The following is a 72,089-nucleotide window of genomic DNA, read 5'->3' on the forward strand; positions in this document are numbered from 1 at the left end:
CCTCGTTTATGAACATTCAAAGGAAAAATACAGAAACTTATCAGAACAGAGCTACTGGCCTAAAGGCTGGCAACATTCCTCTGTCTATGCCCAGAGAGTGTGATTAAAGATGAATTTAAAGATAATGGGCTGGTATGTTTGGCTGAAGACATAGAACAGAAAGATATGAAAAAAGTGTGATTTACCACAGGAAAAATTCAAGCAAGCTTAAAGTTACTAGCACAGAGACTGGTTTGGGGTTACTGACACTGCAATTGTTGATTACCGCCATTATGGACGGCCAACGGCTTTGCACTGGGATAATGGAAGAGATGCCTGAAGGTGAAATCCACCTACCCATCGCTCAAATGAGTAAGAATGTAAATTCTTTTATAATAGATGGCTTGAAGGAAAAATTCTAAGGAAGTAACAATCAGCTCGTGAAAGTCAAGATTTACTTCCCCCTGGATTTACAACTGTGGCTATGCCATATATCTGGTACTAGTTTTGAAAGTATATCAAATGCAGGAAAGCAGATCAAGATGTGCAACATAATTATTATTATTATTATTATTATTATTATTATTATTATTTTGGAAAGGACCCCTGGGCAAAGTGAAACAGGGTTGAAATTCTTGTGTGGAGGCCAAGTGAGGCCACTGTAAGAAGCTATAAAGATGGACTGTGGTTTGCAGTGTAGACCCAAAGGTAGTTTGGGTCTATCAGAACTGTAAAATGGTTGACAGCTGGAGGGGCAGAATTGGAATCCAGAGACTTTTGTCATGGTTTATGGATGTTGGACTTGAACTGCAGATGTTTGATGTTTATCAGCTGGTTATTACTTGATTGGTCCAGTCTCTCCTTGTTATGCCTCTTGACAATGGAAATGTTTACTCTGTGCCATTATGTGTTGGAAGTAATAACATGTGTTTTGGTCTTACAGGACTCACAGTTAAGAGACAGTCTTGGAATCTCAGATGAAATTTTTTACTTTTGAATGATACTAAAATTGATAAAGGCTATGGGAACAAGGGTGGAATGAGGTGGTTTAAATATGAATATATGAGCCCCATAGCCTGAGGTATTTTTAAAATTTTTCATTTTTATTTACTTATTTGTGTGTGTGTGTGTGTGTGTGTGTGTGTGTGTGTGTGTGAGAGAGAGGGGGGGGGAGGGTGGAGAGAGAGAGAGAGAGAAGACGATAATGAGCATGACAGGACCTCTAGCCACCGCAAACTAACTCAAGACATATGTGTCACCTTGTGCCTCTGGCTTACATTGGTCCTGAGGAATCGAACCTGGGTACTTTGTTGTTGTTTTTATAAAATATTTTTATTTATTTATTTATTTACTTATTTATTTCACAGAGAAAGAGGGAGAGAATGGGCATACCAGGGCCTCCAGCCACTGTAAACCAACTCCAGACATGTGTGCCCCGTTGTGCATTACATGGGTCCTGGGGAATCAAACCAGGGTCCTATGGTTTTGTAGGCAAGCACCTTAACCACTAAGCAATCCCTCCAGCCCTTTGGGTACTTTATTTTTTTAGGCAAGTGCCTTAACCACTAAGCCATTTCTCCAGTGCTTTATTTTTTGTTTTGTTTTTTGGGCTTTTTGTTTTGTTTTGTTTTGTTTTGTTTTGAGGTAATGTTTCACTGTAACCCAGGCTGACCTGGCACCCACTAGTCTCAGGGTGGCCTCAAACACATGATGATCCTTCTACATCTGCCCCCAAAATACTGGGATTAAAGGTGTGTGCCATCACATTTGGCACCAGTGATATTTTTGATTAAGCTTGCTACCTAAGTCTTCAGCAGTGTGATGGAAGTTCTGTGTGGTGGAAATTTGGAAATTTTATCTTCCAAGGGGCAGCCTTATGGATGTTATAACCAGCTTCCCCTTGCCAGTGTTTGGTGCCCTTTCCTGCTGCTGTTGTCCACCTTATATTGGTCAGAAGGTGATGTCCACCTTCTGTTCATGCCATCATTTTCTTTGCCATCATATAGCTTCCCTGCAAGTCTATAAGCCAAAATAAACCCTGTCCTCCCACAACGTGCCTGCTTGGATGTTTGTCACAGCAAGGAGAAACTGACTGAACAATAAAATTTGTACTAGAGGAGTGGGGCTGTTGCTGATAGAAACCCGATTCTGTGGCGTTGGCTTTTTAAAACTGATTTTCAGGAGAAAAGTGGAAAGACTTGAAACCTTGGCCTAATAAACACCTTGCAGTGCTGTAAATACAGCTTGATGGAACATTGTGGTCAAAGTTGAAAGATGTGAATTCAGTAAGAACTATATGGAGTATGAGAGTTGGCTTATGAGGGTGAGAAAGAGCTTTGCCTGGACTAAGCTAGAAGCAGTTGTGTAAGAGGTGTGCCATTATTCCCATGTCCTGAGAACTTATGCAGTGCTGCATTGCATAGAAATAGACTGGTTTGAGCATAGGAATATGGCTGTAGGAACCTGGATGAAGTTTTCTAGGACTGTGAGTAGCCTACCTGGAGGATGGGAATTGGAACCACAGAGATTTGTCACTGGCTAGAGATGTTGGACTTAGAGCTATACTGTTTGTTTGTCCTGTTTGTTTTAAACCTTGTACTTATTCAGTATTTGTTTACTATGGCCTATGCCATGTTTTTACAGTGTTAATATTTATTCTGTGCCATTATGTTTTTTGGGAGGTGGTATTACATCCCAGCTAAAAGACCTGGGACTGGGGATGTTTGAATATCATAAAGATTGATAAAAATTATGGGAGCTTTTAAAATTAGACTGAATGCATTGCATTTTATATCATGTATGGATATTAATTTATGGGGGCTAGGGATAGACTGCAGTTGTCCCTTGTAAACTTATGTGTCCTGAATGTTAGGTCTCCAGCTGGTGGCAATTTGGGAATTTGAGACTCCTAGAATCAGTGTATTGTTAGGGAAAGGCTTATGGTTATTATAGTCAACTTCCTCATGCCAGTGTTTGGCACATTATCCTGCTTCTGTTGTCCACCTGATACTGTAAAAGAGATGATGTCCATTGGGCTGGAGAGATGGCTTAGAAGTTAAGCACTTGCCTGTGAAGCCTAAGGACCCCAGTTTGAGGCCCGATTCCCCAGGTCCCACGTTAGCCAGATGCACAAGGGCGTGCACGCATCTGGAGTTCGTTTGCAGTGGCTGGAAGCCCTGGCATGCTCATTCTCTCTCTATCTGTGTCTCTCTCCCTCTCTCTCTCTGTCACTCTCAAATTAAAAAAAAAATTATTAAAAAAAAAGAGATGATGTCCATTATCTGCTCATGCCATTATTTCCCCCTGCCATCAGAGAGCTTGTATTAGAGTTTGTAAGCCAAAATAAAGCCTTTCCTCCCACAACTTTTGTTTGGGTATTTCCTGCCAGCAACACAAACCTAACTGCAATAGTCTGTCACTGAGGGCAGACCTGAGGTCCAGCCCTATGGTGAGTGCAGAGCTGGTTTGAGATCTGGCTGCTTGGTGATGTCTCTATGCTTGGATCTATGGATATCAGCCAGCTTACCCTACCATTGATGCTGGATTTCGATAATCCTGAAATAAATCCTTTCTTCCCATAATCTTCTAGATGGATGGTTGTTCAGCAATGCAAATGTAACTGCAATATTCATGGTACCCCTACTCTTACCTCTTACTTTCTCTATATTATGTTTTAAAATATATACTTTATTTGAGGGTGAGAGAGTGAAAGGGTCAAATAAGAGAGAATGAGTATGCTATGGCCTCTAGCCACTGCAAACAAACTCCAGATGCATGTACTACTTTGTGCATCTGGTCTTATGTGGGTACTGAGGAACCAAACCTGGGTCCTTTGGCTTTGCAGGCAAGTGTATTAACCATTAATCAATCTCTCCAGCCCCCTACACTATTTTTTAATTCAAGATTAGCTTATCTCAGTGCTCTGAGAAATATGTCTGTCACATAGTATATGCTCACTGACAATAAAATAAGTGCTATATGTCAATCAGTATGCATGTTTGTGGGCTGGAGAGATGGAGTAGCAGTTAAGTGCTTGCCAGTGAAGCCTCAGGACCCCGGTTTGAGGCTCAATTCCCCAGGACCCACATTAGCCTGATGCTCAAAGGGGCTCATGCATCTGGAGTTTGTTTGCAGTGGCTGGAGGCCCTGGCATGCCCATTCTCTTTCTCTCTATCTGCTTTTCTTTCTGTATCTGTTGCTCTCAACTAAATAAATGAAAATGAACAACAACAAAAAAACTGGTTTAAAATATGTATGTGTGTTCACAGGACCTGATCATGAATATCGCTGGTAAAGACAGATGGGAAAGAAACATGAGCTACTACAAAGATGTGGCAGTGACAAGACCATAAGAAACAAACAAAAAGAATAATGTGATGTTCAGTCCATTTTGTCCCATAAACTCATGTGTTTTGAATGCTTGTTCCCCAGCTGGTAGCAATTTGGGAGCCTTTCTGGAGGAGGTATGTTAGTGGAATAGACTTTGGGGTGTTATGAACTAGCTCCCCCTTGCTAGAGCTCAACTAACTTTCTTGCTGTTTTCTTCTAGCTGATGAGGCAAGAAGTAATGTGCAGCCTCTGCTCTACCATCTTTTCCTGACTTCATGAATCTTCCCCTCAAGATTATTAGCCAAAGTAAACCCCTTCCTCTTATCAGCTGCTTTGGGTTGGATGTTTTGCCCAGCAACCCAGACATAACTAGAATAATTTTAAGTTGAGAGGAAGAGCAAACTTCACATGAAGCTGAAGATATGTGAATATTGTAAATGATTAATGATTGTACTTTTCATGACAGATATTCATAAGATTCCAAAATAAAGGTTACTCATCCTCTCAACATGAGATATTCTGCACAAAATCAAAAATGAGCACAGCGTAGCATTCAAGCTGGGTTATTTCTGATAACTTGCTCTAGCCTTGACCACATTGATTTACATAGCCATGGCCCACACAGGGTTTCCATTTAGGCAGCACCAAAAGACATAGTTTTCTTCAAATGTGTAGCTTCACTTATCTGTCGAGTTCACAGTGTTTGAAATGGGGCACCAAAACTGTAACCCATATTACTGGGGGAATACTCTATTCAACATCGAAGAATATGCTTAACTATGAACTTCATAAACATTTTAACACCTCATAAATCACCAAGAAAAGAGAGTACAGAACATTTCTTCATTTTCCTTACAACAAAACTTAATGTGTATATTTTGGGGAACAAGAGTTTTGGAGATTGAAGAATATTTGCTACCATCAGAAAATGTAGTTATGTTCTAAAAAAATTAACTATGCTGAAGAATAAATAAAACATTCATTTTTTAATTTGATACGAAGTTTCAGACACTTTTCTCCTACCAGGCCAACACTTATTTTTTCACTCTGCAAGCAGCCTGACCAATCTTAAATGAAATAATAAAGACAGCAAACATTTTTATTATTAAAGTGCTCTATAGTTCTTACAAGTGAAATCTTGCTTAATTTGTCTTTCTCCATTACCCAGAATAATAGTAGAGGGGAGAAGAGAACCAAAAAAAAACAACAAGGGCTGGTGAGATGGCTTAGCAGTTAAGATGCTTGCCTGCAAAGCCAAAGGACCCAGGTTCTATTCCCCAGGACCCACATAAAGCCAGATGCCAGATGCACAGGGTGTCACATGCATCTGGAATTCATTTATACTGGCTGGAGGCCCTAGTGTGCCCATTCTCTCTCTCTCTCTCTTTCTCTCAAATAAACAAAATATTTTTTTAAAAAGTTGATACTCTTAAAAAAAATAGTCTCAGATACAAAATGCATCATTTAAAGAAATTATCTTCTCCAAAGTCAGTTATTTTTCCCAAGTAGTCTTCATATCTATGGGCTAACATGATGGCAAAATGCTAACATCATTTTCTTGTCTTCTTTAGTTTGTGGTATTTTTTGTTAAAGTTAATCTTGTCTCCTTCTAAATGACACTGCTGGCCAGTCATACCACACAGTTTGAGAAAATAATGACTGTATTCATCACACCTTCTTGACAGAAACTATGAAAAGGTGCCTTCTAGTGATCTCTGGCTTTCAAAGCATGAAGAAGTTAGAGGGCTGGAGAGATGGTGCTTCAGCTCTTCTATCAGGATGGCTTAGCTCTGAGTATCCGGGGAGTGTCTCATGGTTACTTGCAGAAGAAACTTTAAAGACATTAACACTTTTAAATTTGATTCAGTTTCAGAAACAAAATCAGGCTTATAATTAGTCTTAGCCTTTTCCAAGAGCTATATCAGTAAATTTAGGTAAGATTGACACCCAGAGAGAGGTGTCACAGGCTCAGGATCATTTGTAAACGTAACCTGGTGTTCCATATAAGTAGAGGGCAGGACTTCCTACTTATTTGTATTATGATAAGGTGCCTGTTATCATAGGGGACAAGGCTCTGCCAGTTTGCTGAGGAATTTTACTGAAGATGGAAGTACTTAAGGCTGCATGAAGCAGGAGTCCCGTCTTCTTTGTTTTTCTCTTGCCTCTGCGCAGTCTTGTGCTCATATGAACTGGAATTGGAGTTGTCATGGAGAGCTGGCATACAGACATATCACTTATATTGTTAAAGGGCAAGTACTGAAAAGTTCACTTAATGCTCTTGTAAAATTCAGGCTTGGAAATGCAAAGGCAGAAGAAGATCTGAGTAAAGAACTCACTTGGTGAAAGGTCCAAGTCAGATCTGGTGCTGAACACTAAGAATTCTGAAGAAACCAGGACATTGGTGACCAAAATTCTCTGGCTTATTTACAGAGAGAAAAATTATGCATTCATCCAGATAAAGCCATTGGGATAACCCAAAGCCATGCCAGATGGCGCGCGTGCAGCCTTTGCAATGGCTCCTTGGCATGTTTGGGCTTTCATTCTGACTTTCAGCAGAGGGCCACAGGGAGAGGGTGGCTAACTGCATACACTGTGCACTGCAACTGCCAGTAACTCAGAGCTGACAGAATCTCTCTTGAGCTTTGTTCGAGTCTATTCAATCTAAAAGAATCCACAGAACAGAGTTTTGCTTCTTCTGCTAATTCACTGGCATGGATTTTCTCCTAATGGAAGACCATGAAGTTTAAGTCACATAGAGCATGCCTTGAGGTCCTGCTCTCACAATTCATGGGCGCAGTTTTCATCTTCCCTGGGCTTTAATGCCCTTACTTATAAAAGGAGATGGTAACATCATAGCCAAATGGGTTTCAAACCAGTGGATCACATGTAAGATGTGCATGGTCGAGTGCCTAGTTCATATTACATTTTCTCTGTATGTTCTCAATTTTGAAAACTTACACGCTATAAGGGGGTGGGAAGCTTGATTGTAGTTAACTGATTGTCACCTGTAATTACCGATTTAAAGACAATTAGCTCATCACTAAGAGTATCATTTTCTCTAGGGCTCATTGCTGACCTCTTAAAAGCTGAACTTAGACATCGTCAGCAGATCACTCTGACAGCAAACTGGAGGTATATCCATCAATATTTAAACCTTTACTGGAATTTGGATAACATTGTTATTTTAATATCTTGGTGTCTCAATTTTCTTCATCATGTAAAATGGGAACTACATTAGTGATTTCCTCAGAGGGCTGTTAAAAATAACTATTATTAATTGTTTTCTGCACTCACTATGATAATATGGGCTATACTGTGCTAATTATAAACCTTCAAAATTAAAGTGGCAAGTCTTTCCTCCTGATACCAAGCAATCAGCATGGGTCCCATGAGCTCTGCATATTGCTCTGTTCACCACAAGCTCTCAAGAAGTCATGGTAAAGATGTATCCTGCTAACATTGACACTTGCTTCACGGGGCTGAAGAACTGTCAGGAGGGTCTGGCGTCAGCAATAAAGTACTGGGATCTGGAAGTCACTCACTGACTGGAAGCAGACAAGAACCCCTCTATACTACAAGGGAACTATAAAGCCCTGTATGCCTTGAAGTTGCTTACTTTAAAGAGATTAACCTGCTTATACTGACATACAAAAACAGAACTAGTTGGGGATAGAGGAATATTTCCTTCTCAAAACTGAAGGATGCAAGTACGGAGAATTTATTCATTTCTTTCGTCATACCACTTAGAGTATTGTACTTGAGCTCAACATCTGTGTACTTAGAGGTAACCCAAACACTACAAAATGTTGAAAAATGAGTTCATTGTAACTTTTGGGATTTTTTTTCTTTTGTTTTGTTTTGTGTTCCAAGGTAGGGTCTCACTATAGCTCAGACTGACCTGGAATTCACTACAAAGTCTCAGGGTGACCTTGAACTCATGTTGATCCTCCTATGTCTCTCTCCTGAGTGCTGGGATTAAAGGCATGCACCACCATGCCTGGCTATTGTACCTCTTGATAATGCTCCTACGTAAAGCAAAATGAGAGTATTTATTTAAAATTTCACCCAAGCAATAGTTTTGCCTTAGCTATTTATCAGCTTTAGGTATCAGAAAATATGCCTTCTCAATTAATTTTCATCTTATACCATAATAATATTTTTATTTCAGGACTCAGCCATCACAGGCTAATCACGGTCTTCTCTAATTACTGGATTTTTTATGGGTGTTGATTCTTCATTAAGTGCTGTAATTCTAGAGCCCAGTGACACTTTGCTTCAGAAGCATAGGTTGTTTGTCCTGGAATCTGACCAGTACCACTCAATCAGAAGACAAGAGTTTGAAAACTAAAGAAATTATAAATATGTGATTATATATGCAAATTACATATCCTCTGTGATCCTCATTACTCATCCACAAAATATCACAAAGCCCTCAAATTTCTCAGAAGTGATCCTCTACTGCTGATTCACCTCTGTGTGAAAGAATGACTTGAAAAACTTCTTTTTTTTTTTTTAACAACTATGCAAATCCCAGTATTCTCATTTTGATTTTTCCTTTCTGGTACAACCTTCTAAATCATTTGCAAACCTGACATAAAAAAAAGTTCACTCCTGTTCCCTCCCCATTAACTCATGATTATTATAGTTAAAAGCTCAGACTGGGTGTTCATGTTGCCCACGCTTCTCTTCCATACTGGAGTCATTAAGCAGGGGGTAGCAAAACCCTGCTGACAGATAGAATACACTTCTTCTTATTCAGCAATCACAACTTGGCAGGCTATTCACGAAACTACTTTAGAGACTGATTTTTGAAAATGTCTTTTATACATAAAAGGAGCCATATCCTACTGAGTAATTTCCACTCAGAACTAACAGTTCTCTTTCACTAAAGAAAATCTTCATTCCTTTTACACATAGTAGGAACAACAGAGGTAGTGGCCACTATGGTAGGTGCTTTGCTGGCGGTCCTGATTCTGGGGTATGACTCATTCAAATCAGCCAGGCCATTAGATTCAGTTCCAAAGTCCATTAACAGATTGAAACTAAATGCAACATTTTTAGTATATCCATACATGTTTTTCTTCTCCAGCCACAGCTTATAGTTAAGGTAGCTGTGTGCTCCTCAGAGGTGATCTACATGCACCAGTGCTATGGACACTGCTCAGCATTGTGACCAGCAGGGTCTGTGCATCTCATGTTGGTAAGATTCACATTACTTGAGGAAAGTTGTTTTTATGACCCCATTCCATTTCCCCTGTGCTTGTATGAAAAACAATACATGGAATATTTCAGCAAATATTGTACTGGAAAATCTTAGTTTTGGATAATTTAACACTTGTAAGGCTCTGTGACAAAACAGGAAAGGACGGCTCAGCTATTGTCAAAGAAACAATTGAGGCTCATCAGGTAGTCCCAACATTCTACTCCTCTAGCCCTGTCTCCTGATGAGACCTGGACCCCACCCACAGGCCTGTCCCTCTTAGGTCAGTGACCATTACTGAGATTAGGCAGATGGATTCATTCCTTCATGGAGTGTCAATTAGCAGCTGGGGGACACAGGGAGTGGTCAGCTGCTCTCCTAATTCAGGAAATGAGCTAACAAGTCTTTCCTAACAACTGCCTTTCTCCAAGTTCCTACCTCACACTTCGAGGAAAGGCTGTTATCCCTGAATGCTTGGCTGTTTCCTGTACTTGAGCTTCATCTTGATAACTCTGTCCCCAGTTCCTGCCCACATGTCCATCTTGAAGCTGAGTGTTTTCCCTGGTGCTACTTACTGTCTGTGAGAGCTGTCCCTACTCGTAGACCCCTGCTTGTCACTCAGCCTGCTGGCCAGGCTGCTCCTGACACAGAGTGCCCCAGCCCACCCCAATCCTGTTACAACACCTATGACCTCTGCTAAAGACTCCCCTTCATGAAGCTGTTTGTATGAAAGTTTGGGTTACCTCTAAGTATCCAATCCCAGGCATTACCTCCTAACAATTTCATTTGCTGCATACTTCCTAAGGGTAAAGCCTAGTAACCAAGAGATGCCAAGCCCTATCTCCAGGTTTCAGGGAAGAAAAGAAAACGAAGGCAGCTGAGGAATGGCTCAGTAGCTGAAGCACTTACTTTAAACACATGTGTCAGATCCTCAGGACCCACATGAAACTGGACATGGTAGCATTTATCTGTAGTTCCAAGCACACATGCACGTGTGTGCATGCATATGCACACACTCACTGGAGAAATAAATGAAAGTTGGCATTAGCTATCTATTGATGCTTACAAAGACCACAGAAATGATCAATAATTGTTGTCACATGTATTTTCTGAGAGTCTAGAAGCTAGGAAAAGCTTACCCAGCAGGCCTGACCCAGTCTTTTCATGCCATTACAGTCCAGTTGTTTGCTGTGGCTGCAACCATTCTGACAGCCGGAGGAGCCACTTCCCAGAGGGTTGGTTCATTCATAGATCTACTGTGTGGAGCTGCCTGTCCCTTCCACACAGCACTCCATGGAACTCATGCTGTAGCAGCTGATTTCCATCAGAGTGAGCAATCCAAAGGAGGAACAAGATGGCCCAGAAAATCCAAAGGTTATTATACTCTAACTTTACATTCCCACACTTCTGCTGTATTCACAAGAGCTGCTCCGGTACAGTGTGGGGCTACCATACAATGGTGTGACTACCATGTGGGGATTATTACAGGCCAACATGTGCTTAGATGGAAATAAAAAGTTCTGTAACAAACAAACAAAAAAAAAAATGGGGATTGCTCTTTAGACTGTCCCTGATTCCCTTATGTTCAACTAACATTTACTATTGTGCTAAAGTCATGCAAAAATGTGGCACAAACACCATCTAGGACCAGAGGCACTTAAGATAGTTTCCCATGGGCTATGGTTCATTGATTGTCATTTTTCTTCCTCTTCTCCTCTTACTTTTTCAGATACCAGATGATCTCTATGGCAGTCTTGGATAGGAAATCACTGGCTGGAATCTCAGGCCCAGGAAAACTCCTAATTTTACCAAACACCACTCCAGGCAGGCACAGGGAAAGTGGAGAAGGAGAGACAGGAACTACTTGCCTACTTTTGAGATCATTGCTGGCTCTCATGCTGTGCTTGATGTATTATTATGAGGTGGACACCTCCTTGTAGCAATTTCTCATGTTTCCCAGAGGCCATTCATTTTCCTGTAATTTTATCTAAGAGTCACAGTTTAAGAGTTTTGTGTATTTCTAGAAGGACTCTCAATATAACAATTGTGCTAACAATATTCAATGAATAATAATTGTTGCAAAGATAATCTCCTTAATCTGACTCTGAACAATACTTAAAGTATATTGAATCTCACCAGGAAACCACCATCATTTAGTTTAACCGATGCTTTTCTTCCCTCTATAGTGTTAGGTCCTGAGTAAGTTCATCTAGTGTTTGTCACAAAAAGAAACCTGAGCCTCATTTCCCCACCACTTAGCCCAGGAAGAGTGAGGAAGGTGACAGATAACAGTATTACACACTGTCCATATTGAAAATGAAGCAACCTAGAGCAAATTATCCTTCCTCCAGGAGAGGATGGATTGAACTGGGTTTGTCTTATGGGTTTCTGTAAGTTATAAGACTGGCACAGGCCCAGTGGAGAAACGTCAGCTTCTTTCTCTTCCCTGTTTGGTCAAAATGCATTAAGCACAGTTTCCTTTGTCAGGCTCTTTTTTTTTTTTTTTTTTTTTTTTGTCTCTGAGCTTATTCTTTTAGGATTCAGAAAGCAATGAACCTTAGAGACTGCAGTTTGTCCAGTTATAAATGTGGCTGGTAACCACAGTGATAATGACAAGAATGGGCAGAAAAGAGAGAGAGGGAGGGGGATGTTGATGGGCAGCAGCAAAAAGAGAAGCCTCAGTGGTAAACCAGGAACCATGCTAATGTCTTTGCATGCTAGACCTCTAACCTTCACCTGCCCATCTGGAAACTTTTGTTCTCACAGTTAAAAACATCCCCTCACTGATTAATCCCACTAATGAAGGAGAGCTTTCCTTTGCTAAAGAATGTTTGACTGGCTTTTCTGACTCTTCTGAGTTGGGATGGTGCCTTAAATGGTGTTCATGGGCTAGGGAGATGGCTCAGCAGTTAAAGGTGCATGATTCTTACACACGCAAAAGCCCAAGGCACAATGGCGCATATTCTGTAATCCTGACACACCATGGCAACAGAATGCAGAGCCAGGAGACTCCCACAGCACACAGGCCAGCTAGGCTGGCCCTCATGGAGGCAGGCAACAAGATAAACCTCCTCTCAGGGAAAATGGGCAGAGAGAAACAATATCCAGAGGTGCCACCACACATGTTCTGTGGCATGAACACAACCATAGGCACATAAAATAATTTAAAAGAATGGTGGTGGTGCTTTAGGGGGCACTCTGAACATAGAAGATCACATAGGCTGGACCACAGAAAAGATAAAATGATAACATCAGGTTATGGCTACCTGGGAATAATGACAGAGAGAGAAATTAAACAAGGAATGAAGGTCAAGCTCTCTCGGTCACACTGCTCAGGAGCTGAATACGAATGAGATGTTCATCTGTGCATCGGCACAATCCTAGCTGGATCCTGAGCCAGTCGGAGCTTTCCGCACTGAGAACATTCCCTGTTGACCATAAGCACTGAGCCAAACACTCTGCTTTCCCAAGACAACGTTCCTGACATTTGGCCAATGAATGTTCTCACAATACCACGTCTTCAGCTTTCTCTTTTGCTTGTTCTCTTAGAACACCTGAAAAAGTCCTCATCTGTGTAGAAATCAACCATCAGCTACTTCCTTGAGAAAGATAAAGAGCACATATTTAGGGAATATTTCTGATGTGGGAGTTTCCAGGAGCATTTTTTCACATGAAATGCAAGTTATCTGTTCATAAAAGAAAAACAGAAAGCCTTGCTTACAAGCTCAGTGAGGTCAAGTGGCAGTAATTGCTGAGGTCATAACCCCGCTCTGCATGCAGAGGAGCAAGTCCGAAGCCTCTCCAGGAGACACAAAGCTCTCCTATTCACTTGAGATTGATAAATGTCCAAGTAGAAAATTAGAAGCTTTGAGTTTAGTTCCTACTTTGGGTGCTTGCCAGCCATTTTCACTGGACAAATTACTCCATTTCATTACCTTAATTCCACTATCCCACTTATAAAGATAATAACAGTTGACTTATGAGCTGTCTTCATGGTTAACAAATTCATGTATACTTTATACAAACATATAGAAGAGGATGCTTCATAAATAGTAACTAATATTTAATGTTAACTAATTTTAGTTTGATGCATCAGGGCATTAGCTATACCATCTGAGTTAGTTGTGCTGAGTTAATTGTGAAAAATGTAGATTCATTGTTCTTGTGAAAGCTCAGAAATGGCCATGACATATTTTAAATGACTTTTCATAAGTTAATATTGCCTTTCTTTATTTTTTGTGGTAGGGTCTCACACTACCCCAGGCTGTCCTGGAATTCACTATGGCCTTGAATTCACAGCAATCCTCCCACCTCTACCTTTTAAGTGCTGGGATTAAAAGTGTGTGCCACCACACTGGCCCCTTTTTTCTTCTTTAGCATAAGAGACAAGGAGACTATCCTATTACTTTTATTTATCCTTGGTATCCAAGAAGTAAGGCTAACAGTGTTTCCTCAGAGCTATGCAAGAAGAGGGACAGAAGGAGCCACAGTCGTTCCTGGTGGCTCACAGGGCAACCTGGGCAGAAGGAATTAAATGAAAGTCATATTTCAACCCCCTCCCCCAAGCTGGAAACCCAGGCTACTGGACCTTCACTGAATCCGTCAAGAACAATTCAATGAAAGACAAAGGGCATACCCCCAGTCACATTCATTCCAGCATGGAGCAGACAGCATGAAGCTGGCAGTCTCCTTCACCTGAAGGAAAACTACCTTTGATTTATAGCCATATTTTGGTGAATGAATTGGAGGAATAAGGGAAACAACATAGAAATAAGCAAGTGGAAGACAGAGATTCTCTTTTGAAAAATACTTTTCAGAGTGCTGCGGGGGAGAGTTCTCTCTCTCTCTCTCTCTCTCTCTCTCCCCCTCTCCCTCTTCAAAGCTTCTACTAATTTGGCTTGTCTTTCAGGACAAAGACATAATGGTTCAAAGTGTGAAGTATTCCCTGTGGGCCCCATGGGGAGCTGTTTCTGATGCCATGCCATGACTCCATCAGGTTAAAACTGGGAAACCATCTCCATCTTCTATTCCAGGAGTATTAGTTTAGCTATAGACATTTTTTATCTAGAATCCAAAAGAACACCTAGTGCAATAGCCTTATTTTTTCAATTTTTATATTTGAAAATCTAAGCTTATTTCTCAACCCCAGTGAGTCAGAAGACTGAGTACTTTGTAAAGAGAGTGGAATGAAAACAATCTCTGATCTCTTCATTCCAGAAGTATTTCTGAGCCCTCAGGTCTGTGCTTCCCACCTTTTAGAGACTTTGGGGTTCAACCACTGTAGAAATCTAAGAGTGGATCACCTAGGAAGAAGATTGTGTACAAGGGAAAGCAGCAGAGCCCACATGTGGACAGCAGCCCTGACAGCAAATAGTCTTCTTGTTTTCTAGACGAGGGAATCCAGGGTAGACATGGACCTTAGGGATATCACTTCTCAACACAAAGTTAATTTGTATTCAGAGGCTACAGATGCAACATCAGTGCTAAAATTGTTTCCTGGGAAACTAATTGCATGTATTATTGAAGCACATAAATATGTAGCATCTGTTAGTAAAGCTCGGTCTTGTGTAGTTCTTTTTCAAATGTGATGGCCTTAAAGGTAGAACCTGGCCTTCTGATATTTTTTTCGTGTTCAAGTTTAAATTGACTTTGAACTCTTTAGATGGAGGAGGCATCTCTTTTCTCTCATTCCTCTCCATTCCTTCATTCATTGCCATTACTTTCTTTGACCACTGGCATAAATGACCTTCATTTTTTTAATTTTAGAGAGAGAGAGAGAGAGAGAGAGAGAGAGAGAGAGAGAGAGAATTGGCACTCCAGGGTCTTGGCCACTAAAAGCAAACTCCAGACACTTGCACCACTAGTGGGCATGTGCAACCTTGTGCTTGCCTCACCTTTGTGCATTTGGCTAATGTGGGATCTGGAGAGTCGAACATGGGTCCTTAACTGCTAAGCCATCTGAATCCCTCAAATAGTTTATTCTTGCTCCAAGTCTCATAACTTTCTCATATCTAGAAGAAATTTCAATTAGTAATGCCTTTTCTGTTACATCACTAATATTTCAAAACAAATATGATTCTGTAGACAGCCACACAGACGGGGCAGGGCTGTAAATAAGTGAGGCAGTGGACATCTCTGAGGAGCTGGTGGCCCCACTATGGCCTCTCAAGGCAGGTCTGTGGTATTACTGCTGGTTTCAGCTTACCAGCATCACAGGTGGAGGTCAACTATGCTCAGCATCACAGCGCATGAAGAAGGGCTGGTGGAGGTGGAAGGCACAACAGGAAATGTGGTATGAGTAGGCAGCAAGTTCAATGCTAAAATAATTTGTTTCTTTCAGGAAGAAGCAAAAAAGAAAAAAGAAAACACATTTCTTTTGCTAATAATGAGTTTTGTTTTATTGATGAACACTTATGAGTGTGAAGAGAAAGAATGTGTCGGCTATCACTGGGGTAACCGAGTGGGCGGTGGCTCAGGCACCCTGATAAACTCATGGTGAGGGACTGTGAGCAAAGATTCACTTGTGCCCTTTGACCTCCACCACCTGCATCAGCACTGATGCCATGACCATGAGCTCACCTGAGGGTCAGGAAGACAAGTTCAGGCTGGCAGGTAAAGAATTCATCCTTACTCATATCTATCCATCAAGGAAGGGGAAAAATAAAGAAGAAAGAAAATCTAATAAAAATAAATTGGGCCTACTTTTACACATGCACAACTACAGTGCACATAAAAATGTGTGTACGGCAGTGGCCAGATACTATTAAGCTCTGTTTAAAATAATAACTCATCAGTCTTTTGCATCACAGCCAGAGCTCACATAGAAAATTCAACTTTGTCTAAGCTTATCTTTCTAGTACCTTTGCCATTGGTTGGAGCATATGTAAAAGCAAATTCCTCCTATTGAATTTCTGTATAAAATATAATTCCTGTTTAGTACAAACAATTAGTCAAATATGCCAGATTAACAGTACCTAAAGCCTATTGGCAGATTTATAAAACAGCCAGTAAGGAGTTACCAAGTTATGATCTATTCTATTAGGAATCTCTGTGACAAGAACTGAAGCATAATATGATTCAACATATTACTCACAAATTTTCACCAATCAGTAATTTTAGAAGGCTGATGCACTAGTAAATGGGCAGGTTAGCCAACCTTTTATAGCTGTCAGTCTCCTGGAGGGTCATAATAGAACTGTCTGTGAATCACTCTGCAATTTCCCAATTATTTTAATTTTGTAATATGCACATGTTCAAGCTCTTTCACATACAAAAGAGCTCTACAAAATTGTATCCCCAAGATTAATTTGATTAATTATAATAAATAATGGTACTTAGGAAATAACAGAGTCTCTTATCAACTCATGGGTCTTATTGTGGTATGATTTCCTGTCTGTACATTGACATACATTAATTTTTATGCTTTAGTAGAGCTCTGAATCTCATCTGAAGTACCAGAGTCTACTAACATTCTAGAAAAAGAAAATAATAGTATTAGAAGTAGCAGGAAGACCTTAAGATGTGGATCATTTGGAACTTGTGGTTTTCATTACTATCATCTCTCCCCTTTCTAAAAGACAGTGGCTTAAATGTTATTTTACAATGAACAGACATTGAGCTTTATATAGAGAGCTTTTATAAGCTTCAGTTTGTTATTCATAATGAAAAATGAATATTTTATTTCTTCTAATGTTTATTTTACTTATGATTCCTATAAGAAATCAAACCTTTTACCCTTGTGAATAACTAGTTTGACAAGCTTCAGTAAATGAGACTCTGCTGCTAAACATCTTGAAATAGAAGTGGAAGCTCAACTTCACTATTTCTCTACAGTCTGTTTTTCCACTCTATTAACAACTAAAAACTATGACCTATTATAAACTTTCCAAGTCTCAGGACTGATATAAATGATAATATGCCTCAAAACAAAATACCTTGTCATGATTTCTCCTTTTAACATAAAATGTCATGTCCCTTCAACTGCAGTAATAAATGAGATTATAGGCAATGAATGTAGACAAATTAACTAATACACAATGCCTTCCAATTTTTGTCAAATTAATCTTTGAAAGCCAATTTTGAAGACCCTCCTTTACATGTTCTAGCATTAAAACATGAATGCATTAATGAATTAAAATACATGAGCAACTACAGAGTGATTCCGATACCAGGCTCAGTTATGACTCTGTGAGCTAGACAGACATGAAGAATTGCTAGCTTGTACAGCAGTCTTTTGTATGTTTAATTACACCAGACCATCAAGTCATCATCTCCTATCTCCCCAATCAATGCATGAATCTCCATTGTACACATGATCACCTAGAAGTGGCTGTAGTTTCATAGGCTTTGGAATTCATGAGTGTCCATTAAGGATGATGTTGAACAATTAACTGTACTGTGACTCAGTGTGGCCAGATTTAATTCTGCCAAGGTGTATCTTAAAAAGGAAAGTAAGTTTTCATGTCCAAAGTCAAATTTGTCTTTCCAAGGCTCTGCAAAACATAGAGTAGGTGTTTTTCTGTACTGCACTATAACTCCATGTGCAAAGATGTGTTCCAGTCATTTCTGCCAGTTAAATTTCCAGTTAGGATTCCTATCTTAGGATCTAAGACCTGAGGATTTCTGTTTCAAGTTAGTAACAAGCTAGATTCAGGCCAATGTTTTGGCTGAGAACAAAATATTGTGTACAGTTTTTAAAAATGGTTTTATGGAGACCAGGATTATGGGTTCCAATGAGAAGCTCCCACTAGTTTTTGGCCAAAAGAGATGATACACCCATCAAAATCTCTCTAAATTAACAATGCTTATCCCCTTTAACGTATGCTGATCTCACCTTCTGTTGGAGAATTTTTTTTTTTTCAGAAGGCAGCAAGAACCTAGAACAACACAATCTATCAACAAGACAAGAACAGATAGCTGGCTCCTTGGCAGGAGATAAACCACTCCTTGCATATCATCCAGGGCCCAGATGAAGAAACCATAGAGGAGATGAGCAAGAGTGCTGCTTCTGTGGTGAACCTGACAACCTGTCCCAGAGTAGTGTAGACAGACACTGAACATGCTCCAAAGCACCAAAACAGAAATCCAGAAGCTAATGAGAGTTCAACACTAAAATAGACTTAGAACACACCCACCATGGCTCAGGGAATTGTTGTGGAAAGGGGGGCAGAAAGACTGTAAGAGCCACAGAGTGGGAAGGTACATCCAAGGCATCACCCCCAACAGTGACTGATTGCTATTCTTATATCTCATAACCCACAACCCCATGGTGAATACCAGCAACCCCACCAAGGGGAGCCCTTAGTGGAGTAGGGGCAGGGAAGAGAGAAATGATGGTACCAACACATGATATGTCCATACAAAGTTCCTACATAATTAAAAAAATGACTTTATGCATATATTTATAAGGTTACTGTCAAAATCAAGTAAAATAATTACTTAAATCAGTGTGAGCACATACTGAACACAGAGTAAATATTTGTTGAAATTTTGCTTTGACAATGTTTACCAAAATAATATTTTGTTAGTTCTTAAAAAATAAAAATGAACCTGGAGAAAAATTTTTAAAAGGATAAACAATTTGATCAAATCATAAGAGACTATCATGCCAAAACCTAAAAGGTCATGAGGAAAGGGAGAAAGGTGTGCAATACCAGAACTTCCTCCGCTCAAGAGGATGTGTGGGACCCAGAGAGCATGATTCATGGGCTTAAATGACAAAAACTAGATCCCAGAATCCACAGAAGTAAGCACATTTACTATGAAAGCTTCCCCACATTAATCTGGTTGCTAGAGGGCTACAACTTCTACCAGAAGTCAGTCCTCTACTTTACCCTGCTTCCATCACATACCTGCTCCTTCATAGACAATAGGGAATTCTGTCATTGCACTGAGTAAATGGGAGAAAAGAGAAGGCAGAAATAAACAGTCAAGAAGTCCAGGCCATCATAGCTTCATCATGGTACAAAGCATCTTAGTCCTTGGCTTCAAAATATCATAAAAACATCTTTTAAGAAGACCAAATAATCTACAATAAGGAATACATGCAAAAACAAGGCGTGACAAAAAATAATCAGCCGTGAACTACAATTATAAAATTATAGAAATGAACCCACAGATACTTGAAATGTTGAGATCATCAAAGTCATAAAAAATGTTTATATTCTGTTTGAAGATATTGTTTACTTTGTTTAAGGACAGTGAAATACAAAAATCAACACATCTATGACCACAGAAAACCATAAATACAGATTTAGCTTAGTTGAAAAAGGAAAGAGATAGTTGAAAAAGTAAGAGGTAAGGGCTGCAGAGATGACTTAGCAGTTAAGCGCTTGCCTGTGAAGCCTAAGGACCCTGGTTTAAGGCTCAATTTCCCAAGACCCACATTAGCCAGATGCACAAGGGGATGCACGCATCTGGAGTTCATATGCAGTGGCTGGAGGCACTGGCACCCCCATTCTCTCCCTCTCTCTCTCTCTCTCTCTCTCTCTCTCTCTCTCTCTCTCTCTCTCTATCTGCCTCTTTCTCTCTCTCTGTAACTCTCAAATAAATGAATAAAAATAAACAAAACTTTTTAAAAATCCATTTATTAAAAAAAAGAAGGCAGAGGTAAATAGTACAAAAAAAATTAACCATCAGATGCAATTATAAAAGTCAGTCAGGTGGGCATGGTGGTATATGCCTTTAATCCCAGTATTTGGGAGGCAGAGGTAGGAGAATTGCCAGGAGCTCAATATCACCCTAGGACTACATAATAAATTCCAGGTCAGCCTGGACTAGAGTAAAACCCTACTTCAGAAAAAAAGGGTGGGGCTGATGAGATGGCAGATGGCTTAGCAGTTAAGGTGCTTACCTGCAAAACCTAAGGACCCAAGTTCGATTCTGCAGGTCCCATGTAAGTCAGATGCACATTGTGGCGCATGTTCCTGGAATTCGTTTGCAGTGGCTGGAGGCCCTGGTGCACCCATTTTTCTTTCTGTCTCTTTCTCTCCCTTTCTCTCTCACCCCATCTGTGTCTAATAAATAAATAAATAAAAAGATTATTTTTTAAGTCAAAGAGTTGACAAACAAATTGGGTACAATTGAAGAAGGTTTAGGGCAGGCAGAACAGAAAATTAACCAAAATGTGGCACAGTGAAAGAAAGGGTTGGAAAGTGTGGAGGAAAATCAAGAAAGGGAGGATAAAGAGTAGAGCTGATGTACACATCAGGAAAGGCCCAGAAGTTACATTTACCACCCTGGTGGCACAATAGATTTCACCCAAACAGAAGGAAAATCCAGGATAAGTACTGAGGCTGCATCTGCCTTCATATGAACAGCTGCAGTGCTACAGAGCAGAAGGTTTGAGGGCTGATGAACACATCCCGGGGCTGCTGCAGCGAGTTTTAGAGGTAGCTCTTCCAGTTGACCTTATCCAGTGTCCAGGCATGGCAAGAGTGCCAGAGTTGTGTGATTTCTGCCCAACATAGGACCTTTCTAATGTGCAGACTTTGTTTCAGGCCCTACCAAGGACCAAGACAAGAGGTTTGCAGAGCTCCCCAGGTTCCCCAGCCGTCCTTTGTTCAACCTGCCCTTCTCCAGGTCAGACCCAGTTTGCTGCTTAAGGATCTACCTGCCTCTGCTTGCCCTCTCTCTTCCAGGGAATCTTCCCTTAATAAATCTCTTTCACTTCTAATTCTGCCTTGGCATCTGCTTAGCATCTCAGAGGACCAGAACTGACTAAGGCATGCAAAATGATGCTTTTAATTGGGGAGATTTATGCAAATGCAAAGACCTAAACCTGAAAAATTGAATGAGATGTTGCTTATAAGTGCTGAGATATCTGGCCTGTAAATAAACAACATTATATTAAACAGTATGAACCAAATCATGATTTCTATTTTAGCTCATTATGTCATGTAAACATGTCAAAGACATAACATTTTCATATGAAATTAACCCATAGGTCCATGAATAGAAATGAAGTTTTGAAGTGCTATTTATTTTGCACTTCAAAAAAAAAAAAAGGAAGGACACTAAGATTTATTTCCTTTTCTTCCTTTTATTCCATTTCCACATGGAATCAGATTTTCTTTTATTTTAAAGTAAATTCAGGAAAGTCCAAAAAGTCTCTTAAGTAAAGCCATCTACATAAATGTCTTATGTGTGTTTGAACATGTTGTTAAGCTCTAGAAGTCAGATAATGCAGGGAACTTAAAGATGACAGTAAGCAGTGTGTGAAAATGTCTTTGTGTCCATATTTTGCATTTATGTTCCAAATATTTACCAAGTCATCAGCCAAGTGAAAATTATTTTTGCATAAACTGTGAATTTCAAATTTCAAGAAAGTTGGAACATGCATTTAAATTTATTTCATTTAAAAATAGCCATGCCTTGGTTTTTGCAGAATTTATCTTCATATAACTTTTGAAGGAAACAAAAAGCATTATGCTCTTTGAAAGGTTTACTTTAAATAAATTTATTTACTTTGCAATCCATTGAATCTAAATTCCCACATGTATTTGTATTATTATTCTTATCTAGAGATCAACTTCTCCCATTAAACGGTTAATCTGTAGAAGTTTCCTTTTGGTTATGAGTAAGGAAAGGTGATGATGTGCACTGAATATTTTATGCCACATTTGGATGGTGTGTAAGATCTGGGCACACTTAAGAATCAGACCTGGCTGAGAGGTAAGAGTCTCGCCTCTGATCCAATGATACACATAATAATGACATAGTATCTGTGCAAGGCATCGTTTTGACTCTGTATCAACTTTCTTTCCTAAATATTATCTGATTATTTCCTGATCAACTAGATCTCCTTTCTCTTTTCTCCTCTCACTTGTCTGCTTCCCTTCTGATCCTTGGATCAATTAGATATGTGAGTTCAGTATCTGTTTCTCAAGTCTTTTCTTCTTTCTATCTCTACTACTACAAGTCTGCTACTTCTATTTTCTTTTCAGCCTCTCAGGAGTTACCCTGGGAGCTGACTCCTTCAGCTGTCTGGATCTCTGTGGGTTCCTGGGTCCTTGGGCCTGCCGTGGTCCCCCAAGGCATCCCTGGCAGCTGTGGAGGTGAGCGTGAAAGTAAAAGACTTTTGGGAGATAGTTTTGGTGAACAGCTCTCTCAGTTTATTGTCAGGGAAATAAGTTTATAAGTACCTGAGGGTGGGGGTTCCTAAGGGGCTTGGATGTTCAAGGTTCATTGCTGGTGCCTAATTAGCACATGGGGACACTCAATGCAGCATGTAGGCAATGGTGGCAGTGGAGGGAGGAGGGGGGTCAGGTGATCTAGGGGCTCTGGGCGATGGGCTGTGTGAACCTGCTGGCTGATAAGGAGTTTCTTAGGCAACTGAACAAAGGTCACAGGGCTATGGGCAAAGCTTAAGTTCAGGTATTCCAGGATTGGAGAGGGAATGGCCACCTGTAGCCGAGGGGGGAGGGGGGAGGGGGGTCCTTATCGATGCCTGGCAGCTCCTCAGGCCCCTCTCCTGAAGGCTCCAGCCTGTGCCTGGAAGTGCCCGACAGAACTCCTTCACATGCCCCTGGAAACATGCTAGTTACTTGTTCATTGCCTCATTTATTTTATCATGTCCTTCATTCATAATAATTTGACCACATGTCAAGAACATTGAAAATAAAAATAACAGAAAAGTGTGATGCAATTAATGATATTTCAAAGGCTTCACACAGAAATAGAAATTGGTACTTACTTTAACTTTTTACTAAGACCTTAAATATTTAAATTTCCCCTATTCATATACTTAAACATATTTACTGATTTAAAAAAAATCATATATATATATATATGCATGTGTGTGTGTGTGTGTCCATGTGTGTGTGTTTCCAAAATTTCTTGCTGCTGCAAACCAGTGCCCACCCAGCTTTATGTGGATGGCTGGGGAACTGACCTATTTTACAGCTCTCAAAAACTATATGTTAAGTCTGTTTGCACAGTCACTTATTCATGTGCTTACTTACATTAGCAGAAACTGTATGACTTCCTGTCTCTGTTCTTAAAAACTGGGTGTGACATACATTTTATTTTACCTTCTTAAACATATCACTCATCACAATATTCCACACAATACTTGCTCTTAGTCAGATGCTGGAATCAAATTGGTTCCAGGAGTGTGAACTAATTAATCCAGATGGATGTCAAATAGATAAGGTCTAAGAAAGCATGGAGCATTTGGTTTGGCTCTTACGCATAAAGGTAGGGACCTCACATTCACCACAACATTCACTCTCCAGTCTTGTATACTTGCATCATATGGAAAAAGTCTGGTATTATTGAGATCCTAGTTCCCTCCTTTCCTCAGCAATTTTCTTATTTCTGTAAACTTACTTGGAACTTAAGGTTGAGATTGGCTTAGCTTGACACTCTCCTATCAAATAAGGAAATGAATTCTTCAAAGAGATAAAGTAGCTATGATTACTCAAGACAAGGAGAACTGAGAACTCCTTCCCATTACCTGAGAAACACCAATCCTTACTGCACATGAACAGTAAAATTTCATTTTTTAAGAACTTTTATTTCTTTTGGTTTTTCGAGGTAGGGTCTCACTGTAGCCCAGGCTGACCTGGAATTCACTAAGGAGTCTCAAGGTGGCCTCGAACTCACGGCGATCCTCCTACTTCTGCCTCCCGAGTGCTGGGATTAAAGGCGTGTGCCACCATGCCCGGCCTTTAAGAACTTTTTATTAACAATCTCCAGGCATATACATAGCAAACCCTGATGATAATCCCCTCCCACCATCCTCCTTTGTCCCCTAACCCTCTTTCCACTGAACCCCTTCTTTCCAATTAGTCCTTCTAGTCTGGTGTCATCATTAGATTTCATTAACTTCTCACATTATACAGGTGTTGTGTAGGTAACAACAGGCACTGTGAGGCCGTGAATTCAATAGTCACTTGAACCTACAACATCTGCTATGAAAATAGTATTAAACATTCCACACCACACTGAGGTGTCAGGCCCTATCATGCATACCAGCCACCCATTAGGCCATACTAGTCCACTCATTCCATTGGTCAAAACTCTAGGTCCAAGTGAGCTACTGTACTCACATGACTAGACTCTATACACATACCATACAAGCTACCATGCTGCCACCCTGAAGGCAGCCATCTTACCTACTGTTCCTACTTGATTATTTAAAAGATACATATTTATTTTAGAGAGAGTGAGAAACAGAAAGAGCCAGATGCAGAAAAAGGGAATGGGTGCGCCAAGGCTTCCAGTCAGTACAAAATAACTCCAGATGCATGTGCCACTTGTGCGTCTGCCTTACATGGATCCTCGGGAATTGAACCAGGGTCCTTTTTGCTTTCCACACAGTCTCCTTAACCGCTAAACCATCTCTCCAAGCCCTCCTACACAATTCTTTATTTTTCCTGTTTTTTTTTTTTTGACATATATGTCACCTTGTGCAACTGGCTTATGTGGGTCCTAGGGAATCAAACCTAGGTCCTTTGGCTTTGCAAACAAGTGCCTTAACCACTAACCATATCTCCCACCCCTACCTGATTCTTGTGCTCTCAATAGACTTGATTCTCTGCCATCTGCTGCCTGCCAATATATTGGTTGTCTTAGTTTACAAGCCCAAGGGTTCCCTTTAACCCCGTCACTCATGTCCAACTCCTACCTTCTAAGCATATCATTCTTCTTTGTTAAATACGATGGTGAAGGTAAAGAACCTATCCAAACCTAAAGAAGGTGCACACCACAAGCAGTCCTGTTTGACAGAGCTAACCGGCAGTGACGTTGAGTAACGTGAGCTAACTGGCAGTGACACTGGAGTAGCCTGAGGTAACCGGCAGTGATGCTGAGTAACGTGAGCTAACCGGCAGTGAATCTGGACTAACATGAGAAGATGAAGGCTGCCTGTGCATCTCAGAAGAGGACTGCCAACATGCCTTCTCTCAGGCTCAGAGTCAATGAGCCATAAAACTGGTCTCATTATGTTTCTTTTTTTGTTTTTTGTTTTTTTGAGGTAGGATCTCACTCTAGTCCAAGCGGACCTGGAATTCAGAATGTATTCTCAGGCTGAACTTGAACTCATGGTGATCCTTTTACCTCTGCCTCCCCAGTGCTGGGATTAAAGGCATGCACTGCCATGCCTGGCTGTATTTCTTTTTTTTTTTTTTTTTTTACTTTAGAATACATTTATATAATTTATCAAATATGCATGTAAACATAGTAAAAACGCAGATGATGGTAAGTCTTCCTGTTACATTCATCAACCCTTTTGATTCCTGCTGCCATTGACAATGTACCTTGTATCTTCTCAGGACACTTTCCATCCATGTTCAGATACAAAGATACATATTTTAAAATATAATTTTGTTTTATGATATTTTATTTAGTATTGTTTACAATAATGGGGTAATACAGTTCATTTAGTTAGCAAATCTTGTTAATATTTTAACCATTATTATTGAACATATTTCCCGATCTCCAAATATACATCGTTTTTATGCTCATAAGTGCTTCATAGTAATTTCATATGCATATATCATAATTTATTCATCAGTTTGGGTAGGTTCTTAGCAAGTTTCAGCTTTCCTAGTAATGCTGAAATGAATGTTCTTATAAATATCATGTTAGGCATATGCAGGAGTATTTTTTCAAGTATAGATAATTATTTTAATAAAAACTGTTAAATATCTCTGGAAAATTCTTAAGCAATTGGCATGTTCTTTGTCTTTCCATGGCCCTGTATAACACTCAGTCTCCATTTTTCTATGCAAGAGAGAATGAGAGAGAGAAAGAGAGAATTGGTGCACTAGGGCCTCCAGCCACTGTAATTGAACTCCAGAAGCGTGCGCTCTCCTGTGCCATGGCGACCTTGCATGTTTGTGTCGCTGTGCTGCTGGCTTACATGGGACCTGGAGAGTAAAACATGAGTCTTTAGGCTTTGCAGAAAAATGCCTTAACCACTAGGCCATTTCTCTTGCCCTCCATTTTTGTTCATTTTCCCTTTCTAGTAAGGATAAAAGGCAGCATACCTAGTGCTTGTTTTACTTGACATTTGTTCATTGCTAACATGAATGAACTTTTTGTCAGGTTTTTTGCTGTCTTCCCCTTTCCTTCCTTTCCTATGTCTGTTTATTCATTTTTTTCTTTATTAATTGGTGAGAATTTGGATGTATTTTAAATACTACTTGTTGTAGACAGCTTTCACATTGCTGGAATGAACTTCCAAACAGATGTAGTGTGGTGGTTTGAATAGATGGCCCCCAATATATTCAGTTTTTTATTGTTTGTAATTTGCATCAGCTGGCTACTTGGCTGGAGGCAATGTCACTAGGTGATCTTAAGGTGTGGTGGTGGGTTTCTGATTTCAATCTAAAGATATGCAAAGTGTGCCTAGCTGGAGTTCCTGAAGTGTGCTGTGGCTTTTGACCTTTTGGCTTGTTTCTTCTCTCTCTCTGCTTGGTCCTGTGAAGGCAGGCCAGTTTCTTCTGCCATTATGGAACTTCCCCTGGGTCTGTAAGCTTCAATAAATATCCCTTCCTCCATAATTGTGCCTGGTCTGGAAGTTCATCTCAGCGAACCTGAAGCTGTCTGTTACACACACCTTATGGAAGGAAGAGATTTATTTCAAACTTATAGATTCCAGGGATATCCCAACGATTGTGAAAGAAGCTGGTTCCCATTCGTAAATCCAAGCAGAGAAAGAAACCACAATTGGTGCTCAAACACCAAAAAGCAGCAAGCACAAACCTGCACCAAGCAGGACTCCCACCAGAGTCCAAACCTCTGGGCACACCCTTAGGCTGGAATTCAAATCCATCCCCAAACACACCTTAGGGTTGACCCTGGGATCTCTCCCCAATGACACCTCCTCCAGCCAGTCAGCTGGAGTCCCAATGTACAAGCTTAATAAAACACCTGAGTCTATGGGTAACATACATTCACACTATCACACTATTCTTCCATATATTTTACATATCACATATGTTTTCCACTTGGTTATTCATTGACTGTGAACTTCGTTATGAGAACTTTGAAATTTATAGAGTTTATGAGGTTTTGCTTTATGACACCTTCTTTCTGTATCTTGTTTAAAAGACTATTCTTGCCCCAGTTTTATAAATGCATCCTTTCACATCTTTCCTTACGGGTTTTTAAACTTCAACTTAGCTCATTAACTAGAGTTCACTTTTGTTTATGTTATAACTTTAACTTATATTGTTTATAACAATTTTATATTGTATATGTTATATTATGTTATAATTTTCCTCAAATGAATGACCAATTGAAAATCTTTGTGCCAAATTGTTCCTACTGCCACCCCCGCCCCATGTTAATTGCTTCCTTTATTATAAGCTAAACTCCAGTATATGCATTACTGTTTTCTTCCCAACTCTGTACTGGGTTCAATCTATTTACTATTTTATTTTTCAAGTTGTAGCATTGACCTTTTTGTTGCTGGGACAAAACACCCAACCAGCTCATGGGAGGAAAGGGTTTATTTCCAGCTTACAGCTTTGAAGGAAAGTTTCATCATGGATGGTATGAATGTATGACAGAAACAGACAATTGGATGTCACATCTCCACATTAACAGAAGAGAGTGGCAAGCAGGGCTGGGCTATAGCATCCCAAAGACCTCCCCCAGTGACATACCTCCTCCAGCAAAATTTCACCTCCCAAAGGCTCTGCCAGCTGGGGGCTAAGTATGAAGCTTAATCATAAACATATGGGGCTATGGGTGACATTATTCCCCAAAACAAAATAAATAAATTCTGTTGGATCCCATATTTCATGCTGGAATTTATTAAAATATTTACAATATATAATTCTTCTGGATATGGATATTAACAAAGATTTTATTCCTTTGAGGAAAAAAAACATATTTGCTTTAGTCTTGAAAACTAAGATGTGGATTTAAAATTAATGGGGAAGCAATGAGGAATCCTAATGCATGGAAGGTGAGCTGGAAGACTTACTTTCAGAAAGCTCTTGCTCATGGCTTTAGAAGCTTCATAAAAGCTGGAGTTAGGGTTCTATTAGGGTCAATATCAGGGCACACAGAAATAGTCTTGCATGAGAAACAGCTATATTGTGACAGTAACCTGGCACGAGAAAGAACTCGGCTTGGAAAGTGGCAAAGGAAATGGAGGGGAAAGGACAGATACAAAATATTTCCAAGAAAGAAGTGTGAATGGTCCCATCTTTTTTTGGTAACATTTTTATAGTAAAGTATTTTACCTTCTTTGGGCATGACTCTCCATTAGAGAAGACCCTGAAAAATCACAAATGCTTATGTCTATGTTTTACTTTGCAATGCTAGCTTCATATTCAGGAACATTGTGGGATCATAGATTAATATTTGCTGTCTTTGACCTTGAGCTGTGGCCTGAAGTTTTCACATATGGTCTATTTCCTGGATGACTTTGATATATTTAGTCTGATTTGTTTAAAACATAAACATATAGAATAATTCTTATCACTGTTCACAATCAAAATACATAAATATTAACCTGAATATATCCTCACATAGAATATTTGTATTTGGAAATAAATGTTATTGTGTATATTTGAGGTTTACAGTGAGATTCATATAGAAAGTAAAATGGTCACTACTGTGCGGCAAGCTAATGAATTAATCAGGCCACATAGTTACTTTTTATCATGATAAAAATAGGTAAAGTTGACTTATTTGACCAAAGTCCATTAAAAAAAAATGTTGAGTTCTACTTACCACAGAACTTAAATTCTAACATGACAAGAGCAGAAGAATGATAAATGCTATCTTTGACTACCAGCAGTTAGGTACACATAGGGCAGACATAAGCAGAGTCTGCAGAGGAGTTAAGCTGCTGCTGTTAGGGTGAATAATGGGCAATGCTATAAAGACCATCTCTGCCTAACTTCAGAGGCCTCGGTGCAGCCTTGCTGGGTGCTTGTACATTTCCAAGGTACCATGAGGACACCCAAGTCAAAGAAGCATCTATGGTCTAGTGACTCACTTTCTCTTTAGACCAAATGAAAGCTCTAAACACAAATATATGGCCTGTATACATCTAAACGTAGCACTGGGAAGACGAAATATGTTCTCAAACATGTAACAAAAGAGGAGAGGTAATTATATTTCCATAAAGATGTCCATTTTAAAGAAAGATTCGGCTAAGTTACTAAAGGCAGTTTTTCTCCTGGATGGAATGAAGATGGAGGTATTTGGGAGAAGCAGATCTCTACAAATGATCTCTGGTTTTGAACCATGGATGGCATTTGGTGGAATTCTACCCCGAAGTTCAATTTGAACACTGCTTCCACATGTCAGTCCAGCTCAGCATGGTCTGACTGAGGGACATAGGAACAGCAAAGGGGTTGACAGGGCTCAGCTGCACTTATCCAACTGCCTGTGGCAAAGAACAAAGTCTTTCCAGTCTGCCCTGACTCTCTAACTGCAGCTGAGATGAAAATCCTCTGAATTGGCATACAATTTAGTTTAAGTAACATAAAATAAAGAAATTACTTCTGTTGATATTCTCACTTTCAGTTTGAGAAAATGTCTGACAGAATTGGCGTCAGGAAAGAAGGATCCCACAGCCATCTGTGCTGAGAGCTGAAACAGTGTGAGCACCCAGGGAGGAAGTGCACACAGGCGCTGTCAGCGAGAAACTCTGGGGGGTGGGTCTGTTTCAGCAAGAAGGAGAATAAAGTAATATTAATTGGTGAGCTTCTACTAATTGGACATGAACTCTGGTTGAGGACTTTGGAAACATGCCTTCTCACCAAGGCCACCGTCTACACAAGTACCAGGACAGCCACAAGATCCAAAGGGTTTATCCTGCAGGAAGGACCAACTTACTCTATTCATCTGCAGTATATCCTTTGTCTGATCCTATGCAAAATACCTTTCTAGAGATATAACCAGGAACAGCCAAATGCTCAGGAAAACAAGAGAGGCAACATTTTTCTTCCTATTTTACACACATTTAGAACAACTAGGACACTTATTTTCCCCAGCATACATACACGCGTGCACTCACACACATACGCAGACATACATGCACACATACATATGCAAGACATTGACAGCATTGTTTAAAAATAGAAATAGAAATCATAATAAATATTCGAAGCAAACTGAGGGCTGGCACATACATACTTAAGTGGAACCACTTGTTATGTGAGTGCTTTCCTTCTCCCCCAGTACATGTGAAGAAATGCTCATACTTGTAAACATACCAGGCTGAAGCTCACAGGTCAAGATTAAGGGCATAGTAATAATGCTGAGTTGCATAGTATCAATTTTTTCTCAACCATTTTGAACACCATTCTTGGAGCAGCTAAAATGTTTCCATAGGATGAAAAATAAAAAAAAAAATAACTGAATCCTTTATCAACTGACTGACTCCTACATCTAGAAGTTCATTCATATTAATTTATAATTCAGGAACATGTGGTTTTTATCATGACCCTAATCAGTCCAGCCAGAGCCAAACCACCTTCCAAACAGTAAGGAGAGAAGTGCAAGCCAGGCACCCAGGCCCTGGTTTCAATGCTCAGCACTGCTGCAGTGGGCATATGGCTTTTCTCACATTCCTCCTATGGCTGTGAGATAAGATGTCTAACTAGCTCACTTGTTCTTTAGGGCAGTTGAATCAAACTTATCAGAAGAAACCTGCTTTTTAGGCCTAGAGTATGAAATGGCATTGTAATCAGAGAGATCTAAGATCAGAGAAACTACCTTACAGTTCAAAAGGAAAATCTCCCTTTCTTATTTTGTTAGATTTAAAAAAAAAATGCATTTCCATGCCCATATTCAGAAGGCAGCACAAAGGTCAGCTTACCTTTCCTATTGACATGACCAGCTCATGGGGACTTGGAAAATGGCTTATCAGTTAAGGCATCTGCCTGTGAAGCCTAAGGACCCCGGTTTGATTCCCTATGACCCACATAAGCCAGATGTACAAGGGGGGGCACATGTGTCTGGAATTTGCATGCAGTGGCTAGAGGCCCTGGCTTGTCCTTTCTCTCTTTCTCTCTATCTGTCTCTTTCTCTCTTATAAATAGATAAAATATTTGAAAAAAAATGACCAGCTCACTAAGTAGGGCACATACCTTCCTTTCTCCAGTTTCTCACTACTGGTGCTGGTAGCCCTGGTTTTGTGCCAGCAGGACATTGATTTTCTGAAGTAGACCTGCAACCTTTAGTAGGCCCTGGCAGAGTGCACTTCCCAAGATCAGCCATGCCCATCATGCTCTTTCCCAAAGACACCTCTGGGACATGCATCTCTCAACCATGAATGTGGATGAGCTTGTGACTCATCTGGAAGCAGGGCAGGAAGCAAAGGTGGTGTCACATGACCTCGCCCTGTGACCTACACACATGAATGGGAACCCTGAAGACCCTGAGAGCAGACCAGCTTCCCAAGAGAACAAAGCTATGGAAAGTCAACCAGATGGAAGGGAGAGCACATGTGGAGAAGTCTAAGGCTACAGGCAGAGCCCCAGAACCCAGTCTGGCTTTGCCAGGTCAACCACTGTCCATAGCTACAAAAGCACTTACATCAAAGACCACCACAAAAAGGGACTATTTCCAAAATAACTAGCTCACAGAAACTATGAAAATAATAAAATTGTTGTGCATGTTAAGTTTAAGTTTGGGGATCATAGAACATAGGTATTGGGAAGAAATTAAACTAAAACTTAAAATCTTTTCCGTACTTTCAGAAATTAATTGGCAGAAGAAATTCTAGAGCAGATCTGTGTTAATACAGCCACTTGTTGAGATCAGTGTTACCACTTCTCATAAACATTGTAGAAGCTGTAGACCATATTTGGCATATGAAATTACGACATTTGAATTCTGAAAGCCTCCCCCCATTTCCTTATTTCCATAACAAATGGTCATAATGAAACTATAAAAGTCAAACCACAGGAAATTTTCCCTGAGTACTTCTACTGGCTCTCTCAGACAAAAAAAGCGGACCCCATAATCAAAGTGATGAGTAACAGAATGCCTTTCAATTGTGCTTCCAAGGTGTTGTGTTCCTATCTAAGGAGAGCTCTGGAGATGCCCAGCTGCTAACAACACTTGCTTGCAACTCCTGATGGTCTGGGTTTGATTCTCCATTACCCACATGAAGCCAGATATACAGAGTGATTGCATGCATCTTAGGTTCATTTGCTATGGCAGGAGGTCCTAGTGCATCCATACTCTCTTACACTTTCTTTTTTTCTCTTTTTCTCCCTCTCACAAATAAATGCAATTGAAAATATCTTTTAAAAAGGGAGAGCTGGGGCTGGAGAGATGGCTTAGTGGTTAAGCGCTTGCCTGTGAAGCCTAAGTAACCAACGTTCGAGGCTTAATTCCCCATGACCCACGTTAGCTAGATGCACAAGGGGCGCACGAGTCTGGGGTTCATTTGCAGTGGCTGGAGGCCCTGGCGTGCCCATTCTCTCTCTGTCTGTCTCTCTCAAATAAATATATAAACAAAAGAAAAATTAAAAAGGGAGAGCTGTGATTAAAAGTTGATATTTTAATTATCCTTCCAGGAAGAGTTGGATTTTGTATTCATATGCATCTACTTAACTGCTTTGGAAATAATAATGTTCTCACACAGTTGCTTTGCACAAGTTGTGTGAGCTGCCTTATAAACAAAGCAGGAGGTGAATTATGTCTTCCCCAGTCCTACAGCACCCTGAACCTATGCCTCAGGACACCTTGAAGAATGTCTAAATGGGAGCATTTTAAAGAGTTCAAGATCCAGCAATACTGTTATGGGATAGTGGTAAAGCCATTAATCACAATAATAATGGCTAACATTTACTTAGTATTTACTATGTTTCAGGAAATACACAAACTATTTTAAATTACTTTCTCATTTAAAATTTAGGAAAACTACCTAATTGGTATGTGTGTGTATGTGTATGTACATGCATACACTGGGTCTCTGACAATCTTGGTATTGCTCTTTAACTTTTTAGTGAAGCTTTGAGAAGACAATTGCTTTTCACTGGACTCACACAGGGCATGCAAGCATTACACTCTCCTAATCTAGGTCACCTCAGCAGTCCCAGGGCTCCATCTGCTGCCCCTCACGGTTCCTCATTGGTCTTCATAATGAAACATCATGCTTTGCGGGATCAGACATGGCATGGAGCCCCACTGTATCCTCATGTCCTGGGACAGTGTCTGGCGCAAAATAAAGCGCCCCATGAATGTTTGTTAAGTAAACAAGAATAAGCTTCAAGAAGAAATAAATGAATGTAGAAGGGGAATAAAAGAAGCAGAAAGAGGTCTAAAGGAATGGGGAGAAGAAACGAGAGAAGCTAAAGAAAGACCAATTACTTTACATGTTTTGTCTCATATGTGGAATCTAGATTTAAATGTACAGAAACTTATAGGTGGCATAAACACAGAAGAGGTACTATTTTGCGGAAAAAAGGGCCGAGTGAAGGGGAGAAGGGTAATGGAAGAGGCGTGAGTAAGGTCTAGTGGTCACTATGTGAAAATGTCATAATGAAATCCATTATTTTGTAAAACTTAAAGATTAATTTAAAAAAGAATTAAAAAGGGTTAGTTGAATGAAACATTTATGTGACCTAAATCAAACAAAACATTAAGTCCTAAGAACAGATAAGCAATTGGAACAGAGATATGAGCTCCAGTTTCTGACCTATGCTCTGTCTCAAGCTACACATCTTAAGCCACAGTTAACATGATTTAGCCAAGCAGGAAGCATGGACCTCAGAAATAATGGGGCTTCTGGCGACAAAATTGTCTCTTTTCAAAATACCTCCAGTGGCCAAGGAGGAGCCAAGTGTCATCTTCTCCCCCTTCCTTTCTCATGCTTAACTACATTTGCAAATGAAACCTTTTCATTCTTATTAACTGCTGGATATGTTTTCCTTGAAAGGTCTTCCAGCAGCATTTCTCTCAACTCATACCAGAATGCAGAGATTAGTTTAAAAAGTAATGCTCTTAAAATTGCCTGGCCATGACTCTAAGAAAGTTGATCAGCTTGTTCCTCTCCCCACTCACTAACAAACACCCCCTGTGTCTTCACCCGCTATAGTCAATGCCTACTCGAGATCCTGTCTTCAGAAGTCCACATGGATCCTACCTAGCTGTACCATGTTTAGTGAACACATGTATGATGTTTCTCTTCTATAGACTCAAGTGACAGTTTATATTAAATCACTGAGTTTATTTCTCATTCATCTTGCCAGCTGCATAGCAGCTTTAATGTCATGAAAAATGTCCTGTGGATTGTGCTGTTCTGTCCTTGCTTTCATCAAGCAGAAAGCAGGGCCTGGGAGTGGGGTAGGACATCTGGTCCATGTGCCTGTGGGAAGCAAGGTTGAACACTCACCACCTTATGTTCCTTTCATTTCTCCTTTTATCATCATGACCTGGAGAATGAGTCATTGTAACAGATCTTCAGATTACAGCTGCTTTTTAATTTCTGGTTTTATGGTGATGACTTTATAGTCTCATCTATTTCTTTGTCCATATCTTTACTGAGTCAATAAATATATCTTAAATTATCATTACATGCCAGTTGGTACCCTCTTGTGAATTAGCCTGTAGTCCTGGGGAAAATAGACATCCACAACATGGCACCTTCTCACTACTTCACTGTAACACCCCAGTCCAAGCCACCATCCCTTTCACCAGGACCTTCTCAGCAGCCTTTTGGTCAGTGTGCTCATTTCTACCCTTGACCTTCAATACATTGCTTTCCATGCAGCACCCAAGGGAGGGCCTTTTCAAATGAAGCCAGCCTGTTTTCCTCTTCCTGTCAGTGATATCCACATCACGCAGAGTAAAATGCAGACTCTCCATTTAATTTTGGTTCTTTAAAACATGGTATTGCTATTGTGGTGGTTTGATTCAACTGTCCCCCATAAACTTAGGTGTTCTGAATGCTAGGTTCCCAACTGATGGAAATTTGAGAATTGATGCCTCCTGGAGTCAGTGTATTATTGGGGGCAGGCTTATGGGTGTTATACCAAGCTCCCCCTTGACAGTGTTTGACATACTCTCCTATTGCTGTTATCCATCTGATGTTGCTCAGAAGGTGACGTCCATCCTCTGCTTATGCCATCATTTCCCCCTGCTATCATGGAGCTTCCCCTTGAGTCTATAAGCCAAAAAAACCCTTTTTCCCACAATCTGCTCTTTGTTGGGTGTTTTCTGCCAGCAATGCAAACCTGACTGCAACAGCTATCTAAACAAAGCTGGCCTCATGTGATCCTCCCAAGTACTGGAATTACAGGCATACACCCCCACTCAAATCTAAACTCTTTACAATGAGAAGAATAGTAAGTGCTGAAATTTTTACTGAGTATAGGAAGATGCAAAAGTGTGGACTCTGGAAAGCACTGGTATTTCAAGGAGAAAATTGAGAAGACAGAAGTCATAAGAGGATGGCCAGTGGAGTGGATGTGGACAGAGCCAGTGCAGTATTTCTTCTTAGAAACTTGACAGTCAGGGAAAATTTAAAGGAATAACCAGACAAAGAAAGGGATGGCAGACAAGGGTATTTGTCCCCCTTTTTGTTTTCTAGGCTTGGGAATATTAGAAAGACATTAAGATGTCTTTATGATCAGGAAAAGAGACCTGAGAAGGATTGACACAGTTTGCTCTCAGGAGTGATAACATGAGAAACACATAGGAGAGGTTACCTCAGGTATGTTCCCCTTGCATCTGAAGATGAAAGAAAGAAGCTGAGCTGCCTTCAAATGTCAACTCAAGGAGAAGAAGGTGAGGCTGGACGTCCCTGGGGGCCTCAATTGTTGAGTTAAAGACAAAATGGATCAGATGCCAAGGAGAGGGCAAAGAAGGTTGAGAAGAAAGACAAAGTTGAGAAGACAGAGAGAAAAAGAAGGATGGAGGGAGGGAATGAATAGAACAAGAAAGGAATGGAGCTGCCAAATGAAAAAATAATAAAAAAGATTATCATACATTTGTTCCAAAATTTTAAGTTTAAATCTTTGGTTAAATATGTTTTTTTTTGAACATCTAAAGCATCTTGGGAATGTGTTTTTTCTCACATTCCTCCAGAATGCGTGCCCTGTGCCACCCACAGGACTTACTACTCCTCTCAGGGAATGAGTTCTCAGGATTTAAAGGCTGTAATCACCACCAGGGGAGCATCCCAGGATCACAGATTTCTGGACCCCAGCCAAGGTCAGGTTTAACAAGCACCAAGATGATTCAAGTGCATATGGCTGCTCCCTAGAACCAGGTGTCCTGAAAGTGGGCATGAGCAGCTCTGGGGTAGTTTGGAAATAACCCAGCAGAAGAACTTTTCACAGTGCTTCTTAAAGATCAAGAAAGACCTGAGAGATTTCACAGAAATGCTTAAGTACTTCACAGGTTAAACTACGTTTGATGGAGATAATAAGTGTTTTGAAGAAAAAGGAGAGTTTCAAGAACAAGCAGAAATCTTGGTATATAAAAATGGAGCAGGCACTAGACACTAAAAAACAAGAATAGGAAAGTCAGTGAACTTCTCCCCAAAGTTTCTGTCTGGTTTGGGAGACAGAGGCATGTCACTGCAATATATAGTGAACATAATACCTCCTTAAACACAAAAGCTTCGACAATTTGTGCATTGACAACAAGACAGACAGAGATGTATAAAAGCTATCTCAGCTTACATTAGTCAGTTGAATTCTAACCACAGAGTGATTCAAAACTATGCACTATCATTATGTAACTACAATTTGTGGGCAGTAATTGCTGCTGTAACACACTGTTATTTTTCTATAGAGTTGCACCAGAATATGGAAAAATAAGAACTTTTACTCTTATACCAGGTGACACACCAGGATGTTCACATTGATAACAGCAAATACTAGGGACATAAAAATTTAATATTAGCCATAGGACAATTTTATCTTAACTTTGAAATATTCAAATAATAGTTATGCAACAGAAGTGAAATTACAGAGGTATAAACACCTAAGACACATGATTATACTAAGAATTACTTTGTTGAGTGAAATGCTAAATATAGAAAGTACATATAGTATGTTGTCTTCTATAAAATGCAAAAAACATGGGAAACTAACAGGTGATTACAAAGGACCATGGGAAAATGAAGAAAAATTCATATAATGATGTCTCTGACAGCAGCAAGAGAGTGGATTTAAAGAGACCACAAGAATCATAGTACTTGACCAGATAAATTGAAGGGTAGTGTAAGAGATTTGTTGAATTATCCTGTACATAAACTTTATAAATATGTTTATTTAGGCTACTGAAAATTTAATAAAATTGATTTATAAAATAATGCATTTAGGGACCTTTAAAGGAGACTTAGCATATGCTGGTTCACCTTGCTTCTGAGCTCTACTAAATATGAATTGGGTTTAAAAATCATCTTTTATATCAGGACAATGCAAGTAAAATCTACAATGTAATTCCATTCCAACCAAGCTGACATGGCTATTATAAATATAAATATATAAATATACATACACATATATACATATATATATATATACATATATATATATAATACTGGTGTAGATATAGGAGCAATAGGACCTTTATGTCCTGCTAATAGCAATGGAAATTAGTGTAGTAACTGCAGAAACAATGTAGAAGCTTCTCCAAAATAAATAAATTAATTAAAAGCAGAGCAACCATATGGCCCTAGATACATATCTAAAGGAAATTTAGATAGATAGCATACAAAAAGGCAAGATATGGAATCACCCTAGAGGTGTCTATAGGGATGAAGACAAGTGGTCTATTTATGCATGATCAGCCATAAAAAGGAATGGAATCCTGACATTCACAGGAAAATGATGGGAATGGAGACATCATGTTGAGTGAAGAAAGTCAGACACAGAAATGGAAGTGTCCCATGTTTTCTTTGACATGTGGAGTTTAAGACAGATGACTGGAGAGTAGAAGGGGCTCTTAGGGAATGAGAAGAGGCACAGGTGCAGGACAGAGTAGAAGGAAGTACAGCATGTTATCTACATGCGTGGAATCATCAGAGGGAAAAGGATTCATCTGTATAATTAACATATGCTAATACAAAAACAAAGATCACCAAGGGGCTGGGGAAAGAGCTCTGCCAGTAAAAGTTCTTTCCATGTAACCTGAGGACTTGAGTTTGGACAAATCAGACAATTCCCAAAAGAAGTCTTTGATGTCCAACTGATGCTTACATTAGAGGGCAGTACGTGGGCAGTGAGCAGGCGGAATCTTGGGGAGTCCAAATTGTCTGGTAAGAAAATTTAGGATGGTCCTAAGCAGATTGAATTTTAACTCTAATCAGCTCTGAAGGTCACTATGAAAAATAATAAATAGTAAAAGTGGAATTTTAGCATTGCTTTAACAAACATCTACTGAGTACCTATGATGGACCCTGTGATATAGTTACCAGCAGAGAGCAGCATGGGAAGGGGCAGAAACCAAGAAAGCAAGGCCAGCCAAGGTCAGAAAGGCTGCAGGAGGGTAAAAGGCTCAGAGCAGAAGCTATGGTGGACTTTGGTCTGGACTTACATTCACTGATCATCACAAATACTAATCTCTCTACACCATGGTTGAATATCCACTGTGTGTCAGGCTCTGTAAATGTGACTTACATACAAGAATTCCATACAGGGTAAGATAGGAAAACTTGCTTTTAAATAGTCCTTCTTTCTCTCTTTTCCCACATAGTGGCCTCAGCTACCCAGCACTCCTATAACTCATGGCAGGGTGCCTTATTTGGAGTGACTTCATTTCTGTTTGACTAAGCAAGAAGTCATTGCAGTTCCCAGATTTTCCCCTACAACGATGATTATCCAAAGCACACAATTATGTTAATGAAAAATAAGACATGAAAGACAACCTTTACATAGGTATACATTTGCACTGCTAATTATACTGCTTAATTTACTTCGCTCCCATTAATGATATATTTCATTCTTACTTAACAAATTTTAAGAAAACAACAGATTGCAAATCCTATTCTTAGTTCAGTGCTCTAGTTAAAGAGCCTAGCTAAATACTAACCACAAGCTAGTGGCTTTACATAGGATGGACCTTAGAGTCACTAGAAGCAGTGTCCTGAATCTGTGTTTGGGTCCTTCCCAAGGTCCAGCTCTGAAAGAACCTGGACACTGCCTACAACCTCTGCAACTGTGGTCTGTGCTGCAGGCTGCGGGATACATGGGAATGTGGGTGTGATGTGTTTGCGCTGAAGCAGGGCTTAGCTAAAAGACATTTTCTATTTCAAATTCTCTTACATCTTTGACAACAGATGTCTGTGAAAGCAACTTTGATCAGTTAAATCATTTTCTGTTTTATGCCTTACATTGAACTTTAGTCAAGTTTAAGAAGCGGATTTTGATGAGGTGCAAAGTCATCTATCACATACACAAGCTATTTCCATGGTATCAATCATTTTTCCAATTAAAGTCCAAGTTCCCTTAAGGCAGAAATCGCCTTCTATGTATTCTACATATCTTATTGTGCTGCACAGGCCATACAAAGGACATACTTTCATGCCTGGCTGTGCCACTTGCCGCCTGTATGTCTTAGGCAAACTCCTCACTTCTCTGAGTAGCAACTTGCTCACATGTAAGAGTGAATATCCCTTGAGGACTAAAAAACATAATTCTCTACAAACCTAAATATGTTTTCAAGCATAATTAGAAAACAGTTAATAATGGCCTACTTCACGAAGGGCTGTGTTCATATCATCTTGTATAATCTCCTTGCTGTTGAGTTTACAAGTAATCTGTAAGGTCTGTCTTTGTATTTTATGTGGCAAAGAAAAAAAAAATGAAATGAAAGCTGGAGAGATGGTTTAGCAGTTAAAGCATTTGCCTGCAAAGCCAAAGGATCCTGGTTCAATTCTCCAGGACCCACGAAAGCCAGATGCACAAGGGGACAATCTGGAGTTCTTTGCAGTGGCTGGAGGCCCTGGTATGCCTATTCTCTCTCTCTCTCTCTCTCTCTCTCTCTCTGTCTGTCTGTCTCTTGCTCACTCGCTCGCTCGCTCTCTCATAAATAAATAAATAAAATGGAATGAGTTGTCTTCACTATATAAGCTTTTAAGCCTTTCACTCATGATAATGGCTTCATAATAGGATAGTGTTGTCTCTTTTCCATATATATGTGTGTATGTGTGTGTGTGTGTGAGAGAGAGAGAGAGAGACAGACAGAGACAGAGACAGAGAAAGAGAGGGAGAAAGAGAGAGAGAATATATGTTGTCTGTGGGGAAACAGAATATATGGTGCCAGGCAAGCAGCCATGGACCCATACACCTCCCACGGCACCTTCACTTTTGGGTTTATATCTACCAGATCTGCTCAGAAATATTATTGCTTCATTTAATTCATGTTTTCTTTGAGGAAATTTGCTTTATTCCATGAATACTGGATGAATGAAACTATCTTATCTATGTCAGCAGTTTCTGTTGAAACATCTGCATCTGACTTCTAAAGGAAACAGCTTCATACAAGCAATAGAATCAAAGATGGCCATAACCAAAATAATTATTTAAGAATATTTAAAGAGACAGCTTCTTCATTTGAATTTGAACATGATCACATGATCTTCTCTTTTAGCAACAATTTAGAATTAATTACTACATGCATTCATGAATTTTGTGATTAGTAATGCTGAAAAGGAAACTAACTAATTTTTCAGGTAAATTCCAGATCATTCTAAAACCTGAAGGGAAATTGTTTGCATATTTAATTAACAAATAATAACATGCTGTGGTGGTTTGGTTCAGGTGTACCTCATAAACTTGGGTGTTCTGAATAATAGGTCCCCAGTGATATATTGTGTAGTATTGGGGGCGGACTTATGGGTGTTATAGCCAGCTTCCTCTTGCCAGTGTTTGGTACACTCTCCTGTTGGTGTTGTCCATCTGTAGTTGCCCAGGAGGTGATGTCCACCCTCTCTGCTCATGCCATCATTTTTCACTGCCATCATGGTTCTTCCCCTCAAGTCTGTGTTTTCTGCCAGCAATGTGAACCTGACTGCAACAAATGCATACAGTTGTTCCTACTTGAAACAAGCAGTCTCATGCTGATTGTCCCTCAAGATGAAGCTGCCTGTCAAGTGAAGCCACAGGGAGACCCAGACTGAGAAATGCATGCATGGAGACACCAGCTGTGCCAGAGGAATCCAATGAAACACTGCCACAGATTAGGACGCTATGTTTCCACATGCACCTAGTAGCTTCCTGGCTGAAAATCAAAAGAAAGGTAAATCTACGCATCAATAATAAGCTCAAACTTATCAAGAGTAAAAACTATCTTAAAATCTCCCAAGTGGGGCTGGAGAGATGGCTTAGCGGTTAAGCGCTTGTCTATGAAGCCTAAGGACCCCGGTTCGAGGCTCGGTTCCCCAGGTCCCACGTTAGCCAGATGCACAAGGGGGTGCACGCGTCTGGAGTTCGTTTGCAGAGGCTGGAAGCCCTGGCGCACCCATTCTCTCTCTCTCCCTCTATCTGTCTTTCTCTCTGTGTCTGTCGCTCTCAAATAAATAAATAAATAATTTAAAAAAAAATCTCCCAAGTGACTAAAAGACGCCACAAATTACTCTTGAGTCTATTTTTGCTAAATACACCTCAAAAGGTCATGAAGTTCTTTTACAAGCAGCAAAGGAAAACAACTGCTTGAAGTTTGATAGTCAGGAAAATATCACCCACAACTAAAGCCTGGTTTTCATATAAGTACTGGGAAGTAGTTCTGGAAATCGATGAATGGGAGAATCCCAGAGTACGGTTTCAGAAAGGAAGAATGTTCAAAACAATGGTGGGCACAGCAGGCAGAATGAGAGGAAAGTTCCCACAGATTCCTTACAAGGAGACAAGCACAGGTACGAACCACTGTGATCCTAGCACGACTGGAAATGTTCTCACTGCAGAGATAACCTCCTACTCATCAGAGAGGGTAGAAGCATAGGTCCATGTTGCCTATTATGTTCTTTGATTCATAATCAACATGTTTTTCTTTCTTTTTATAAAAACTTATTTATTTATTTGAGAGAGAGAGAGAGAGAGAGGCAGATGGGGGGAGCGGGAGGGAGGGAGGGAAAGAATGGGCATGCCAGGGCCTCTAGCCACTGCAGTCGAACTCCAGGTGCATGTGCCACCTTATGCGTCTATTTGGCTTTCATGGGGGATTGAAACTGGGTCCTTAGGCTTCGCAAGCAAGTGCCTTAACCACTAAGCCGTCTCTCCAGTTCATGATCAACACGTTCTTAATTTAAACAACGATAACACAGTTTACAGATTTAACATTTTATTCTTAAATATATAAGCCCTTTCTTTCCTTTGTTTCAATTTTAGCTATAACTTTCAAGTGTTTCCTTTCTCTTGTTATATAAATAATTTTAACAGATACATAAGAAAACATGAAAATTGCACATTTATGGTGTCACCTTGTGATAGGTGCAGAAAATGGGCACTAAAGCAAGCAAACCATTGTCAAAATATTTATTTTATCTTTATAATAAAAACATTAAAAAACTTTTCTACCTTTTTAAGCTACCGAGCACATTACCGTTATCTATTGCCTCCTATGGTGCAGTCACCCCTTGCTCTTATCTAACTGTCGCTCAGCAGCAGCCCTTGAGCAGCCTCCCCCACCCACTCTCTCCAGCCTCTGGTAACCACATTCTACTTACTCAACCTTCCTTGACTCTAGCTGGTATTCAGGTTGTGTGTTTACTGACTAATGCTATTTTCCTCATACAAGTAATTTTTAATTGTCATTGTTATTTTCTGTTAATCCTTAATAATCATATTATATATATTAGGATGACAATGGCCAAAGAAAGCAGATCACCTGCTTATTACATAGCACTGTAGACACCAATCCTTTCCATTTTGGGGCTGTAAGTGGGTAACATGTGATCTCATGAGACTGTCCGCATAAGAAAGCCCTGCCATGCTTAGCCATGTCCAAGAACCTAGCACATATTTTTCTTCATAAAAGGGAACATTTTCCACACTCCTGGATTGCATTGGGGAACCAACAGAGACTTTTAGAGCGCTTGTTTTCATTTCTAGACTAAGATTTATAGACTTGAAGATTTAAGATTAGAAGTGGCTCAAAATGCACCTTAAGATCCTCTTTTTCCAGTTTTCTATCTACAGCACCAAAGTACCCTGCAGGTACCCTGCACTAAACAATCCCTAGCTCTGACACCCTAAGTCAATATCATTTTTAATCTGAAAAACTCATTTCAAAAAAATATTCACAGGCTTATTTATTGCCCATTTTGTTGGAAATAAAGCATTGTAGTCTGATATAAAGCAATTGATACATGACAATTAAAATGTCCTTTATTTTTTTTATGAGGAATTAGTTCCCTTATAGCAGTCCAGCTCTTCATGGAAATGAATAACCAACAATAAGCTATGTATTCATTAATGTATCTTGAAAATTGCATCAAATATATATAGCTTCCAAAAATTCACCATAGCTTCTGGTTGGGACATTTCTTGTCGTATTTATGGAAGTATGAGGTAAGGGGTGGTCACCTAACTACTGCTGAGGGCCAAGTGATGATGACTAGAGACACAGGGGCTCTCTGATCTATCCTTTCCTACTCACTAAGTTTTACTTCCTACCTGCCCTCTTTATTGCTTAGAAGTCTGTGTATTTGTAAAAGTGCTATTTACTTACACTTCAATGCTTTGACACCCAAACGCCAGAAACACAGAGACTGTCAATGCTCAACCAAGTAGAGGGCACCTCACTCCATGTAAAACTCAGTAGAGGGCAAGCTACTGGTGTGAAACCAACTTTGCTTTTGAAGCTGTCCCCAAAGCAGTGGTGTGTGGAGAAACATGCAGCACGGGCGCCCCCTTTCAGCCTGGAGCTCTCTTGTCGGCCGGCCCTCTTCTCCACAAAGAACCAGAGGCTGGGGACCCCTCAAAGAAATGAAGAGGGAAAGAGCTGGCCACCCCAGGGTAGGAGGGAGCAAAGCGAGGGCTCGTGTCGGTGCCAGCGACTGACCCTCCTATGGAAGAGGTTCCAGGTCAGCGTTTTTCATCTGGAAACTAAGTGTCCAGATCACGAGACTGCTCTATGGACATTATTTCATCCACGTGTTTGTCTGCAGCTGGGTCATGTCCAGCTTTGCATTTGATCCCCAAACCTTTCACCTTAATCTGGACCTTGTCTAAAATAAACATAACAGCTGGGTACTTTTTAGGGTTTAATCCTTAAGGCTTATCAAATGCATTCACCTGCTTTAAAAAAATGTGGAGAAAAGAACTCCTCCTCTGGATTTTCTTATGCAATAAGCTATTCTAATTGTCACTGTGTCCGCTACACAAAAGGCTTTGCCCTTTTACCCCTTCAGCAAGTGCACTGTTTCCAGGTATTCTCAACTGTAAAAACAGAACAACGTCCTTTAGAATCAAACAGGGCAGGGTCTGTACACATGTGTAGTTGTGGGCCAAGCTCCCATGTTGTTGGTGGTGGTGTTTCTCCTCCTCCTCCTCCTTCTGGTGTTACTGAATTTGTTGTGGGATGTCAGAGTTGTCTGTAGAGTCTTGGAGATAGAGCAGTTCATTTTGTAGAAGAAATGCAAGCTCAAAAAACACTCACTTTGGTCTCATAATTTATTCTCATAAAATTTCCAGGAGTTTTCCTGTTATGTTCCTTGAACTATCCTGAATTTTAGAACATCATAATATTAGTAGATTGAATGATTGTCAGAGGTTGGTAATTGGCAATTTATAACCATGTTCATTAGAAGTAATTGAAGAGAGTTAATTGTAGGATTAATTATTTGCAGATTCTAGTGGCTCAAAAAAGGTTATAAGTAGAAGCAGATGTTTGGTTTATTAGATTTTGTCTTTTTTTTTTTTTTATCCAAACTGGAGCTGCAATTACAGGGAGTACAGATTCTGAGAAAAACTCTGAATCTTTGACTATTACTCAGATTTTCTGTAACTTCGATACATAGCAGCCAATATTTACTCTGCAAGAAAAAAAAAAAAAAAAGACGGAGCTTCTGTCACGAGAACAGTGACGGCATTTTCAACTAAATCCAAATTCCTGCTGAACTATTCTTTTGGAATTCCTCAGTGTGTGGGTGTTTGCTTAACTCACGCGCCATCTAGTGGTAAGAGAAAACTCCACCAGAAAAATAAACGTGGTACGCCTTCAGGGAGAACCAGCACAGCCCATCTCTTCACATTTTGCCTCAGACTAGACCACCTAAGTAAGGCTTGTTCCTAAAACGTATTCTCATTGCTAAGGACTACCCTCAACTACAGACTAACTTGCTCTGTGCTCTTCCATTTACTTCCAAAATAGTCACAGACACCAGCAAGGGGTGTGTCCACCCACAGGTCAGTGAGCTGCTGTCATTAAATCTGTGACTGACCTTCTAATGTCTGCTTTCGTTGTGTACAAACGTGTCTTACCCACTTAAAATCTATTCAACAAATATTTTAATACCAATTAAGTACAAATACATATATATTTTAACCTGTTGGGGTTCAGTGACCTGTATGTAAAAAGATGTAGCTCTCAGAAAGCATGCAGGTTAATGGAAGGAAACAGGTGAGTAAATATGCAAAACACAGCAAAAGATGAGCCACTAGTGCTAAAGGGTACTTTACATTGTTTGGTCAGAAGCTAATTCTATCTGAACAATGAGAAGCCAGTCAAAGAAATATCAGCCATAAGAATGCAAGTCTAAACCAGGCATGGTGGCGCACACCTTTAATCCCAGCACTCGGGAGGCAGAGGTAGGAGGATCACCATGAGTTCGAGGCCACCCTGAGACCACATAGTGAATTCCAGGTCAACCTGGACTAGAGAAAGACCCTACTCTAAAACAAACAAACAAACAAACAAACAAACAAAAGAATGCGAGTCTAGCAAAATGGTCAGCTAGGAGCAAAGAAGAAAACAAATTTGGCATGTGCGAGAGAAAGCATGTAATTCCTCAACTGAGGGTTTTGGATTTTCCATTTCGACTTTAGGATTTCCTACCTATTCTCTGTGAGAAGAACAGTTTGCAGCCAGCAGCTTGTGAAGCCAAAAGGCTTCCTGAACTATTCCAAATATCACCAATAAGAATGCAAGTATGTTCTTTCTCTGTATTGTCCTATGATCAGAAAAATAGCTCACAAGAAGCACACCTTGGGGATTTGTGAACATCTGGTCGTAGCACAAGACACATTGCATGCCTGACCTTGTTCAGTCTTCACATTATGATAAGAAAAAATATTATCTTATAGATAATTAAACTGGGGCCTACAGGTAGCAAGAAGTAAGACTCAAACTCAGATTTCTTTGGTACATCAAAGAAAACAGAAGCAAAAGAGACAGCCTGTGTGCTCTAATCAGAAGCCAGCTCTAAGCTCTGGGTACCACGTGGGAAGGGCAATGTCAAGATCAGCTCTGACCGAGTGCCCTGGGCCAGCATATAAATGCCTTCACACATACACAAAATTATACTTTCCTCACTTCTGATAGATAATATTTTTACAAGATGGCAAGGAATAGAGGAAACATTCATTTTGCCTGGAGACCTTAGAGATTAAGAAAGACATAGCAAAAGGAAAAAAAAATGTCTTCAGAACTTGAAAAATGGGAAATTATCAATTTTGGATTTCTATTTAGTAGGAAATAAAATTGTCATTAAAAAAAAATCAACCTTGTTTGGCTCTAAATGGGGCAATCATTGATACCATGCTTTCCAAGGCACAGAGAATGTCACAGAAGAGGAAAGAGGAAGAACATAAGAGGTCAAGGATTGGGAAGAGTGTCATGAAATGCCATCTTCTGGACATGACATGGCCTCTGCACTCATGAACTCACAGAAGCTCTAGTTATCTGTATGAAACGTGGACATGATTGGGCTCTTCCACATTCCATCATAGATAGGGAAAGGGCTCATGAGGACCCCATTCCTCCCTGAGCAACTATTGGCTCTTGATGGTTGCTGGGGAGGCATGGTCATTTTCCTCAATGGGTTAGCCACTGTAAGTTAGCCATGTTTCAATAAATAGCTCCCTTCTTTGTACAAGTAGCAAACCTAATAAACTCAGTAGACCACACAATAAATAATAAATAAATAAATTTTAAAAGACATGAAAGTAGGAGGGACACTATTTGTGAACAACAGAGTTCAGTAGGAGGAAGAGGGGATAAGAGTATAACTGAGGGGTGATTATGACCAAGATATATAGTATACCCTATGAAATTGTCAAACTGTGTTAAAGAAAAAAAGCAGTAAAGTGTGATCTGTCAAGAAAATTATCATGTAAGTGAAGGGAAAATAATGTAAGTAACTGCTTTTACTGGAGTAAGCAATTGTGTAAGAATATGGATATATATACAAGCAAGATGGAGCTAAAACAGCCAGAGCAGCAAGTAAATGACTGAGTAATGGTTTTTTTTTTTTTTTTTTTGCTTTTTATTGTATGATTTTTCGGTTAAGATTTCACTCTAACCCAGGCTGACCAGGAATCCACTATGTAGACTCAGGGTGGCCTCAAACTCATGGTGTTCCTCCTACCTCTGCCTCCCAAGTGCTGGGATTAATAGGCATGCGCCACCACGCCAGGCCTTGAGTAATGATTTTTATACAGATCTTTATCATTACAGAAGGGGGATTTAACTAAACTTTGTTGAAGGTTTAGAACCAACTTGAGATCTTCAATACAGTTATGTCTACATTATAAAATATCTTGTGGACATAAGAAAGATTATTGGAGCAAACAGAGTATTCAGATGTCCTAGGAGACAAAGGGAAATTTCAAAGAAAACCAGAGAATAGAACAAGGTATATCCTATTATCTGCATATGCACAGTGATAAACATTTACAAAATTATCATAACAACCTTCCCTTTGATGTGAGCCCCTTGGTAAATTTACACAGTGCTCTGAGGCTGTATTTCATCATAAGTCTTCAGATGAAAGCCTGTCAGTAATAATTCAGACTGATTTGCTTCAGAACTGAACCATTCCTGTGTAATCAAGCAGAAATCCACGAATCTCTGATGTAGTTTATCATCCGTATCCTCATCAAAGGAGAGATCCTGATGGGTCATGACATTGCCGTGTTCTATGAACCACAACTTTACTAACTCAGTGCATTTTTCCTAGATAGCAAATCCTTTCTTGTATAAGCAAACAGTTTATGTTAACTTTGCAAGATTCCTTTCTCTGATTCAGAAATGCGTGGTAATGTATTTCAACAATTGCTAACATTCTCAACAATTTGGCTTATCTGCTGTCCAACAGAGATGTATATCAATTGGAAGCAGGCACGGAAGCTCTATAAATGATACACTAGTCTAATGTATATCCTTGGTGGTCTTATATATTGAATCGAGGAAATACACATTTTTGTTTTTTGAAAAGAAATTTCAAAAAGTAGAAACTGTAAATTATTCCACAAAAGGGCTTAAATAGCAACTGGCATGGTTTTGACATAAAGGTTAAATTACCTTATAATCTTACCCAGTTTTCAGGAAGAAGGAAATGAGAAGAAAAGATCAAAGGTGCAGGTTAGAAACACTTCCCAGAACTTCAGGATTTCAAATGCCAAATAAAATACCCTCTGAACACCCAAGTAATGGATCAAAAAGAAATAAGGTAGACAGTGATCGTGAAGAACAAAGAAAAGATAAGCTTATGTACTAAGAATTAGGTGTAAGGATATTATTTTATTCATAAAGCAGTATAAGAAAAAACTGGTGTGACATTCAATTCATTGTAAAAATGATTTATATCTTTGCATTCCTTGTATTCATCAAGAGCAATTGCTACTTGTTATTGACTTGGCTTTTGTTATCCATTAAACAGTTTTCTTTTTCTTTTCATTTGTTTGACAGAGAAAGAGGGAGGTAAAGAGAGAGTGAGGGCTCCCAGCCACAGCAAATGAATTCCAGATGCATGGCCACTTTGTGCACCTGGCTAACATGGGTCCTGGGGAATTGAACGTGGGGCCTTTGGCTTTGCAGACAAATACCTTAACCACTAAGCTATCCCTCCAGCCCGATTAAACAGTTTTTTTTTTTTTGTTGTTGTTGTTGTTTTTAATGAGAAAACGGGAAAGTAAGAGCCTCTTGCTGCTGCAAATGAACTCCAGATGTATGGACTACTTTGTGACTTTGGGTTTACATGGGACTTGGGAAATTGACCTGGGCCAGAAGGCTTTGTTAGCAAGTGCCTTTAACCAGTAAGCCATCTCTCCAGCCCTTATTTGGATTTTAAATGCACATTTTACTTCAATAAGAACAAGCATTAATCACACAGGCTTTTACTCACACCCTAATTAAGGTACTTAGTGTCTAAGAAACCTAAAGCAGTGACATTATCACTCTTAGTGTTTTCTTCTATGACATAAAGGCAATATAAACACTGTATAGACTTATGAAGTTTAACATAATATATGTATAGTATCTAGCCAGTACATACTCAGTAAATGGTCAATACTATTGCTAGATGATATTTAGAATCTGTGCAGAAAAATGTATCTTAAATCTACGGAAATCTGAAACAGCTGATCAAAGCCCAAGGAATCATGAGTGGATAAATGCAGGTGTGAGGGAACAGCAGGGTTCAGGTTGTCAGTAGTTTCAATGGAAGGAAAGTTGAAGGAATCTGTGTCATGGCTGCATCAGATGTCTTTGGGAGTGGAAGTCAAGTTCCTGAAGACAGGAAAAAAGACACTTTCTTCAAGCACAAGGTACTTATAAAACCTTAGTGACTAGTATGTGATGAACACTAATCACACAAGATGCCAAAACTCTTCATATCCATTAAGGTGGCTGCAGCTTTCATCAGAATACTAAGGAGGTAAGACTAAAGGAACTGTCTTTAAAATAAATATTTGTTAAATTGCATTTAGAGGCAAAAAGAATTGTAAAGGGCTTTTGTTCTCCTCTACTCAAAATATGAACATTTTGACTTCTCTGTTCATGTTGCACCCCACATATATTATATGAGAAAGTAGCTTTAAGTACTTATTTACAATGAGTGCTTTCAATAATGTTTATTTGTTCGCAGCATGCAGAGAAGCCTCCAGGATGTTTTGATTAGGGAGATTCACCAATTACCTTTGTCTGTGATGTGAAACTAGGCACCTCACTCTAAGGCTGAGGGATGAGACAGAAAAAGGATGCCGAGGAGCTGGTTGTCAGTGGATTTGAAATTGAGCATAGTTAACTGGAACTTATTTGGGAGTATTTCATTTCTTATGATCAATGGACTGCTAAAGACAGGGGACTGTTTCCTCTTTAACTGACTTACCTAGAAATCTAGTGTTTACCAAGTAATTTTTTTATGAGTGCTTGAGATGGGCAAAGTGCACTTCTGAACTCCTTTCCAGCTCACATGTGCAATTTTACATGCCATGTTGCCACTGGGACTGCTAAGTGGCTTCCATCTGCTCACTGATGTGTGTTCTAAATGAACCAGGCTCCTTGAAAATGTACATGGCATGTGGAGTATCCACTGTAGATTCCATTGGCTGCAGTGGCCTATAAAAGAAACATAATTCTAAATAAACAATGGAAAGTATGTGGGATGTGAAATGGCCTTGGCTATCTGAGTGGAAACAAAACTGAGACACTAAAATCCAAATAACTGCACAGATCTAACAAAAGAAGTAAAAAAAAAAATGCTCTCTCTTTTTCCTCCTTCCTTCCTTCCTTCCTTTCTTTCTTCCTTGCTTTCTTTTACTCTCTCTCTGTCTTTTTCCTTTCAACCCTCCCACATTCATTTGTTAATTGAGCAAAAATCATATTAGAGATATTCTTTTGTAAAAAGTAGTATTTAACTCAACCTTCCCCTCCAAAGAAATGCAGAGTGGAAAAATGTGTCAATAAAATTAACTGCAAAGGAAAAAGAAAGAACCTAAGATATTTGTTTGTGCTAAATTTTTACTCATAATACTTTAAAAATGAGTTACTAAATGATTGGATTATTTGAAGAAGTAAGAGGCAGCAAATTATTTAACTTCTTAAGACTCAGATTTTTCAACACATATTATCTGCACTTAATCAAGCTTATTACTTGGGCTTTTTGCAAAGGAGCTTCATCTGTGTAATACTTACATTTCCAGCTCCACACCAACCTGTTGTCTCGCACTTATAAGGTTCTTAGCAAACATTTGTTTTTAGAGTCGCAATAAAGTCATATTAGTAATTAGAGAAGAGGAGGAACAGATCCAGCAATTTACTATTTTTTCTCTCTCATTAACAGTTAGTTATGCAAGCATGAATATATAAGCTCTGGGAGAAGAAATCATTTCCAAGAATTTATTAGAGTGAGGGACTTATTATATGTCAAAGAGTACTGCTCATACCATAGTATACTTTTGTTTTCTTTCTGGATTATTATTATTCTTTGTTAGTCAATTAAAGATATAAAGCTAGGCATGGTTCTCAGTGGCAAAACACTTTTCTAGCACACACTGTCACTAGCTTTAGAGTTCAATGGCAGATTACTTGCTTAGCATGCACAAGGTTCTGCAATCAATTTCAAGTACTCACCAACAAACAAAAAGTCCAGTATAAAAAATGGATTATTCCAGTGAATAGTAGAAGTCGTTATATCTTCACTTCCGTTTTCTTGTCTGTTTAGCTTTCCTACCATGTTGAACACTGCTTGAAGGCAGGGACATGGCATCCTCATGTTCATATCCTGAGATAATACAATACTTATCAGTCAGCTCAGGAGAGGCTCTGACCCATCAGAACCAATGTATGTAAAACACCAACATGACTGCACTGTATGCTGGTTAAATACTCATCCCATTCCGTGTTATGTGTTTCTGCTTTTGCAGGTTCATAGTTAAGATACCTTTGACTATGAGGATGTTTGAACTAATAAAAACTATGGACATTGTTAAAGTTGGACTGAATGCATGGTATTTTACATCATGGATGATCATGAGTTTTGGGGGGGCCAGAGGCACAATGTTGAGGCTTGAATCAGACATTTTCCATAAACTAGTGTGTGCTGAATGCTTGGTCTCCAGATGATGGCAATTTGGAAGGTGAAGTGTCACTGCTTCTGGTTGAGTGTTTTGTCCCAGGACTTTGTACACACTAAGAAAGTACTCTGTGCACCCAAGCTATATCCTAAGCCCTCTCTTAGATACTTAAAACTTGCTGCCTACAGCATGCTGGATGTCAATATTCTGAATTTGACATAAGAAAAAACAAATTGGCCAAGCAGTCTGGGAGAAAGATTGCTTTGCCATAAGAGCTAGAGAGTGTTCTGATAGCTGAGAAAAACTTATAGAAATCAACTAAGAGATGCTGAATTTTCATAACAAACTATGGAACTGAGAAAGCTGGTAAACCAGCCTTATATATTTAAATCTTTTCCTATAATTACATTTAATGTCATTAGAAACTTTGCCATACAGCAAGGTTTCAGTTCTTAAATTTACTAAAATACGTGAATAGTAAGAAATTTCATTTTGTCCTTTTTTTGAAGTAAAATGTTTCAGAAGTGCCTTCTGGGTTATTTTGAATCCCCTTAGCAAAGCACTTCTTTTTCAGGACTACTGTCTTTGTCACTGATGTGGAACTGTGCTGTTTTTAGGGCTGCTATCAGATATTGGTGCTGGGGCATGGAGTTCCCTTTGCTTCTGAACTTGCTGGGTCTCAGCATTATGGAAGGTAATCCACTGAGCTGACTGATTAATACTGAGATTGTTTACTTTGGCATTCAATATAAACAGGATATGTGCCTTACCTATGTAATATATGCTTAGTATAAATAATAAACATAACCTTATAAACCTGGATGGATGAAAGATGATGCATTTACTCTAAAAAAAAAAAAAAAACTTAGCAATCTTATGAGTTTCAGCAAAAAAAAGATAACATACACACAGCTTTAATTGGCTCCATGACCTGGACCACAGATGGTGTGAGCTAAATCCTCTTTCACTTCAACCCTCCTCTGTCCTGCGTTCTCCTCTCCAGGGCTCCGGTGAAGTTGCTTCAGAAAATTACCTTCAGTCAGCATATTGTTCCTTCCATCAACAGCACCTGGACGCTTGTTTCAGGAGAATAACTGTACATTTCTAAAGCTTTCAGGATGGAAACTCAGAGGCAGGGGAGCCCAGCACTGCCCTCTCCTGTAGCACAGCCTACATGAGCCTCTGAGAGACCCAGGGCTCTGAGAGGTTATTCATTGATCTCTTGTGGTTTCATTTGCTCTCTTTTGAAAGATAGTTTTCAAAAGTAAATATATAAGTGCAATCAATGCTGAGGATATACCTTAAAATATGTTTAAAATATTATAGACATAGGTCATTGTATAATCTCAGCACACTTGAAAGGATATCTGTGCCACACCCTTGCCTGACCTCAGGGATTTAAGGGGCCTAAACAGGATTAGCATACAAACAGGCAGGGAGAGATTAGACATATTTAGACAAAAATAAGCAAAAGGCAATGCTTTCAGACATGGATTAATTTAATTTTGCAGGAGGAAAATGGGACTAGTGTTTTCAACCTATTTGGAGGAGCCTCAAACTGATAAAATTTGACCCTTTTCCCTCTTTTTTGGCAATGTGTACTAATGAATAGGAAAATGGCCCATTATCTTCTCCAGGAAGAAGAGGCAGTAGAGATTTATTTTAATTCTTTGATTTTTGTTTTCAGACACTATCTTTTATGTAGATTTCACTTTTTAATCTAGGAAGAAGTTGGTATTCCCTGCAATTCCAGCTCAAGATACAGTAATCCCTCAGTGATAAGAAATTACTTAGTTAGTGAATATTCATTCAGGGGAAAACTAACCAAAAACATTTTAAGCAGCCCAGCTTTATGATTTACATATGGAATAAGAGACTGCCAACTTGGTATTGAAACATTAAATAATTATTTATCTATGGAATTCATCCAAAAGAAAGAAAGAAAGAAAGAAAGAAAGAAAGAAAGAAAGAAAGAAAGAAAGAAAGAAAGAAAGAAAGGAAAAAAAGCAGCAAGTTCCAGCAGCAGGTTAAAGCTGTGGAGAAGGTTGGGGTGGAGGACTTCCTGCTTCCATACCCCACAGACCACTCTGAATCTACATGTGATTTCCAAGTAGGAAGAGGATGGGGTAGGCATCACCCAGCCTCCAGTGCCCTCCTGGGTCTTCACTGACCAGCCTGGAGACTTTATCACATGTAACTCTAATCATTTGTTGCTTAACAATGAGACTGTATTCTGACAAAATTGCCTCTGAGTGATTCCATCATAGAGTGTACTTAAAAAATCTAGTCAGTCATTCCATATGGCCTCTGAGTGCAATGGAAAAGGGCAGTGAACAAAAGCCTTGTGCAGTAGTTTGAATAGATGCCCACCAATATATTCAGCATTTTATCAGTTTGTAGTTTACATCTGCAGCCACCTGGCTAGAGGCAGTGTCACTGGGCAGATCTTAAGGTGTGGTGGTGGGTTTGAGATTTCAATCTAAAGATATTCAGAGTGTGCCAAGCTGGAGTTCCTGAAGTGTGCTGTGCTTATGGCTTTTAGCTTTTGGCTTGTGCTTCTCTTTGTCTGTTTGGTCCTGCAAAAGCAGGCCAGCTTCTTCTGGCATTATGGAATTTCTCTTGGATCTGTAAACTTCATAAATCCCTTCCTCCATAACTGTGTCTGGTCTGGAAGTTCATCTCAGCAGACCTGAAGCTTTCTGCTATAGCTTGTAAGGCTGCTACTGGCCTAACATACTCTGTTTTACAGCCAACCTGTTTTTTTAATTACTGGAAGGAACACACTCTAACAAGTATAGTCAGTATATAAACAAGTAACCTTGTTATTTCATGTATTGGGAAATACAAATAATTGTATGTATTATAATATTCTTAGGGGATTGGCAGCATAGTGTGCCTCAGAATTAGCAGACATATGAATCTTGAATTGTAATAAGGCTTTAGGAAGGCTAGGATGTCCCTAGGTCTAGTAATGTTTTAGGTTTCTTATAATCTTCTGGGAACTCCAGTCCATTAATTAAAATGTCATTAATATGTGCAACATAGTTGTACTCTTTCTTGAGGTGAAAGAGAAAGAGAAAGAATGGGAGAGAAGATAGGCCAGTGAGTTTGAAGAGTTTTGAAATGCAAACATACTAAAGACAAATGTGATTACTAAAGCCCCAAACACCTTTGAAGAAGCTTCACTATCTGTGAGGGAATTTAGCATCTTTAAACCAGGTCCTAAAGATACATAAAAGTGCAGTTAGGAAACTCTTTTCTCTCTTCAAGGCTAAATTGGGGTGTGTATTAAATAGCTTAGAGAAATAGTACAGAGAAAGAAAGCAAATGACAAGTCACCAGGACCCACTAATTCAGCTGCAGGGACCACACAGTGTTTTCCTGCCCAACTTTGAATCAGCATCCTCTACTTCATGGTGCCCAATCATCTGAGATTGTGACATGGCAGTATGTACAAACATGTCAGGCCACATTCACAGCTATCCTGGGACTATGTGGTTGAGCATGCTGTACTCATGCCATAATTGCCATCATATATCTACAGAGAACTTAAGGACACTTAAGAAAGTCCTGTATCTCTGAGATGCTGTGCAGCATAGCATCAATGGAGGTTAGGGGCAAAGTAACCTAGTTTTGTAGGGATTCAGAGACACAGGCCCAGGACATAAAACATGGATGTCATAGTGCTCTGGCCAGACCCAAACCCCAGTCTGATTCAGTTTGATTCATAAGGAGAAGATTCCAAATTCTTCCTCCTTAAGCATTTGTCAGGTTCGTTTTCTGGTTTTCAGGCCCTTTCTCAATCTGTGCTTTCCTCCTGGGCCCACCAACCAACACTTGAGCTTTGCAATGAGGCTCATTCTAATTGGATGGCTGATTGATAACAAGACGTGCTCCAAGTTGACATGTGGATTTCCCAGTTTTTCCCTCTCAGGACCCTTCCCAGCTGGGAGGGAGAAACTTCTTCAGCCTATAAAGCTTTTCTGTTTTACTTCTCTCTTACCTCTAATCTTAAACAATTGTTTCATAATTTACTCTTCTTATTGTATATGTTTTTCAGTTCTTTGCTAATGGTAGACAAGAACTTGAAAGCCACTGGCTTATTGAGTCTTTTGAGAGCCACTGGCTTGGGGAGTTCTAAGCTCACACAAAGCCCAGAGAAGCATCATTGGCTCTCAAACCCACAACAGCATCTCTCAGCACTGAGACTTTGTGGGCAACAAACCAAAGGAGGCAGCTCAAGCCACATAGGTTTTCATGAATCATTTTACCTCTTAGACCTATGGTTTCATCTGCTCTGAAGAAAAGCAACAATTCTGTCTTCATGGGTGATTGAGGAGAGGTGAGGTAGACCAATAGCTGCTCTAATTTATAAAGGAAGAACTATGCTTTCATTCCAGGCTTTATTTAAGTTAAGTTTTGCTGAAGTACAATTAAGTTTTGTTGAAGTATAGTTGGTCCACTGTACCCTTGTGATAGTTTGAATTAGGTGATCCCATAAGCTCCATCCACAGCTAAAGGATTGTGGTGTCACTTATATACAATAACTCACATATTTCAAGGGTATATTTTCATATATTTTGGCATATGTATATATTATGTGCAGTATATGTACATGCATGTGGTGTACACATGTGAATGTCCAGATGTGCACCCTTTGTGTGCACATGCAGAGGCCAGAGGAGGACATTGGGTATCTTCCTTTATTGCTTTTCTACCTCATTTCCTGGAGACAGGTTCTTTCACTGATCCTGGTTCACTTTCCAGTTAGGCTGGCTGACCAACAAGCCCCAGAGATCCTCTTGTCTGTACCCACCTCAGCACTGGGTTTACAGTCATGATTGGCCACCCTCTGATTTTTACCTGGGTACTAGGGATCAAATTCAGATCTTCACACAAAAACTCTTACCCATTGAGCCATTCTCCCTAGTTCCTTTTAATATATTTTAATACATGTATACAACTGTGAAACTATCACCACAGTCAAGATACTGAGCACCTTTATCACCCCAGAGAGACTTCCTGAGCCCCTTTTGTAATCCCTCTCCAGCCCTCCCATCATTGAGCAGGTGGAAGAGCTGCATTGTGTTATTGTAGATTAGCCTGCTTTTCTTAAGATCTTCTATAAATGGCATCAGAGAGTAGACACACTCATATCACTCCTTTCACTCAGCATCAGTGTGTTTGATCTGTCCATGGTGTGTATTATACTTTGTTCCTTTGTTCATTCTGATCTTTCCCATCCACCCTTCTCAAGCTTTTACTTGTACCTGTTCAGTCACCAACAACATTTGGTGTTTAAGTCATTGCTCATGCAAATGCAAATCCCATGCCAATATGTGTCTGCTGACCCCCAAAAAGGTATAGTCTTGACCAGTTGTGAATTAGATAGGAACAGGAAGTAGGCTCCAAGGAAGATTGTGCATTGGGGATTGTAGAGGTAGGTTGTACCAGAGATAAGACTGGGTTGTTGTTGCTTTAGTGAGGATCACATTCACTCCATCTCATGTGAGTTAATCTAAATATGTTGTGTATTTTTTTTTAATTTTTTTAATTTATTTATTTGAGAGCAACAGACACAGAGAGAAAGACAGATAGAGGGAGAGAGAGAGAATGGGCGCGCCAGGGCTTCCAGCCTCTGCAAACGAACTCCAGACGTGTGTGCCCCCCATGTGCATCTGGCTAACGTGGGACCTGGGGAACCGAGCCTTGAACCGGGGTCCTTAGGCTTCAAAGGCAACGCTTAACCGCTAAGCCATCTCTCCAGCCCATGTTGTGTATTTTTAAAAGCTGCAACATAATTACCTTTCAATCTTGGTTGGTATCTTGTCTAGCTAGTTTCATCCAAGCTTCATTTTTGGCACTTGCTGAATACTGTCTTACTGTTTTCAAGGATGTCCACCTTCACTTTCAGGAAACTTAGATATGTCTTACAAGGTTGAGAGGATTGTGAAAGTATTCACAATGCCCCCGGGGTCAGGTCAGGTCTAGTATTTTCCCACAGCAAGAAGATGTTCTTTTTTGCTGTACCCTATGGTCTCCATATCCTGCTCCTCACACTGGGCAGCCAGGTTCAATTTTCTTATTCCTTGTCCATCCATTTGCCTTTAAGGTAAGTTCCTAATTCTGCAGTGCATAAACATTCCTCCTTCCTAGATGCACTGCTCCCAATCTGCAGTGGGAGTGAGGGAAAAAGAGTAATGACTTGGAAGAGGGGCATAGGCTCTGTGCCTGATATATGATGTACTCTTACTGCTGAGAAAAAAACAGGACTTCAAAGAACTTAAGATTTCACACATCTTTAGCCCTCCATTCATTCCTAGGTCTGGGACAGTACCCCCACCCCAACAAAGTTGTTAACTAAGGGAAATTCTTTAAATTTTAAATGTCTTACATTTACAAGTGAGAAAGAAAGGGTGGTTTCTTAGTGATCTTTAGGGATATAAGTTGAGAGTCATCAAACTCTATATATATATATATACCCAAAACAGAACACTTAACTCCCACTCCCCCGAAGGAGCCATATTCACAGGTGGGTATGTCTTACTTTCCTTCGGAGACTCACTCTTGAAAAGGCCACACCTGGGGCGCATCTCTCTTTTCTGGAGCATGTTTCTTTCTACTTTATAATAAAATCTTCAACTCAGTTTCATAAACCAACCCACTTTTCCTGCAATTAATTCTCGTTGAAGCCATGAATTGGCTTTTGCCTGGGTAGAGATCTGGGAAAAGGAACTTCACTTAGCTGGGAGTGGAGATGGCTGCTGATAAAAGGACAGTGCTTGGAGAAGCCTGGTTCTTCTCTCTCTCTCTCCAGATCTCATGTTAATTCAAAACAGCTGGAGCTGGTTCCTCCGGTCTTCCTTCCTTGCTGATTACAAAAGCATGAGTTAAATAATTAAAAGGGAAAGGGGAAGGGGAGGCAGATGGGGAGGAGTGGTGGATAGGGGAAAAGGAGGAGAAAGCCAGGAAAGGGGATGGAGAAACTCTTGATCTTTTGCTCCTATAAAACAACCACACTTCCTCTTTTGTTTCACTCTTTCTGCTTTTATTTGGCTGGGGGGACTGCTAGGGATCAGACCTACTACATGTGCTAAGCACACATCGCACCATGAACTAAGTACTCAGAACCTACTCATATTTTAAGCTAATATGGAAGAAAGATCATGCATAAGTAAGAGAGAAAATCAAATTGACATTAATAGTTCAAGATATTGTCTTACTGAATGAATTTAAATAATTTATATTTAAATAATTTATATTTTATATTAATGAAATCAGATATATCTTAATAGGGGATTTAGCAAAACATACCTAAATCTCAGAAATACCTACAATATAACAGTAAGTATTATCCACTGTGTTGTATCCTTTGAACCCAGAGAGCCTACTTAACTGTGGTTACATGAAAAGATGACTTCACAGCTCTTTAAAAGGATAAAATCTTAAAAAACAAATTGTTGTGACCCAGAGACATTTCCCTGGTCAACGCGGTGCTGCTGTCTTCACTAGGGCACTGTGGGCTGGAAACGCAGGCCTGAGGAGCATTTTAGTTCCATTGATTTCCTTTGATGGAATCTTCTTCAGTCTCAAAAATTCAGGGAGCTTGGCAGAGGAATGGAAAAGACCGTACTGCAAAAAGGGAGCTTATAGTGAGGCTTTTAAACTGAACTGATACCAAGCTTTTTGGAAGGTATCCAAAGGTCATGAGCCTGTCTGTGCATTTTGGAAATTCATCAGAAAGAGCAGCAGATTCAACCCAAATGACCAACGTCATCAACAAATGTGCCAGGCACTCATTCATCACATGCTGTTGCTATGACCAGCTCAACCAGATCCAGCAAGAAACAGAGCTTCTCTTTCACACAGTAATGGCCTCTTGTTGCTATAAGGGCAGCCTTAGAAACTAGGATTACTTTATTTCAACATGCATTACTTTGGTTGCCTGATCTTTTAGGGGCCAAAAAGAGACTCAGAGTTTCAGCTCATAGTACTCTTGTGTATTTTTTTGAAATGATTATCTGTGAACATAAAAATTATACAGTACTTGTCAAGGATGGCACTTTCAACTTATTTCCATATTTTAAGTAGCACATAGATTTCCTTAAGATTTTGAAGATACTGAAAAAAATGAACCATATGTGAATTATTGCATTTGTACAACATTCTAAAAAATATAGGAGTAAAATCAAATCAATAAGCTGGGTATGGTGGCACATGCCTTTAATCCCAGCATTTGAGAGGCAGAGATAGGAGGATCATTGTGAGTTCAAGGCCACCCTGAGACTACATAGTGAATTCCAGATTAGCTTGGGCTAGATAGAGTAAGACCTTACCTTGAAAAACCAAAAGATAAAAAAAATTTAAAAAATCAATATTTGTAAAGTGCTAAGAACAGAGAAGGAAGGTCACAATGTCTGGAGGGTGACATGTTAACCCTCACAGAACTCAGTATGTTTGTCATAATGTATATAAACACACCAAAAATAGTGAAGATTACTTTGTGTAGCTCTTAAAATGTACACTGAACTATATTAAAATTACTAGCTATAGGAGATGAAGTTTGTAAAAATAGTTGATGTTGAGGCAGTTTAGGAGTAACAGGGTCTCTGAAATAAAAGAGAAGAGTGGTCTTTAAGCTATAAGGGGGACCTGGTTTTCCCCTTATACCATTTTCCCTAAATCTGACCTTTCCTTTTCTCTTTCCCCTAAAACCTGATGAGAGGATGTGGATATGATGACTAAGTACCTGAAGATATGGCATGGGATCTGGATTTTCCTTGTCTCTTTCTCTGGAAAATTAGCCCCTTGGAGAAAGATTATTCCCTTCTCTAGTAATGTCAATGGGATTGCTCTCTTTCGTGGAAACCTGATTTGGGGTCTGTACTGACCAGCTCAGCCACCTTTCAGTAAATGCCCATAAAACGCCTCAGAGACGCCAGGTGTGAACTTTCCAGTTTCTAGGGAACCCTCCTATGTTAGAGCAGTTCTGTCTTCTGTTAAGCTCTATAATAAAATCTTCATACACTTCAACTCCTATGGTCTGTGTACTTTATTTATTAACTTGATAAGATAAAAACTTGAGGGCCATTGACTGTCTGGGAGCTTCGTGAGCAGGGACTGTCTTGTACACTAACTCCTGAGTTACTACCCAGCCAAGAGCTCTCAAAGACATCCCATATTCCTGTACCAACATGGAAACAGGAAGAACTCTACTTCCTTCTCTTATGATATTGGGGCAATTGCTTACTAGTTTTTTTTTTTTTTTAATAACCAGTATTTAATTGTTTTTTTCTTAAAAACTAGTCATATGGCCTTGGGAAGATGGAGGTCAGACTGTTCGTACCTATATCAAAGCTAGGGATGATGGCATGCACATCTATAGTCCCAGACTTAGACAGGTAGTAACAGGAGGGTCCCTAGGACTTTCTGACTATCTAGTTTAAATGAATCAACTAGCTCTAGGTTCAGTGTGAAAACCTCTTTCAAAATATAAAATAGACAGGGTCTGAGGGTTTGCATATGCAGGTGTACATATGTATACACATACACCTGCAAACACAGGTGTACCCACACACAAATAAATGTACATGCATCCATGTATACCACACACATTCATTTTACATTTCCAACAATTTATGACATATGCTCATAATAGCATACAAAAATAACAAAATAGGGCTAGAAGATGGCTCAGTAGTTCAGGTACTTGCCTGTAAAGCCCGAGGACCCATGTTCGATTCCTCAGCACCCACATAAGGTACATGCACAAAGTAGTGCACACGTCTGGAGTTTGCAGTAGCTAGAGGCCCTGGCACATCCATTCTCTATATCTACCTCTGTCTCTTTCTCTCTCTCTCTGAAATAAATACGTAAAATAGTTTTTAAGAAAGAATAATAAAGTAAATGTCACTGCTGCCTTGTCCAGTGTTAGAAAGAATACTTACTTAACCACCATTCTTAGCTCCAGCAAAATCTCTCCTATGCTTCTTTGCTCAAAATGTTTTAGTGGAAAGTGTCTTCTTTTAAAAATTTTTATATATTCAGGAAACATTTGATATGCAATTGTCCTGCAACAGAGGGAGCTAGAGGCTAATTCATGTTCTTATCTGCCATCTTCTACATTCTTGTCTGCAGGAGCTGTTCAGCTAGCTCATGTGGAGCACAAGAGACCTGTCCCTTGGGTAGAATCTGCAAAGCTGCCTGTTAATTAGCTAATTTGTTTCCATTTCTTTTGATCCATGCTCATTTGTCCTTACTTTTTCTTCAGATTCATATTGCTCTCTTCCCATTTGTGATATTTATCCTGCAAACCCAAGGTGAATATGGTCAATTCATTTTCTACATTGGGTGTGTGCATGTGTTTACTCAGAAACATGAAGAAGGAAGAGTGGTCTGAAATTCAGTGGTAAGGTCTCTCTAACAGAAGTAGTATTTTTTGTTTAATGAAGGCAGCCTCTGGCCAATACGTGAAGACAAGCAAAATTAATAAAGAAAGATCAGTTTATGATAGTGTTCTCAACCAATCTAAAAGGAACATGGTAATTCTACAATTATTCCTCTTGTAGTATTCTATACAGTTCTTCTGCTTAGTTAATAGACATAAACACACTTCAAGGTCTCTTGACTACCATTTCTTGTAGTCACACAGTCCATTAAAGAAATAAATTCTTCATGAGTTTTATAAAGATAGAAACAGTTTTGCATTCATTAAAGCATGATTTTTCTTATACTTTCCTCTGAAAACTAAACTAAATAAGAATATTTAGTGTGGTGGTTTGAGTCAGGTGTCCCCCATAAACTTAGGTGTTCTGAATGCTAGGTTCCCAGCTGATGGAGATTTGGGAATTAATGCCTCCTGTAGGGAGTGTATTGTTGGGGGTGGGCTTGTGGGTATTAAAGCCAGTTTCCCCTTGCCAGTGTTTGGCACATCCTCCTCTTGCTGGGGTCCACTTTATGTTGGCCAGGGGATGATGTCCACCCTCTGCTCATGCCATCGTTTTCCCCTGCCATCGTGGAGCTTCCCCTCAAGCCTGTAAGCCAAAATAAATTTCTTTTTCCCAGAAGCTGCTCTTGGTTGGGTGATTTCTACCAGCAATGCGAACCGGACTGCAACATTTAGTAACCCTTAAATAAAAAAGTAACCCTTTAGTAACTCTTAAATGAGTACCCAACTTCTTGAGACAGGAAGCTCTTAGGATGGAAAAAACAGTATAATTTTAGTTTGGGTTAAAAATTATAGAACCTTAAAAAACTGTTTAAAATCAAATGACTTGAAACTTCACTAACACATCCTAGAGACCGATTTGTGAGCTACCAAACTGTCTGTACTCTTTCCATCTACTTCAGAGCTAGGATTGCATTCTTTGCTGGCCTCTCAGTACGTCATGGTAGCCTTGACTACAGGGAGCCCAGCCATCAATTGAGAATACAGAGGGAGTTGTAACTATTCCCAGTGAGGAACACTTTGTGCCTGCGTTAACTCTCTCCCAGAGCAAATTAAAACTTTGCACAGTATTTTTTATTATGTTACTCTAAATTTGAAAAAAAAAAAAACACTTTGTCATACTGAGTTGTTCAAGATATAGCATTTCTAGCATTTTGATCACTTATGACCAAAAAGGTGTCAACCTGTATCAATAAACTTACATACAGTGTGTTCAATATATCCTGCTTTAGACTGGACAGCATGCTGGGCAGATTAGGAGATTCTTAGCTGAGCTTCAAAATTTACTGTAAAGTTTTGAATTAAGATTATGTTTCTGGTTATGAAGTAATATTGTCTCTAATCACTTTATATTCTAGGTAACAAAGAAAAATATTTAAGTATGTGTTTCCATAACTAAATAATGAGGAACAGATAAGAGTATAGAAAATAAGAGAATAGGAATGACTTCCTATCATAAAACTGGGATTCTTTTCTTGGTTTCTCACTACAGTGTTTTATATTTATGGTTTTAAGGATCTGGAATTGAAATTCACCAATTTCATTTTTATTATTTATTTATTTATTCATTTATTTTTTGAGTTAGTGTCTCACTGTAGTCCAGGCTGACCTGAAATTTACTATGTACTATCAGGATGGCCTCTAACTTGCAGCAATCCTCCTACCTCTGTCTCCCAAGTGCTGGAAAGAAAAGCATGTGCCAACACATCTAGCTACTAATTCCATCTTTATTGTGAACTAAATATTAGTAATCTTTGTGGCAAAATGTTTTATGGTAAGATCAGTTATAGTAAGATCAACTTTTGTTGGTATTTAACTATTATTAAATGCTCCAAACTCTTTTTTTCAAGAATAAATACTCAAAACTAAGAGTTGAGTATGGTATTTTTATATCTTTATATTACTTTTTTTTGTGGGGGAGGACTAAGATCTCTCCCTAAAGCCAGCAGTCACCAACATAATTCAACTAGCTAGTCTACTAAGATCCTCCTATCTCCACCTTCCCAAAGCTGTGATTACAAACAAATGTACCCACATTCATTATTTACATAGGTACTGGGGATCTGAACTTAGGTCCTAATGCTTATGCAACAACATTCCCAATTGAGCCATCACCTTAGTCTCCTATATAACCACTTTCAAACTACTATGATGACTATCTTGCATCATTACTAAATCTCCACTTAGCAAAATTCAAATCCTCTTCATTCCATAGGAGAAAACATTAAACACAGAATAGAAATCATTACATTATTGGGCAAAGTCTTAACAATATAACTTAAAAAATCAGATTGAGACAAATGTACACCATAATGAAAAATAAGCTTCTACAGTTAGTGGCTCCCTGTTGACCCAGAGTAAATCCAAATGCTTTTTCATGGCATTCAAGACCACCAACATTTTGAACCTGACACTTCAGCTCATTTACTCGCAATATATGCCTTTAAATATATATAAAACAATCAGACTGTTAATTTTTTTTTTTTCAGAGTAGGTTCTCACTCTAGTCTGGGGTGACCTGAAATTCACTACGTAGTCTCAGGATGGCTTAGAACTCACAGTGATCCTCCTAACTTGGCCTGTTGAGTGCCGGGATTAAAAGTATGCACCACCATGCCCACCTGTTAAGTTTTTTTTTTTTTTTTTAACTCAAATTCATTCATTAAAGTAACTGTTGGGCTAGAAAAATGGCTCAAGCATAAAGATGTGGAAGGGCCTAAGAATATCTAAGTTTTATTTCCCAGTAACCACATAAATACCTGGGAATAGTCACACACATTTGTAACCCAGTCCTGTAGAGGGTGGACACTGGAGAATATCAGGGGTTTGCTGACCTAAACTGTAGTGAAATGGAAGCTGTGTGTTGAGTGAGAGATGCTTTCTCTAGAAAATGGGTGGATGAGTAGAGAAAGTAGGAGACCCAATGCTCTTCTCTGTTCTCCATATGGGTGCACACGAGGCACATGCATCTGTATACACATGTACATATACACATCACACCACATGTACTCTACACACACACATACAGAAATAATTGCCATGATATTATTAGTTATTATAAAAATATTTTATATTTATTCATTTGAGATAGAGAAATAGGCAGATAAAGTGAGAAAGAGACAGAGATAAAGAGAGGGAGAGAGAGAGAGAGAGAATGGGCACACCAGGGCCTCTAGCCACTACACATAAACTCCAGATGCATGTGCCACCATATGCATCTGGATTACATGGGTACTGGGGAATTGAACCTGGGTCCTTAGACTTTACAGGAAAACACCTTTATTGCTAAGCCATCTCTCCAGCTCATTAATAAATTTTATCACTAAAAATTTCTTCATGAGCAGAAAATATGAAAACACAACTTATATGTCAATATAAGGTACATCCATGTTAAAAATTTTGTTCAGTTCTATAAATGAGGGTAGATGCCATAGCTAATTTGAAGGAGAATTGGGTCCACTTATAAGTCAGGATCATAGGAATGAATGTGCAAAGCTAGTTTTTCCCCCCAAAAAATGCAATTAGTGACGTCAAAATGAACCTTTACCAGAAATGATAGAATTTACATTTCTATAAACAAGAATTCTTTTGCATCATAGTAGTTTGGATAGTAAATCCCAAAAGATATGTCCTTGGCATATTCCATAGACCCTATGAATAATAACTTCTTTAGAAAAACAATTTTTGCAGTCAATGTTTTGAGACAAAAAAATCATCCTGTATTGTCAGGGCCCCAAGTTAATGAGAGGATACTTAGCAGAGATGGATAAGGAAGATAGGCAGATAGAGTAGAGGAGGACATGGAGATGAAGCCATGGAGGAAGATGTTAAGAGAATGGCACTGCAAATGAAGGCATATCTAGTGCCACCAGGAAGGTGGCCAAGGCAAAGAAAGATATGTCCCTGACAGCTTTCAGAGAAAATGCAACCTCAGTTGAAGACCTTTAGCCTTCAGCAGTTTGAGAGAATCCATTTATGTTGTATTATGTGACCAAGTTACAGAAAACTAATTTACAGGAAACTAATCCACATGGCTACTGGTTAACCATTACTTACAGCTACACCCATAAGGTTAGAAAACCAGAAGAGATATTCTCTAGACAATGTGGTTTCCATTTGTTTTAATCACATTTGTAGCTGTGGTAAAAGAATAAAAAATAAAAAGAATATAATTTTGGCCCATGATTTTCAGAGATTTCAGTCAATGGTTATCTGACTTAATTACTATGGGCCCGTGGAAGGGAAAAGCTTTACTGTTGCAGAAGCAAGAGGAGAGAGAGAGAGAGAGAGAGAGAGAGAGAGAGAGAGAGAGAGACCTTAAGGGTCAGTCTGACTTGTGACTTACTTTTTCCAATGAAGCCCCACCTCCTAACAGCCCAGTCAGCAACGATCTTATCAAAGGATTGATCCACCAATAAAGCTAGTGCCTTATATTCTAATCACCCACCCATAGCTAACAGCTATTCTTAATCCTGGAACAGTTTTTTCCATGTCTCCTTAGGTCAAATGCTATGACATATTTATTAATTGATTTATTACATGGTTATTGATGCCTTCAACTAGAATGGGCTAGTCTGCCAACAAATCCTGTTGGCTTTCTGTCATGCTTCTTAGAGGCATTCTCCGTATGCCTTAGTGTTTTAGCAGGGTTCTGTATACAGGTGAGGTATACATCCCAGGGCTGAATTGAAGATGAGAGCTTCAGCTTATGATGACTATGGGGTTCATAGTACAAATTCTCCATATTTGGCTAGTTCAAGATTAATGCCTTGAAGATGGTATTGTACCAAAGAAATGTGGTTCTTTAATGAAGATGTGGCACATTTATACAATGGAGTTCTACTCAGTGGTAAATAAAAATGAAGTTATGAAATCTGCAGAAAAATGGATGGATCTGGAAAGGATTATACTAAGTGAGGTAACCCAGGCCCAGAAAGCCAAGCACCACATGTTCTCCCTCATATGTGGATCCTAGCTACAGATGCGTGAGAAGGAAAATACTTAGTAGCAGAGGCCAGTAAGTTAAAAAGGAGATATAAAGGGAAGAGGAAGGAAGGGAGGAGGGAACTTAAGAGGTTGGTATTGTATATATGTAAGTACAATGATTGAGATGGGGAGGTAATATGATGAAGAATGGAATTTCAAAGGGGAAAGTGCGGGGGAAGGGAGGTATTACCATGGGATATTTTTTATAATTATGAAAAATGTTAATAAAAACTGTGAAAATAAAAAATAAATATAAAAAGAAAGAAATGTGGTTCTTTAGTTTAGTATGCTCCATACTTTCTAGTGAACCCCATTTAGGAACCCCATTTAAAGCAGAATTATACATATTATCTTTACTTCAAAAGGAGGATAATGGAGGCTCTGTTGATGATAGATACACTGTAAATACCTCAGATATCACATCTATGTTTCTTCATCCTGTACAGAGAATGCTACATAGTTGGGGTTTCAATTTTGTTGATCTGAACTAAAAGGTGGCACACATTTTTTCCAAAATCACATAGTCAGAAAATAGCACAACCATGGCTCAAAGCTGACCTGCTATCACAGGTCAAGCAGAGAGGAAGAGAGAAGCCACAAGCCACATCATCAGCATTTGCAAGCACACTTCAGGAAATCCAGGCAGAACTCAGACACTTTGCATATCTTAGACTGGAATTCAGACCCGCCCCCAGTGACATCTCCTCCAGATAGGTAGCTAGAAATCCAAGCTGTAATAAAACCCTTGAATCTATTAGAGGACATCTATTTAAGCAATCACAGAGATGAAGGTACTCTTCATTGGTTCTGTATTTTTTCTCATACTCTCACTCTCCTTTGCTTCTTTATATGCAGATAAATGAAATAAGTGAATTCAACAGCTTATTTCATTCATTTCCTCTTACAGATACTCTCAGAAGCTTCATCTTTCTTTGCAGACAAGTTCCATCATCTTAGTATCTCCAGAATCAGCTGCATGATACTGCATTCCTTCATTCTGGCCTATAAAAAGCCCTGTGACTTTGAGCATTGTGCCTTGCCTAATGCTCCATTTGCATTATAAACCCAATGGATAGAGAATATGTCTAGTGCTATGCTCACTGCATAATCAGATATCAAATTGAACAATATTGTCAGTAACAGCCATAACTGCAAATAGCATTCAGGATTTTAATTAACATAAAGACAATTGCATTAATACAGTTATATTAAAATTCTCTTAGCATATGCTTAGTACATTTTAATCATTGCTAAAGTAATAGGTAGAAGGTGATGTAATGGTGACTGCCTCAGAGAATATTCTCTGGAGCAATTGTCAAGGTGCTTCAAAACACACACTCTCTGTTGTTGCTAAATCATTCTATTCTGGATGTAACTGCTATTAAGCATCCAAAACGTAAAGCATATTCTCATGTTTTAGAAGCCATGTATTGGTTTCAATTGGCAAACATTCAGGTTGGTGTGCAGGTAATTTAACACAGAAGTTATATTATTGTTAATGAGAATGTGCTTCATTCTCTATGACAGTGGAAAGTCTTCATCTAAAAGCCTAATCATGACTTACCATCTTCTTTTTATATGAAATAATAAGACAATAACTAAAGGCGCATTAACCTTTGATTTTTTTTTTTTTTTACCATGCAAGTCATGGGCAATGTCACAAGACAAGCCTGTTCTATGGCTAATACTAGTACCAACCAAGATGAGAGGTGAGGAAGCCTTCAGTTACCTCCGAAAATGAACTGCTTTCCTTTTTTATATAGGAGTGTCACTCTATCTGAAAGAAAATTTTCCTTGTGTATTAATAATTTATATACAAGAGTAATCTTTTGCATATTTCATAGACATTTTACTAATTTCTTGATGCACAAAGCCAATATGTTGGCATTTATAATATTGGCATTAAGTCATAATTTTAAGATTATTATTATTTCACAATTGTGAATGATCTTGTTGGTTTGTGTTGATATGGGATCTCATGTAGCACAGGCTGGCCTCACATTCACTATGGAGCCAATGATGGCTTTGAGTTCCTAATCCTTCTGCTTCTAGCTGTTCAGTGTTGGGGTTACAGGCATGTACCACCACACTTGGCACTAAAACCCCAAATTTTAATTTTAACTAATGTTTGTACAATTTTCTGGAGTGCTTATGCTGAGTTAGACACTGATGTGATTATACTCAGTGAACCAAATCTGGTGATTTTTGCCTTCATGGAATTTAAGGTTGGGTAAGATAAACACATTAGGTATGTATTTGTGTGACTTTTGAATGCTAAATGTGGAAAAATATTAACAGAAGCTCGTGGAAATGTAATGCAACTTTAACAAGAGGGTAAACCTCTTATGTCCTAGGAAGACGGGCCACTGTAGCCGAGAACGTTTCCATTAAACAGGCTCTTCCCATGCCAGTCAACTCAGCAGTACAAAGGGAAACATAGCTCAATTGAGCACAGTAAGAGCTATTCAAGCCAATAGTTTGAATTTATTTTGGATCACTTGGTTTCCCATACTCAGAGGAAGCTCTTACCTCTCTGCCCTTTGTCTTGGCTGACTGCCCAAATCTCTAAGAAGACACATGGGCTGGAAATTGGGCATGAGAGTACAAGGGCCACAGCACACACCTTTCTCCCCTCTTGGCAAGGTTCCTAAGCAACCTCTACTGAGTGCAGCAGTAAATCCATTTTCACATGAAGAGGAAACTCATTCTCACTGGGAGATAGCTTGGGAACATTCTTAATGCAGATGACAAGTTGAACTTTTGCCACATTCTTATTACAATGCTTCTTAAATTTTTGGAGTAAAGAAGAATATAATATTTCAGCGAGTTTAGAACCAAATATATATATGGTGGACTAAGTTTTTCCAAGCTTCTAGATTTTAAGATATGCAATTTTCATACCATCCTGTGGCAGACGCTGGAAAATGAAGATAGCCATTCACACCAAGCAGTGAAGTTCAGTATTTTCTTTCTCCCACACGATGGTTAATCAAAAATATTCATTGATTGAATGAATTCCTGCATAGTTGAATGATTGGACTCAAATCCCAGCCATGCTAAGTTCTTTGCTATGAAGAACAAAATTTTCCTTCTAACAGGACATACGAGATGTATTGGTATCTGAAATATTGCATTTTTCTCCATTTTTTTTTTTTTTGTACTGACAGCCTCTTGATCATTTCAGCGTTGAGTCCCTCTTGAGGAGAAAGTATTAACAGGTCAGGAACCTTTGCGGAATACTTTCCTAGACTTTGGTGAGCTGGCTACCTTGGAAGGAGCACACTGCAACCCTCACTGGTACTCTGAGCACAAGTAGCAGCTCTCTCCATAATGCCGTGGATCTCTCCCACAGATACTGACAAAAGCCAGGGATGAGACAGAAGATTAAAGAGGTCAGGCTGCTCATTCTTACTGCTATGCTTCCTTGCCACCTTAGATCAAGTGTTTTGTAAGGTATTGTGGTGGTTTGCTTCAGGTGTCCCTTTAAACTTAGGTATTCTGAATGCTAGGTTCCCAGCTGATGGAGATTTGGGAATTAACAACTCCTGGAGGGAGTGTATTGCTGGAGGCAGGCTTATGGGTATTATAGCCAGTTTCCCCATGCCAGTGTTTGACACACTCTTCTGTTAATGTTGTCTACCTGATGGTGGCCAGGGTGTGATGTCCACCCTCTGCTGATGTCATTGTTTTCTCTGACATCATGGAGCTTCCCCCTGTTAGTCAAAAAGAACCTTTTTTTCCCCATAAGCTGCTATTGGTCAGGTGATTTCTGCTAGCAATGCAAACCTGACTGCAACAGAAAAAAGTGTACTGAGGAGTGTAATTTCTGCTAGACACCTGACTGTGTGGCTTTGGCCTGTTGAGGATGATTTTCAAGACCAATGTGGGGGTATTTGAAACCTTGGCATAGGAGATGCCTTGCAGTGCTGTAAGTACAGCTTGATGGACTACTCTGGTCAGAGTTGAAAGACCTGAATGTATTCAGAACTATGGACTGTGAGGTTTGGCTTATGAGGGTGAGAAAGAGCTTTGCTTGGACTGGGTTACAGGCAGTTGGTGTGAAGCTTGCTGTTATGACTGTGTCCTGAGAACTTGTACAAGGTTGCTTTGCATGGAAATAAGCTGGTGTGAGCAGAGGGATATGGCACAAAAAGAAAAATCTTTGGGTGAACTGCTGCCTGTTCAGCTGCAATTGAGAGGTTACAACCTTTGAGATTGGGCCAGCTAACCTGCACTGGGGCAACACGAAGAATGT

This window comes from Jaculus jaculus, chromosome 2 (assembly GCF_020740685.1).
Source record: "Jaculus jaculus isolate mJacJac1 chromosome 2, mJacJac1.mat.Y.cur, whole genome shotgun sequence".
NCBI lineage: Eukaryota > Metazoa > Chordata > Mammalia > Rodentia > Dipodidae > Jaculus > Jaculus jaculus.